The following is a 60948-nucleotide window of genomic DNA, read 5'->3' on the forward strand; positions in this document are numbered from 1 at the left end:
TTGCAATAGCGCCCCCCAGTGGCCAATCGACACCCGGCTGGATTATGTCATAGGGGGCGTGCACTTGTCCACACCCAAGAGGTTTCGTGCAGATCGACCAATGGTAAGCCTGTCAAACGCGTGCCGATCACTGATTGGCCGATTATGTCAGCCATTTTGGAAGTATGGCATGTCTGCTTTAGGACCTGGTTTCCAGAGGCCCATAGATGATGTCTGTCAAGTTTCATGTGGATCGGCCAATCTGAGTGCATGGGGCAAATTTTTGCATGTTATAGCGCCCCCTAGCAGGTGAGGTATGGCAACCACTGCGAGCTGCCCCAGACCCTCACACGGAAGCTGTCTGTGAAGTGCCATCTCATTACATGCAAGTTTTCTTAAGTTAGAGTTCCATTTGTGCAAAATTTACTATTGAATTTACGCCCCCTCATTTGATTGGCTTATACTGACTAGGTAGTGAAGAAATTAGCATTTTTGTTGGATACATTTTAAAGTTCAGACTCTTCTGAACGTTTTGATACCACATATGTGCACGTATGTGAAAAATCCAGGGACTAGTTCGCGCTCAAAGATGTGTGTGATTTTGCACATTATGCAAATTAACTCGAAATCTAAGTGGGCGGAGCTTAATGGTTGTATATTAATTGTCCTATTGAATTTAGTCAAGGAATGCATAGGAACTGGAATTTTGGTTCTAGGACCTACGGTGTAGGAGATATGGACAAAAAGTCAATATGGTCTGCTATAGCGCCACCATCAGGCCAATTTGGGGTCCCTGTATGGGAATCTGGTCCTTGGAGGTAACTGAACCTTTTTGCCAAGATTGGGTTTTCTAGGCATTACGGTCTAGGCTGCACGATGCATTTTATGTCAAAAAATGGGCAAAAGAATAAGAAAAATAAGAAAAATACCAGCAATTACAATAGGGTTCCCACACTATGTGTGTGTGAACCCTAAAAAATACCAGCAATTACAATAGGGTTCCCACACTATGTGTGTGTGAACCCTAAAAATCGGAACAATTACAATAGGGTTCCAGCACCGGTGGTGCTTGGACCCCTAAAAACCCGACAATTACAATAGGTTTCCCACACTACGTGTGTGAACCCTAAAAATTATGCTCTTCATAATGCGCCACACATTTTCAATGGGAGACAGGGCTGGACTGGGAGATGATAATAATAATTTCCACTTATATAGCACCTTTCAAAAGTACCCAAGGACGCTTTACAGAGAAATACAAAAAAAAGAACAAAGACAAGAACAAAACAGACAAAAAAAAAGAAAAGAGTCTGGACTGGGAGACAGGAGACAGATCTGGACTGGGAGACAGGAGACAGATCTGGACTGGGAGACAGGAGACAGGGCTGGACTGGGAGACAGGGCTGGACTGGGAGACAGGAGACAGATCTGGACTGGGAGACAGGAGACAGGGCTGGACTGGGAGACAGGAGACAGATCTGGACTGGGAGACAGGAGACAGATCTGGACTGGGAGACAGGAGACAGATCTGGACTGGGAGACAGGAGACAGATCTGGACTGGGAGACAGGAGACAGGGCTGGACTGGGAGACAGGAGACAGGGCTGGACTGGGAGACAGGCCAGTCTAGTACCCACACTCTTTTACTATGAAGCCACACTGTTGTAACACATGCCGAATGTGGCTTGGCATTGTCTCACTGAAATAAGCAGGGACGTCCCTGAAAAAGACATTGCTTGGGTGTCAACATATTTTGCTCCAAAACCTTTCATCATTAATGGTGCCTTCACAGATGTGTTAGTTACCCGTGCTATGGGCACGTACCCCCCAAATCATCAGAGATGCTGTTTACCTTAAACTTTGCGCTGATACAAATCCGGACAGTCCTTTTCCTCTTTGGCCCAGAGGACACAACATCCATGGTTTCCAAAAACAATTTGAAATGTAGACTAGTCAGACCTAGGACACTTTCCTACTTTGCATCAATCAATCTCAGATGAGCTTGGGCCCAGAGAAGCCGGCGGCGTTTCTGGGTGTTATTAATATATAGCTTTTGTTTTGCATGCCATGGAGTTTTAACTTGTAGATGGAGTAATGAACTGTGTTCACTGACAATGGTTATTTGAAGTGTTCTTGAGCCCATGTGGTAATATCCCTTACAGAATGATATCAGTTTTTAATGCTGTGTCGCCTGAGGGATCAAAGCTCACTCAGTGTTGTCAAGGCCTTGCGCTTACTTGCAGAGATTTCTCCAGATTTTCTGAATCCTTTGATGATATTATGGAGTATAGATGATGAAATGCCTAAATTACTTGCAATTGCATGTTGAGAAATGTTGTTCTTAAACTGTTGGACTATGTACTCACACAGTTGTTCACAAATTGGTGAACCTTACCCCCATCCTTGCTTGTGAATGACTGAGCCTTTCGGGTATCTCCCTTTATACCCAATCATGACACTCACCTGTTTTCAATTAACCTGTTCACCTGTGGAATGTGCCAAACAGGTGTTTTGAGCATCTTTTGTTGCCCCGTCTCAACTTCTTTGTAACGTGTTGCAGGCATCAAATTCAAAATGAGGGAATATTTGCAAAAACCAATGAAGTTTATCTGTTTGAAAATTAAATATCTTGTCTTATATCTCAGAGTATATTCAACTGAATATAGGTTGAACAGAATTAGCTAATTATCCTTTTACACAATGTACCAACTTCATTGAAATGAGGATTGTGAGAACATATTACAAGAATATGTAAGAACATATTAAACATTAAAAGTGTTTGAACAATTAGCAATATTTTCCTCCAAATTTGGCAGCATTCTGGTATGAAAGATCTTGAACCAATCCTCCATGCAGAACATGCAATCCTTTTTAACATCCAGTTCACATACTGACCATGTGTTAGACCAGTTTAGACCAAGGTCTTTAATTGACTTTAACTAATGAATGAGCTGACTTGTAAGTTGTAAGTTTAGCTTTTTATTTATATTTTACATATATTTTACAATATTTACATAATCAGGGATTTTGTTTGGAATTTCCATGATTAAACTGATAATAGTTACAAGGGCTTTGAAGTCACCTGCAGCTAAATTCAACAATTCTTCACCTGCATATTTAATTTCACTGCATGCATACCATTCCTTTTACTAATATACAGTACTGTGCAAAATATTTAGGCAGGTGTGGAACAGTGCTGCAAAGAATTCTTTCAAAAATAGAAATGTTAATAGTTTATCTTGTCAATTAACAAAACACAAAATTAACAAACAAAAGACTAAAGATCTAAATCAAATGTCTGACACTCATAACGACAATAACTCGTTATAACGACAATAATGTTACTCGATATTGTGCTGCTCTCAATCTTTTCGTACAAGACATTTAGATTTAGGTTTTGACTCATCACTGCAGAGTACTATTTTCTGCACCCCAGTTCTTATGTTTTCATGCATAGGTCAGTCACTTGGCCTTGTTTACACGTGAAAGAAGAGACTTCAATGAAGACCACTTCTGGCCAAACGTCTCTGAACAGTAGAACAGGTGTACTGGTCCCACTGGTTTCTGCCGGTTCTGAGCTAGTGAACATTCATCTGATGCAAGTTTCCTTGGCCAACCATTGTGTCTACAGTCATCAATGTGGCCTGTTTCTTTGTACTTCTTCAAAAGAGCTTGTACACATTTTGAAACCCCAGTCTGCTTTGAAATCTTTGCTCGGAGAGACCTTTCTGATGCAGTATTACTACCTTGTATCTTGTTGCTGTGCTCATTCTTGCTATGGTGTATGATTTGAGACATTAAGCCTCCTACACAGCTGTTTCTGTGTCAGTTAATGACTGTGTTTCAACCTACGTATGAAAAAGATCATCATTATCTCCTGTTTAGTATAATTAGCTAATCACATGCCTGAGTATAATCCTACAAAATTCCTGACTGTGTAAGTGTACCTAGAAGACATGATGCTGTTTTGAAGGCAAAGGGTGGTTCAAACAAATATTGATTTGATATAGATTTTTTTATTTTTCACTTTGCATTTTAATTGATAAAACAATTAATACATATTTTAAGAGCATTCTTACTTTGTAGCATTGTTTCCACACCTGCCTAAAACATGTACACAGTAGTGTACAATATACTGTATTGCTGTCATGAGTGGCTGTGGCAGGATATCTGAGCTGTGACCTCAGATGTAGCTGTGATAGGCCTACCAGTGGTTTTTACCCAGTACAGTACATGATCCCAGTGCCAAATCAATAAATAGCTCAAATAAAGAGGACATGAAAGTAAAAAAACAAATTCATCAAAAACTAAAACAAATTAAATGCAAAGTGTGTCAATCATAGCACTGATCTTACATCTGCACCCCCAACCAACCAATCATGGCCCTTAAATATCAGACATGTTTTATGTCTGAACTACCCACAGATCATTTATTTTTCTACACACATACAAATTTACTTTAAACGACACATTTAAATTGCTTTGACCTTTCTTACAATCTCAAATCTACAAATCTTGTTGGCCACCCTGAATTTCTTTTTGTTTTGCTGAGTTTGTAGGTGTGTTTCTGAGGTAGTCAAGAAACTGGTGATTTTATAAACATACAATAAAACAAATCTTTAAAACCATGACAATTCTGTCTATGTGCTTTGTTACAAGGTTTCCTAGCATGGAATGGGCATGAATTCCATCACATTTGACAGTTCAATACAGACAGCACCAACAATCATTCTCAAGAATCTTAACAGAGGAAGCCGTCTGGTGTGCAAGACAGGAAGTCTCATCTTTTGCAACCACTGTAGTAGCCAGTAATCCAACAAGGAGACAGTATCTAAGGGAACCCAGTGCCTATTTAATAGTCAGGCACTCTTGTTCCACAGTTGAATAATGTCTCCCCCTGGGAATAGTCTTGCAAGTCAGGAAAACACCTGGCCAGTGCTCCCCCTACACCTCCGACAGTAAAGTGCTCCCTGGCAAGTCCTTGTCACACTGCTCAGTCCAAACCTCCTTATTTGGTGCTGTAGATTTGGTGAGATCTGTAAGGACAGAGGATCTGGAAATCCTCTCATTAGATAGATAGGTTAAAACCAGTGATCTCATCCCGCCAACCCCACTGAGAAGTGGTTAGTTCTTAATGGGCTACACCTGCGGTCAGATTACCCCCAAAATAAAGCCCAGGTAATTTATCTCTTTATATCTCTTTACAGAGATCGTCTTAAATCTCACTAAAAATTACCATGTCATCTAGATATACTGTTACTCGAGTGCGACTGCCCAGCAACAAGCTATTTATCAATCTCTGGAAAGTCACTGGTGCCCCCTGCAGGCCAAAGGCTGTAACCCCAAAATGATTCAACCCATAAGAGGTCTACAATGAGATCTTTCCCTCTTTGGCTCAGTGTCACTTGCCAGTATCATTTACACAAATCCATGGATGAGATATATGTTGCCTTCCACAGCTGCTCCACCAAGTCATGCAAGCAAGGAATGGGATATGGGACAATCTTAGCAGAAATAGCAGCAATGTGTCTGTAATCAATGTAAAATCAGATTCCATCCCTTTTAGGTACCATCACTGGCCTACATCAGTTAATTGTGGAAGGCAGTCAGCACTCCACAATATATCTCTTCTGACATGCAAGGTATCTTCAGTTAGAATGAGGTAATGCTGGAACAGGAACAGTATATCCAGACCTGTTGTGGATCAGGTCAGGATCATGTAGCCTTTTTAGTTGTTGCTTTTGATCCGTTTCTAGGTGAAATACATATCTACTACGTGTTAGCTGTTGCTGGATGTTTATTCTACAGCATGAATAAACATCTGAACCATCTTGTCTAGGATGGAATTCTTTGAGAAGATTCACATAGAGTATTTGCTTCTGCTATGCCCTTTTTGGCATGCAGATCTTTAAAGTCAGCTTCCCTATCTTGAGAAGAACCTCATATGGGTCATAACATTTGGTAACAAGCTTACAATCACCAAATCAGCAATAACAACAGCAATAGCACTTGATGGCAAAGTACCAAAGTTCTCTCCCTGGCATTTTCACCATACCAGACTTCATGGCTTTTCTGTGCGTTCTTCATGTTTTCCTGAGCCAGTGATATTATGTGTTCCAAATGTTCTCTTGTGTAGTTTATGTACTGAATCAAACCTTCTGTTCTCCTTTTGGGTCTCTCACAGCCCCTTACATGCCCCTTTACTTGCCCTTTACTTACCACCAGTGAAAATTTGAGGCACTTCCCTGTATGCAAACAGAAGATATGGCCTTCCGCTAGTCCCGGTCATTTTGCATTTGAGAGATGAACATGCAAAGCATAGATTAAATTGGATTAGCCTGGCCTAACACCACCAGATGAGGTAAATAGGGGGTAGAGCATTTGGCATGAAAAATGCTTGACTGTTAAGTGTTAAAACTCCTTCAATTGAGATACTTGCTCTCTCTCAAATTCTCAGATACAGGTTGAGCTGAATGTGATAAGTCTAGTCCAGGCATATAATAGATAGCAGTGTTCTTCACTTTCCTTACTTGACCATATAGCTTGGTATGTCTCTTCTCTCTTCCTTTTGGGATTGCCAGCCATTCCAAAAAGATGAGGTGCTTGGTTTCCTCTGCCTCAGAGTGCATGTGCTCACCACACCCCCAGGGTTGGAAGGTGTTGTATGACAGGGGGAGGTAGCTAGCCAAGTACTACATTTACATTTTACATTTATGGCATTTAGCAGAAGCTCTTATCCAGAGCAACTTACAAAAGTGCTATGTAGTTGCTTGGAATCTCCAAGGTACTATAGATAGTCCTGAACACAAGGTACTCTAAGCTGGAAAAACCAAACGAAAGTCATATGAGACCTAACAATTATACCTGAAGTACTAGGAATAGGTATAACAATTTGATTGAGATAAAGTAAATTAACAATACATTAAACTATTGTCTTTACACATGTAGAGGTGCAAGGTAATGAAATGCTGTAACTTTGAATTCTATCACCATTCAAATGCAGGTATTAAATAACCTTTTAAAAACTATCTACACATCTCACTAGAAAAAAAAAACAATTGAGTTAGCATTTTATTTTGCCATGTTTAGTACAATTAAACCCATATTTAATATCATCACAATTGTCTGCATTATTGTTACACTTTATAAAGGTTTCTAACATGGAATGGGAATTAATTACAATGGGTAAACAAACTTTCAAAAAGTTAATATAAAATATACAATATTCCAGGTAAACATCTGATTATGTCTATTTTTATCTACACCATGAACTTCTGTTTTTATCCATCCCACCATTTTAATAGTTGATGTGTGTCATGTAGTGTCCAGAAGGTACACAAACAAGATAAATGGGATGCTGTCATCCTTAAAAGTGTCTCCTACTCATCAGAGAGCTCATTGGTGCATCTCTCTACAAATCTGACATAACCTCACTACAAATAGTCAGATTCTGGTAAAAAAAAAAAACCCTGCTATCTATCATGGATTATTTTATTGTACAAGAGTGATTTCTCAGCACATCTGAGCACAAAAAAACTTTCTTTTTCAGCGTTCTTTCAGGAAAGGGCCTGTTGTGACACATCACATTTCAAAAACAGTCTGTCTGTCTGTCAAATTCATGTATTTCAGCCAGTCTCCCCTAGCAGAGACAGAGATGGCTTTGCACATTTCGGATTATTTCCTCCTGACAGTTCATTTGAAAAGTTCACCCATTCTAACAATGATTCCTTGGCTTCTAAAGCCTTCTTTTCCTGCTTGCTTATGGCACTTTTAATTCAATTTAGTTTAATTAAACTTAATGTATGCCGTGTGCTATATAGTTACACAAGCCTCACCCTGATTGTTAAAGCTTTCAGTGAAATGAAAGCAAAACCTGTAAGGGGTGGGGTTTATCTATTAGTAACCAGATGGTGATGTCAGAAGTTAAGTACAAGGAAGTTGACTCTATTATGCAAAAAAACAAGCTTTGTGTTAAGTACAACAAATAATCTCCAGTAATGGCTGAAGGACACTCACTCCTGGAGGAGGACTTCTGCTGTCCGATATGTTGTGACATTTTTAAGGTTCCTGTGGTGCTGAAATGCAGTCACAGTCTCTGTGAGGAATGCCTGCGGGAGTACTGGGACACTCAGCTGGTGTTGCAGTGTCCTGTGTGTAGGAAGGAGTGCTCAGCAGACGAGCCCACCAGGAGTCTAGCTTTCACCAACCTCTGTGAGAACTTTAAGAACAGAAAAGGCACCGCTCCGGCAGTTGATGTCTGCCCAGAGCATGACGAGAAGCTCAAACTCTTCTGCTTTGAGGACAAACAGCCCATCTGTGTGGTCTGTTATACTTCAAAGAAGCATGAAAACCACAAATGTTCTCCTGTTGTGGAAGCAGCCAAGGTGCTGAAGGTGAGGAGGCATCTCTGAAATAAGATTGTGGACTGCTAAAGATTAATTGTGCATTTTTTGTAAAGAATTCTTAAGGATCTTGTTTCTAATTCTAGGAGGATCTCAAAGATAAAATTTTAACTCTTAATATTACCCTTGATGGGATTACTGAATCACAGGCCAGTTATGAAGAAAAGACTGAGCAAATTTCGGTGAGTAGGGCTGTTCATTTAGGCCCTGATGCTAAATCATGCCAGGACCTGTATGAAGGTCTGGATGGTCTGGAGGAATAATATGATAATCTTCTAAAATTGGGGGCAGTTTTGGATTAATATAATATTTTTTTCAGGCAGAAATAGAGATAATTGAAAACAAAATCAAGGCAGAATTTGAGAAATTTCATCAGTTTCTCAGAGAAGAAGAAGAGGCCAGGATCACTGCACTGAGGAAAATTGGGGAAATGAAAATTTCACCATTTCAAGCTGGAATTGATGAGATGACCAAGGAGGTTTCAGTTATTTTAGAAAACGTGGCATTTCTCTGGCAGCTGATGGAATCTGAACACATTGCATTCCTGAAGGTATGACACAGACAATCAGTATTTATGAATGAATTCTGTTCGTTGAAGGACGTGAATAGATCTTACACAGGTTTGAGAGTTACCACTTCCAGGTTTGTTGACTGAAAGAAAGCAACATGTGCCAAAGACCTGATAAGAGGGTGGTGACAGCCAGCAGTTTCAGTCTTCACTGGCTGCTTAGATCCACAAAGTGTTTGACTTTTCACTGAGGTCAATTTATGGACTTTCAAATTGCATTTTTGCTTTATGATGTAAAATGAGGTGAATACTTACATTAAAGATTTAGTTTCTGCCAAATGCACAGAAAAATATGTAAATGTAGTTTGATATAGATCCACAGGGGCAGCACACCTTTTGTCTGTCACCACCCTCCTCTTCGGAGGACTATTTACACTTTATTATTTCTATTAGATAATTAACAAATCAGTGAGTGTGTCCTATCTAGAGGGAGGACACATATATATCACTAAGGCTTGAGAAAACTCCAAAAACGAATGTCACGGTACAGCCCGACTCCTCCCTGTGTGCATCCATCCATTTATGTCTATATATGTACTTCCTTGTGTCTCTGTGTGTGAGAGTCTGTTATTTGTATCACCTGTTCCTTGACTAATGTTATGTGCTACACTTGTTGCTTATTGTCGTCTGTGTATTTTAGTGTGTGTCTCGTCCACGTTCTTTGTCAGTTCTTGTTTGACTAGTCTGTTTTTGTGGTATTTATGGTATTTGTGGTATTGCTAATTGTAAAATAAACAGTAGTCTTGCATGGTGTCTCAATGTCTTGCTTTCACCGCAGCACCATTACAAGTAATTGTAATGGTTGTGAACCAGAAGGCAGAGAAAGATCCATATGCAGATCAGATAAATATTGTGTCCTTTAATAAATGCACAAAAAAACAACAAACAGAGGTCCCATAAGGGACAACCCCAAAGGGTGGGGGCAGCAGCACAAAAGAGGGCAAGGCCAAAACAGGAGAGTCAAAAATCCAGGCAGAGAGTCAAAAACCAGACAAGACTAGGAGCGACAGGCAGAGGTACAAAATAGGGCTAGACAAACAGGAGAGAATATCACAAAGCAGAGCAAGGTCAGTAACGAGTGGAATCAGACAGAGAGATACAGAACAACGGCTTGGTAATGCAACGCAGGGAGGCAATACTTTGCAATTGTGTGTTGTTCAGAGAGTCCTTAAGTAGGGTGGATTTGAATAACTAATTGAATTCAGGTGTGCTGGTCAGTATTTTGGTGATTGCGCACTCTGGCTGTCCTGGGTGTGATCGGAATCTCTCACAGTAATAAAGTCAAATCGAATCGAATTCAAATCGAATTCATTTTCAAACATATCGTATTTGATATAAAATAATGTTTACTCCCAATTTCTTAGACACTTGTGGCAATATTATTATTGTGTTATTATGGAATATTTAAGATATGTGATGCCTTTCAGAAAGAAGATTTTTATTCATGGCAAAGTCAGGATTGTTCTAATTATGGCTGTAATTATTTGATTAGAGTAAAAGCAGTTTGATCATGGGAAATTTGTAACAAAATGTGTTAAACCATCGTGTTTTTGAGAGTTTACATTTGAGGAATCTAACTGCTGACAGGACAATTTGATTTCTATATATGTGAAATAGTTGGGGTTTAGAGGAATAGGTAATGCTTGATAAGTTTTGAAGTTTTGTCTTGTGTATTCGTACTCATTGGAAGGATAGTAGATTTTAATAAGTTGATAGAGTAACCTGAGATTTTAACATAGTTTGAGATAGTTTGTATAGTATACAGGCCCGTTGACAGTCTTGCTGGGGCCCGGGACAAGAAAGTTTCATGTGCCCCCCCCCAAGATTTACTCCCGCGGTAGCCCAACTAAAAAGTAGTCCAAAAAACAACACTGTTGGTTCGTCGTTCAAATTCAGGCACGAAGCCAGAAGACGGGCCAAATTATTTATCAACCGGCGGGCCGCAACGGAGGCACTTGTATGTTGTACACCCCTGCCCTGAATCATGTGCGTGTTTGTGAAGTTAGCCCATTAGTATTGACCCTAGCTGTGGGTGAGGTGTATAAAACCTAAATCCAATTGATCAGTCATTCTCCAAATCCCCATTTTTCGTAATGTAGTAATAATAGTAATAATAGAAATTGCCAATTTACTTGTCCAAAGTGTGTTCTTTCTAGATTCACAATTGCTGCTTAGTTTTTGTTGATCTTTATAGTGTATTATATTATCTCCATATGTCTCTGTATGTTAGTGGATGAGTTTCTGCTATTAATAAAACCAATTGTATTGGAATGTATTAGCTATTGGATCATGGCATTCCTACTACTATCCTTATAGAGTCCTATGGAGTCTAAGAGTGACTTTTTGTATCCATATTAACAAATGATAATTTTTAGTAGCTGGATGGTAGAAGCTTTATTGGATTTGAGTTGGAAGGAGATGGCATAATTTAATCTCTTATTCTGGTTGATTTCTTCTGTTAATCTGGTGAAGAGTGGAGCATGTATGGGCCAAATATTGCAAAACAGAGGAGCAGTGTATCTGACACATTAGCAAGCAAATGAACAAGCAAATGAACAGCACACAGCAAGCATGCAGAATAATGCTGAGAACTTTGAGGTGAGGCATGTAGGACTAACACAGCACATTTTCTTGGGTTTTCATTTTCTTCATCTCTTCATTTCTTGTAGACATACTCAGAAAACCTTCAGCGGTAAGTCTCTCTTATATTCAGAACAGTGCAACTAAGGTACTTTATATTTGTTTGATTTTGCATATACATTAATTTTACAATCAGTAAGAAACATAACCAATATGTGTAATGGGAAGGAGTCAGCAGGAGGCGAAGTGGGAGCTGACATGTTTTTAATGTCCACAATAATACAAACAAAAGATGCAACTTACCAACAAAAAAAAAGGAAAGGAGGCTCTAAGGCCCGACAATAAACAATCTGAACAGTACTGAGGCACACGGAGAGGATCCCGACGAACTTGGGGCGTGTAAGACATCAGCTCTTCTCAAGGCAGGCTCAAGGAATACACAGCACTGAACCTGTTAGGCTTTAAAGGGCAGAACAAATGAGGAACAAGTGCATGAGGACTGAGGGGTGTGCAGAGGTGGAAAGAGTACTGAAAAATTGTAATTGAGTAAAAGTATCATTACTTTGCCTAAAATCTACTCAGAGTAAAAGTAAAATTACCCATCTCAAAATTTACTCGAGTAAAAGTACAAAATTACTTCATTTAAAATGTAATTTGAGTAAAAGTTATTTAGTTACTTTCAGTTATTTAATGCATGGATGAATCATGAACCAAATTCAGCACAAGTTGATTTAATCGATTTCAAAGTGTATTTAAGTGCACATCCACACTTGCAAAAAGATCAGCTGGGCTCAGGAACATACTTCCTCACAGCACAAGGACAGTCACAACCTGTACCATAAAGTGCAAACAATTTTCAGTCCTATTGTCCAATGGACAACACTTGAATAAGAATATGTGACGCTGGGCGACGACAGACGGACGAGACACAGAATCCGTTTTTCCGTTACAAACGTCACACTTTATTTTTCTGACTGTTGCGCAATAGCGCACGTTAAACATCAAACACACACAGCAACGTGCAGACAGACAACGATGAGCACAGGACACTGCGCGAGCGCACATTAAATAGGCAAGACACATTAGCCCCACGTGATCACGAGACGATTCACAGGTGAGACTTATAAATCACACGACAAAATCCCAACCACCTACATCCACTGACGCAGACAAAGCACGTGGACAACGTTTACACACGCCCAAAAGGGAGGGGCCGGGGACCTCAACGTGACAGAATAAAGAAATTTAAATTACAAATTATTCAAAAAAACAAAATGCACACAAAATTAAGTGCCCACAAGATGCCACAAATCAAACTAAAATGCAACAGGATTCCACTACAATAAAATGCCCACAGGATCCCACATCAAAAACAAAAAAATGCTCATAGGATCCCACAATTTAAAAGTAAGTGCTCACAGGATCCAACTATTCAAAATACAGTGCCCACCTGATCCCACTATTCACAATAAAATGCCCACAGGATCCCACATCTCAAAATAAAACAAAATGCGCACAGGATTCCTGTGACACCGGAGGCGTCGGGACAGAAGCAGCCGGAGACGGGGTTTGAACAGAAGGATATTTATTGTCCATAGCAACCAAACCAGTAAAGCTCTTCGCGCACACTGCAAGTGATGCAAGGTAAAGCTCGTAGCGCACACCAGTAAAGCTCTTAGCGCACACACTATAAGTGATGCAAGGTAAAGCTCGTAGCGCACACTAGTAAGGCTCGTAACGCATACACTGCAAGTGATGCAAAGTAGAGCTCGTAGCGCGCACGCAGGTAGGGAACGCAGAGACCAGAGACACTCATGTAGCGGCAATGTGCAGCACTGGACCAGACGACCTGCGGGCTTAAGAAGAGCAAAGTAAACAAGAAACAGGTGCTCAGTATGATGGTGATTGTGACTGTGGGAGTGGTTGCGTGCGCGGGGGTGTGTGCTGGGATCGGCTGCTGGCCGGGATGCGCGCCCTCTGGTGGCGACCCGGCCCCCTCACCGTGACAATTCCACTATTTAAAACGCCCACAGGATCCAACTATTCAAAATACAGTGCCCACAGGATTCCACTTTTCACAATAAAATGTCCACAGGATCCCACAGAACTTGATAGATAGAAGATTTAAAGATAGAACAATCTCATCCTTTTGGAAAAAAAGTGCACCAGATTATGACCTGATTATGAGAAAATGGAAAGGGCGCGCGCAAGGCAAGGCCATGCAATTTGCCTTCAGTTCTGGGACTCAAAAGTTTAAATTTCTGCCCACATTAAATTTTTCACCATCAATATTTTTTTACTCAGTAATGTGAGGGCGTTCAAATGTAGTGAAGTAAAACTACTTGGGTCAAAATGTACTCAAGCAAAAGTAAAAATTACATATTTCAAAAACTACTCAGAAAATTACAAATTACTCATAAAAAGTACTCAATTACAGTAATGTGAGTAAATGTAATTCGTTACTTTCCACCCCTGGGGGTGTGTCGGTAGTTGGGTGACTGTGAACAGGGGAGTGACGCTGTGCAGGTGGGTCTGGTAGTGGGCGTCTCCCATGAATGCTTGAACTGGCCTACCGTGACAATATCATGTTGCTTTATTCTTAGTCTGTTTCAAATTACAATAAAAATGGCCTAACACTGACATATTTAAATACTGTTACAGATTAGATAGACCAATACTGCACATGCCAAAACTGGATTCAGAGACAAAGATTGATGATGTGGATTACATTCCAACGCTGCTCTTCTCAGTTTGGGCCAGAATGCAGAATCTTGTTCCAAATGGTAGGTCCTTCACATTGTATCCTGTTACTATTGCCCAGCTGACAGAAATGAATTTCAAATCCTTTCTACTCCACTTAAGCTATTTTTTAATTGTTAAACACCACTTAGGCTATTTTACATTTGCTGACAATTGGTCATATACAGGAGGTGATCACAATGACAATTGTTAAAGATTCAGCCAACTTATAGTAAAGACAACCTAATATAATTCCATTAAAATCTGTCCACAGCCCCTGTGACTCTTGATCCGAACACAGCCTGCAATAAGCTGGTGGTGTCAGAGGACCTGTGCAGCGTGTACTATGTGGAGCAAAAGCAGGCGGTGCCTGATAACCCAGAGAGGCTGTACATGGGGGTGATGGGCTCTCAGGGATTCAGGTCAGGCCTGCACTGCTGGGACGTGGAGGTGGGGGACAATGACCACTGGACAGTAGGGGTTGTCAAGGAGTCCATAGAGAGGAAGAAGCTACTGAAGATGGACCCCTCCAGTGGGATGTGGAGTATCCGCTTTATCAAAGAGAAATATCGAGTCGGGGTGAAGACTCGGAAGGAACTTTTCCTTCCAGAAAAACCGTGGATCATCCGAGTCCAGCTGGACTGTGACAGCAGAAAATTAAAATTATTAGATCCTTTTAGAAATACTACCTTGTATACCTTCACAAATATTGTCATGACTGAACCTCTGTATCCATACCTCAATACTGGCTGTTCAACAAAAGCACTGAATCTCTATCCAGCAAATTCGGATAAATAAATATTTTAACATAGGCTATTATATTTTTTATTGTTCAATTGTTTTACTGGATTAAAGATATAAATAAACAGGTACGTATAGGCATGGAGAGACTGACTAGTGAGGCAGTAATGGCTGGGCAGGAAATAAAATATTGACGTTATTATAATTATTAGTAGTAGCATAGCTTTTCAAGAGTGGAAAGGGGATTGATTTTTTGCAAGCTTCTTACATGTATCTGTTTCTCTCTGTTCTGAAATATCTGTGTTCCATTTGTTAGTTTACAGCAAACATCCAAATCCTTAATGGATATGAAATCATACCATGTTTCAAAATAATCATTTTTAATTGTTTTTTTTTGTTGCCATTTTTATATAAGTAAATTTATCAAGACTTTAAAATCACTAGGTCTCTACTTCACTAAGAAGCTGTGTACTTTGATTGCCACTGTTATATACAAACATAATGGATACAAATCTTAAAATATTTTTGCTGATCAGTTTTATGTTGTTGTTATTATTGTTGATAGTAGTATCGTTGTTTTGTTATGATGTTTATTATGATTTTACTATTACTATGTTAAGTCACCTGAAGTGTACATTAGGCATTGAGGGACATTAAGAATATAGGCATCAAAGAAATCAAGATCTGTGTCTCAATATGGTTATGTACAAGCCAAATGAAAAGTAGTTAGTTAAGGTAAAGGAACCCAAGAAACATTTTAATTCACAGATTATTTTAATGAGAATCTTTATACCACCATTATCAAATGTTTTTACAATGTATAATACAGCCCATCTGTATAATGATATATCTACAAACCACCTGTTAATTGGTGTTGTAATAAACCCAGAACTTAATAAAGTGGTGTACGCTAGCAATGATATATTACCTAGTTAGGATTTATTTAACGATAGTAGTTCAAACCGGGTAATGACTGTCAGGGCTGGTCCCAGGGCGGGTCCTTCAGTCGCCAACAGAAGGAGTCCACGAGCCAGACCTCAGCCTAATCAGCGGTGATGGCCTGCACCTATTGTCCTGGGTTTATAAGGAAGACAAATGCAGTGTCTCACCGCTGAGTTGTCTGCCTTCTTTGTTATACTGTAACTTTGAATACTTACCTCCTGCGCCACTTCCTGGCCTCTCTCAAGTTTTCCTCCCGCTGTCATTTTTTCTATCCGTTTGGTTTTGGTTAGTGATGGGAAGATGATACCTCAAGGAGTGTATCGACACACTACACAAACTGTGTTGACACTGTATTGACACTGTGTTGGTCACTCAACAGTATTTATAATATCATTGCAGGTAAACAAAATGAAAAGTTGAAAAAGCATCCTGAAAACACATCAACTCGTGAAATATTTAATCAACATTTGTTTACTTAAAATATGATCTCATCATTTTATAATTTCATTTGCTCAATTTTTTTAGTCTAATAAAATTCAGCTGAAATGTGCAACTTATGTAAGGATTTTGATTAATGAAAAAGAAAAATAATATAAAACACAAAAAATGACAAGAAATTCATTCATTTATGTATTTTTATTGAGGAACAAAAGTTTTTGAAGTGTGTTGGGTCCAAGGCGATTTCTCCTCTTAGATACAAGTTCTCCTGCCTTAGAAAAAACTCTTTCACAGGGTACAGACGAAGATGGTGTGCATAAATATCTAAGTGCGATGAAGAGAGGCTGACAGTCTTTGATGATCATGTTGATCACAGCCTCATCCACAGCTTGCTTGTTGGGAAATGTAATGACATTTTTTTGCCTTAATAAAGTACTGACAAGTTTACAAACAATATTACATAGTTACACAAAGCATTTTGTGTGTAATAAACAATTTTAAATGAAAACATTTTAATTTTATTTGAGAATTTTAACACACCTGTGGTACTCTCACCAGTATGTGCTGATTCTTCATTGCCATGCCTCAGCATTGATGAAGTGCTCTTATTGATGTAAGACAGCTCCGTGGAGCAGAGTCGACACTTCACCTACAATAAAATAAAATCAAAAGTGACTTTATCTGAATACAATTAAAAACCCTTACCAGAAAAGAGTACAAACATATTTAATAAAAAATAATGTCCAAAGGAGAAACAATACCTTATTTGGCGTCAAAAGATCAAAATGATTCCAGACAGTGGAAAATTTTCTGGTTCGATCCGTGAGGGCAAAAATACAAAATCTAAAAGTAACAGTAAAACTCCATCCAACAAACCCGCGACATGCCGATACAGTTCGTTTCCTTATAAACACAATTTGGCGCGGCACAGCCAAACGATACGCTTCTTGTATCGGTCACGTGGTTTTTGTTTAAAGCAATACACGCACCAATACGGGGTTTCAATCTTGTGCGCTCGGCACAGTGTTGACGCACCAGTATCGTTCGTCCCATCACTAGTTTTGGTTTTTGGGAAGGGTTTTTTGTTCTTCGCGGCATTTGCCAGCCAGCCAGTTACTTCCCCTGGCATCCTTTGTTTCTCTTTGGTTTTTGTTAGTTTTTCGCGTTGATTTTATTCCATGAATATTTCTGTTCTCCTGTGTTTTCCGCATCAATTGTTTCCACGATTCTGTTCTCCCCTGTTATGTTCTCCCCTTGAATCCTTGAATCCTTGAATATGCGTTGATTATTTCTGCGACTGCTTTCTGTTCTCCCCTGTTATATGCGTTGAGTATTTCCGCAATTACTTTCAGTTCTCCCTCGTCATCCGCACTGAATAATCAGCCCGATTTAGGTTTGTTTTCTCGCACTTGTAATATTGCTTATTGCATGGACAAGGCGTATGAGTCCACTACCGTAAGAAATCCACGGGGGACAGAACAACTCAGTCTTAACATGGACCCAGCTGCGTCCCACGAGAGAGAGGGATTGAAAGTTGCGTTAACCAGACAAGGGCAGGCTATAAGTAAACACGAACAAACACTGCAACAAATCCTTGAACAGTTACAGAATGTTACTGTTGCCATTCAGAACATTAGTCAACCCCTGTTGCTCCTGTTAACCCGCTGCTTGCTGAACCCTCCGCCACGCCTGTTTACCGTGAGCCTACTCTCCCTTCACCTGCACGCGACACAGGCGAATCTGATGAATGTCATGTTTTTTTTGTTGCAATGTTCCCTAATATTTGAACAGCAGCCGTTGTGGTTTCCCACTGAGAAAGCCAAGGTAGCCTATGTCCTCATGTTGCTCTTTGGCAAAGCATTGGCCTGGGCTACGCCGGTGTGGGAGAACCAACCCGAATTGTGCTTTGAGCGGTTCTCACAAGCCATGAAGAGCACTTTCCATCACCCTGCGTCCGGTGGCCTAGTAGGGTCACGGCTGCTGAAATTACACCAGGGCAAGCGTACGGTGGCTGAGTACTCTGTTGAATTCCTTACCTTGGCCGCTGAGTGCAGTTGGGAGGCCCAAGCCCTTACTGTGGCTTACCTCGAGGGGTTAGGTGAGGATCTTAAAGATGAGCTAGCCCTTCGGGAACTACCGACTGATCTGGACTCATTCATTGAGCTGACGGTCAGGCTAGACCAGGGGTGGGCAATTAATTTTTACAAGGGGCCACATGAGAAACCTGAATTGTGTCAGAGGGCCACACAAACAATAATGACGTAATCACAGTGGCTCCGCCAACCTCACGCAAACTTCCGCGAAGGGCGGAGGCGTTTATACTTGCCGCGTCACATTCTGTGCAGTGTTCTCCGAAACAATGTGTGTTGTTATAAAGAAACACCCCTCAAAAACAGGGAAGGAACATTTACCTGACCAATTTTAATGTTGCTTTTTGTTTCAGATTTGAAAAGTGCTGGAATTTAGGCTAAATACTTGAAAATGTTTGAAAGTGTAACTACTTCGTTTCACAACAAATAGCCATCTGAATGAACAGTTTTCTTGTATTACGTTAACCTATACGAGCCTCTTGTAATTCCAGGACGAAACATGAGAGAATGTGAAGACGTTAAGATTGGGCGTTTTGAAAATAACAATTAAATAATGTGATAAAAAAGCGAATTATTTCGGATCATTTCGAATATATGTATAAATATTTAACTTAATTAAGTTTAACATGCTGGGAAATATTGAAATGGACCTTGAAAGTGATGTACAAGTGCTTTAATTCCACCTTATAAAGGTGTATGAACCCTGCAAACATGACTTTGTTCATTGCGCTGAAGCGCGGCGCGCACGCGAAGTTACAAAATTCGAGAGGTGCACGACCTCGCGAATCAACAGCGCGTGAGGCCCTCCGCCACCGCGATTACATAATTTTCACCACATGGACCCTCGTGCCGCTCGCGCTGCGTCAAGTATAAACCTGGCTTAAACCTAGCTTTAAAGCACTTCTACGGCACTTTCAAGGTCCATTTCAATATTTCCCAGCTGACTCAGGTTCTCTCTAAGCTCGGTTTCTGGAACGGAAAACCTGAGCTTTCGTTAACTCTGAGTTTACTTACCCGCTTTCTGGAATACCCCCCTATTCAGTCAGCTATTTGTTGTGAATCAAAATACAGTTACAATTTCAAGCATTTTCAAGTACTTTAGCCTAAATTCCAGCACTTTTCAAACATGGAACACAATGCACAATGCACTCTGCCGTTTGCGGAGGTTCGCGCGAGGTGCAACGTTCGCAACGAAAGTATAAATTCAGCCTTAACTTGTTGCTGATCACCTACAGTGTTTCTTGCACAGCTCACACACACACGCAGGTACGTCCACACGGAATTAACACAAACGTAGCACTTTCAAAATAAAAGCGTCACAGTTGTATTGCACGCACGACATAGATATTTGTTTCATTTATGATTGGCCTCTTGCGGGCCGGACAGGGACGCACAACGGGCCGGATGTGGCCCGCGGGCCGTTGTTTGCCCAGGTCTGGGCTAGACAATCGGTTACAAGAATGCAGAGCCAAGAGTCACTCCCAGCCTGGATTCTTGGCCACCACTCAAGCCAGCCCCCTCACATCCAAGGTGGAACGTTTTAGTGAGGTCCCTGGGGAGCAACTGATGCAGATAGGGCACACTTGCCTCTCAAGAGAAGAGAGGCAGTCATGCATACAAGAGGGCCGGTGCTTGTACTGTGGTAAGTGAGGACACAGATGTGACAGCTGCCCCGACCTTCAGGTAAAAGGGCAGACCCGCCAATAGCTGGGGAGGCTTCTGCGGATCTCTCTGGTTCTCCTCATTCTGAGGCCCTAACCCTCCACGTCACCCTCTCTTGGCGAGGAGGACCTGAAAACAGGCTTCTCGTGCTGGTTGACTCAGGTGCAGCCGGCAACTTTATCAATGCCTCCTTAGTGGCCTCCTTCAGGATCCCACTCGTTAGCCTCGATATACCCCTCACTGTGGTTGCCGTTGATGGGAGGGCCCTTATGTCTGGGAGCGTGTGCAGCCAGACTATCACTCTGTTCATAGCCCTGCCTAAACTCCCCTCTGCTTGTGAGACAGCTTCCATCCTCCTGCAGCACGTGGATCGTGCTCACGGTTTCCCGGTGGACGTGGTTTCTGACCGCGGGCCACAGTTTACCAGTCATTTCTGGGGTGCTTTCCTCAAGCTCCTGGCTGCCAGGGCCAGCCTCTCCTCTGGGTTTCACCTCCAGAGCAACACAACGGCCAGATCAACCAGGACCTCGAACAGACGCTCCAGTGTCTGGCCTCCTCCAATCCCGCCTTCTGGTCCGATCAGCTGATGTGGGCGGAGTACGCCCACAACACCCTCTGGCACTCGTCCATGTCACCCTTCGAGTGCCTTTACGGTTACGCTCCTCCTATGTTCGCTGACCAGGAGGGGGATGTAGCGGTGCCCAATGCCAGAGCCCTGGTCCACCGCTGCAGGTTGACCTGGCAGTGGACCCGCAGGGCCTTGCTGAAGACCTTGGCCAGGAGCAGTTCCTGGTCGATTGGCAGGGGTGCGGTCCAGTGGATCCTGGATCCTACCCTGATCTGGAACTTTCACCGGGACAGGGCTGTCGCCTTGGGCCCGCGGGGTCTTGGGCCTAGAGGGGGGGGGGGCTCTGTCAGGGCTGGCCCCAGGGCGGGTCCTTCAGTCACCACCAGGAGGAGCCCACGAGCCAGATCTCAGGCTAATCAGTGGTGATGGCCTGCACCTGTTGTCCTGGGTTTATAAGGAAGACAGATGCAATGTCTCACTGCTGAGTTGTCTGCCTTCTTTGTTGCCAACCTCCAGCCCTTCTCTCTGTTGTCACGACAAGGTGTCTCATCAACCTGCCTCATGTTTGAGATTTTTTGTTTGTTATACTGTCACTTCGAGTACTTGCCTCAGACAATTTGAAATTTATGAACACACCATGAAAAGAAGTGTTAAACTTTTCATTTTCAAAATATTAAAAGCAATGAAAGGCAATAATTAGCAATGGGGATGTTTTCAAAAAATGTGTTTACTTGTGTGACGGGCAGGGTGAGCGAAATAAAATGGAAGCGATCACGCCAAGTCTCAGGGAAAATGGATGGTTTAATAGAAAGTGTGCAAACCAAAAAACCTGTGACATGATCCCAATTAAGGATATAATAACCAGCGGTCAACTGGTACAATAATGTAAAATTATGCCTGAGAGATTATGACAACATGTTCAGCACTTTTGCATGTTATGACCTAAAGACTAAATGTTTTGGAGGGTAAGACAAATCAACAGACAATACATAGAACACATTTTGATAAACATGACATAAGCAATTGATAATGCAATAAACAACAGACAATTGTCCACGGCCATTTGCAAAATGTACAAAAGCATTTGCAACTTGTAACACAATTAGAAATGCAATTATGATGTGCACAAGTGATAAGGAGCTGTGGAGAGTGTATGTACAGGTTTGAGAATTTAAATTCTGATCTGAGAAATGAACCAAATCGACTGAGAAAAACTGTATTACATTTTTTACTGTAAGCCTAACCCATTTGTTATAATCCTACCTGAATAATCCTAAAATACCTTCAGGCTATGTGAGCATTTCTAAAGAATGATACGATTTTTAAATATTATTTATTATTTATTTTAATTTCCAGCTTGAGGTAAATAATTGTCTGGAAGTCTGGAAGAGTATTAGCTAGTCTCACCGCCGCCTTTTTCGCTGTATCTAACGACATATCTATATGAAGGATGCTTGTCGATCTGGCAACAAATTCTCTACCGCCAATCAACGTGCCCTTCACAACCGTTACAGCCAATGGCAAGGCGTCTTATAAATATGTGCTGCTGGTAGAGTAGGACTAACTTTTTTCCCGAGGACGGTTCTTTGCGCTGGGAGGGGAGACCAACAGCTGGGGTTCCATAGCAACCGTGGATAAACATGAGTTACTATATCAGGTAAACGCCACCAAATCCATTAATGAGAGTGTAATTTCAGCACACTTATAAAACGCGGCGCAACGACGCGTCAGCACACGACCCAGCCTGCTAGCCACAGTAGATTTATTAACTTTTTTCCAGCGAATCCCGCTGCATGTTCGCTCGTCTAACGTGACACGGGAGAGCGCTAGGCGAGCTGTAGGCTAGGCCGTTAGCCACCCACACCTCCACCCGTGATTAACCGGCGGGGACAAACACTGGTCATCGTGTCTGGACACGGAGCTCACCGAGTGTTTTACTCGGGGGAGGAATAAATACAGGGAGGAATCCGTACGGACGAGTACACGCGCGCCCGGACTGTGTTTAGTAGGAGTAACGGTTAGCTCGGCTCTATTGGCTCATTATTATCATCATCAACTCATTATTACTGATATTACTCTTTTATAACTGTAAAATGCTGGTTTAATGCGTGTTAAACCGCATTTAATGCGTGTTAAACCGCTAACCCACATGCTTCTACCCAGCAAAAGCACATCTACATGCTGACAAAAAATAACACATTGTCCCGCAGTCCGTTTAATACCAGCTGCGCTTCCCTGTATTTGGGTCTAATTGAGCAAAATGACTTTTGTACATTTGTACGATATCTTTGTGTTTTAATAGAATGAAAATAAATAAAACAGATGTGATAAAGAACATAGGTGTGCTTTGATACCTCACTGCATTTATTTTGCGGTCACTGCGTTGGTATATATGAGAAAGGTAGCAAGCTAGCTCCAAAGTTTATGGGGCTCTGTCTGTAACCCTATTCAGTTTTTCCTAACCCTAGCTAGCAGACTGTGTAGTGGGAACTGTTTCCTTAATGCATTTTGCTATTCTGTGAGGAAGTTTTGCTTTTATTGCCGCTGTTTTCGTTGGTCTTTTGGTTATCTTTAAAATGGCTGTGTCCTTGAAGAAACTGAAACGCCCTGATGCTGAGTGATGGAATGCAAGATAGTTGAATGTGATTTTAATTGCAGGATGTGGTTTGGATTCATCTGTTGTTCATGCCATTGTGAAACACCAACTTGTACATCAGAAAACGTGGTGCATTGTTTCTGAAGAAATCATGATAGTGATGTTTTGGAATTCCCATTTGGATTCTTCTTTCGAGCTCCTGTGTGGGGACTATGTGTGAGAGGAGGATATGATCATTTTCCTCCTTTTTTAAGAGTCTCCCCATCTGTAATGATTTAGACATGAATGCTGGCTGTACTTTCCCCTTCACAGTGGGGTTGTTCTACCCAAGAGATTTAAAGCAATTCTCATCCCCACAGAACGTGTTTATTTTTTGAAGCTACAATCTGAACCGCAGTGCTGTCTGTTTAGAGCATAAGAAAGATGTTTCTACTCAAAGCATAAGTGGGACACATATGTGTGCTAATTGTACTACATACTGTATATGTTGTAGACAGTCTGTTCATGGTGTGGAGTAGTACATGAGTGAGTGATGAGGCTCCATATCACCACACTCAACCCTTCTCATCTTCACCTCCACCGTTGTGCTCAAAGTGGCACAGCTGCATGTGCCACAAAAAAGTACTATTTCTTAACCACTTTTCCACCCCAATCTTTGCTCTCCTGGTGATATGGTTTTTATGGTATTTTGGTGAAAATTCTGGATAGTGTCTGCATCTTAGTATAGCTGACAGTTTGTTATTATGGACTACATGGTCATTTTTGTCCATTAAATGTAATGAAATTGTTATTATTTAAAATACTATAAATTATATGCCTGACCCCACAAACCTGTGGCCCTGAAAAAGAAGGAAGTGAAAACACAATTAAACTTAATCTGTGGAAATGAGGGGTGGCAAGAATTTTAGACTGAAATTGCCTAAACTGGTTATAGTTTCAGGTTGCTATATGCTAAGACGTCTATTGTGAGACAGCCAGACGAGTTCAGTAAACAGAGTTGAGTTACTTAGTAGCTCCCAGCCAGCGCGTGCGTGTGTGTGTGTGTGTGTGTGTGTGTGTGTGTGTGTGTGTGTGTGTGTGCGTGTGCGTTTATGTGTGGTTAACCAAACAGAAAAACCTTTGATTAGCGTTTGATTAGAGTGCCTCCTCTTTTGTCTGCTTTGTCCAGGGAGCTCTTATGTCAGGTTCTGTCAGCCTGGTTTTCTGCTCTCTCATGACCTGATGCTATAGTAGCATGTGACGGAGACACAGGCCAGGGCTCTGCCCAGACTGCTATTGGAATGTTTTTCCATTTGGTCTTGTTTTGTTTGAAGAGAGTTTGTTAATTATCTCCAGAGGGGACTGTCTGTAGGTAATACTAGAAAGTGACTGATATATACCCTCACACGCAGAAAGATATTCCCAAATGTCCAGGTGTCCCAGCAACATTGAGAAGCACCCTCTGGTGATTTCCTTCTATGGATGTCATCAGTCCTCTGGGTGTAAAATCAGGCACTCCATAAACGGATATGAATGGAATGATGAGGTATTTGACTAATGCTGAAAGCGACTGGGCTGGATAAGGATGAGGATCTGCTTAGAATGCCTGTCATTCAGATGTCAGGTTTATAGCAGGTTATATGGAAGGTAACAGACATGTGTGATGTTAATTCTATAGCTGAATGTAGAGTATTGTGTTGACTTGAAAATGACTGAGTTACAGTGGTGGTTTTGCTGCTTTAGGCTAACTGGTGATGAAAACATAGTAAGACCCACAGACACGGGATTCCACTGGTTGGAAGACTAAATCATGCAAACTTAGTTATTCATGCAATCATGCAAACGGTTATTTTTATCATTGAGATTATCAGCAGAATATGACGGTCATCGTCGGATGCGGTTTTTGTTTGAACATGACGAATTCTCTGCACTCGCGGGTTCCAGACCAAAGGCTTTTTTTTTCCCCACCGTGGTGGACGGGGTGTTCAAAGGGATGTTTGAGAGGTGTTGTTGCCGTAGCAACCGCCAGATCTCAGGCCTCACCTGCAGCGGGCACCTGCGGGGGAGGGGGTGCGCAGGGGAGGGGTGCACAGGTGGAGCTGCCTCACCCACTCTGAGCGCGTGTCAGTTCAGTCTTACACACACCATGGACTCTGTGAAGCCTCCCTCTCAGCCCGTCTACAGCCGCTGGTCATACAGGTACGCGCGAACGCAACAGCACAGGGCGGAGTGGCGCACGCCGCCGAGTCAGGGGCTCGTGGTTGGTCCTGGCCATGTGGTCTCGCTGCAGTGCCGATTGCCTCTGTACATGGTCCCATATTCCTGGGCAGACTTAGTAAACCTGTGTCAGGTTTGGACTTGTTTGCTGTAACTACGCAGGTGTCGGGTGACTACTCACCTGTGTGCTGTAACTTCTTCAGTGAGATTTTGAGTCCGAGTTTAGTGACTCGCAGATTACAGCTCCAGCCATTGCTGATATTGTGTGTGTGCGTGAAGGTGTTAAGCTGTGTGTGTGTGTGTGTGTGTGTTGATGTAATAACACGCACCCTTTTTTTTGTTAGTAGTGACTGTCAACGATGCATCACTGCTCACTCTTGAAGGACATTATCGTAAAACATGGTAGCGCTGTCTCTAAAACCACAGGGTGCCGTAGCCTACCTCAGGATCTCTGTGCCGTTATGGGCTTACAGGCGGTGTGAGGTCTGTGTTTTCATCGCTCTGGTTGAGTTTTTCTGTGCTGTCATCCATCTTACTGCCTGCATGACATGCACTGCAGTAGCTCCTCTAGGCTGTTATTCTGTTTTGGTCCTTTCACTCAGTACAGTTCACCATTTTCTCTCCTCTCCGCCCCTCTCCTTTCCCTATTACTATTAGTCCTACAATGTAGTGTTTCTTTTAATAGAAACACTCTCTGGATCAGTCAGTATTATTATGCTTATCACCTAGGTTGAGGGGAAGAGAGGTAGTTTTGTTCAGCACTGGATACAATTTATTCTGAGTACAATTGAGAGTGAATGTGATGGAGGGATATTATGGTGGTAGACATTGTAATGCCAATGATCAGAACTCACACTATTCTTTCTGTACAATGACTGTAAAATACAAAATGATTGCATTGTTTGGCCTGTCTTCCTGTGAGCAGAGAAGTAAAGGTTGGAGAGTGGGTGCGTGTGTGGGTGAGTGGGTGCATGGGTGGTGGTGTGTTTAAGATATGTCAGAGCCAGAAGTCGTTGGCATGTTGACGTAGGTGCCCATTGTTACAAAGCAGGGATCATCAGCCACCTCGTCTGGCAGGACACTCGCACCATGAAACATTTAAACCCCGGAACCTTGAGTCAGGATGCGTGGCGCTAGCCCTGCAGGTGTAGAGGAGAGTCCTTCCTGAGCAGCAGCATGCTGTTCTTGGAACTGAAGGCTGAGAGGAACAGGGTGAGGTCAGCTCTGCCGCCTCAGTCAGAGAGGGCCAAGAAGTGGAAGACACTCACCATAGCTTCCCGATGACTAACCTCCTGTCATTTGGTGTTTCTCCATCCCATGTCTGACATCACATTGGGAACCAAAGACCCTCCAGCTCATCCAACTTCTCTTCTACTGCCATGGCCAGGTGAGACAGAAACACACTCGTCCACTAGAGACACCCTCATGTGTGCAGGCCTGTCCTATGAATCAAACAATCCACAGCACTCCTCAGCACTCCTACATACGTCGGCCATCCTCAGGCATTCTCACAGACCTTCCCAGCTATCTCATGATGCCTCAAAAAAAAGCTCTGGCTTCTCCACAGACACTGATACGAACCCCTCTCCACAGATGCATTCAAGTACTCATACACTCATAGATCCCCACTTCAGCACACCTGAAACAGAATTACTCCTAAACACACTAACATGCATTACAACCCTGCAAACTGCACCCATCCACAAACCCTTAAAATATTCCCAAACCCTGTTAACTTTACAACTGCACTGCTTTAAGTTAATAACCCAGCAGGTCTGAAACCTTGACCGTCTGAAAGTAGAACATTTATGAATGCTCGAGGGTGTTTTGATCCTCTGTTGTGGTCTATCAGTGGAGCCGTCTAATGAAGGTGAATTGTCGTGTGCCTGGTGGTGTTAACATTAATGGTTGGCACAGCCACAGGTTGTGAATTTGTAATTTAAGTGTAATTAAATGTTTAATGGAGGTTTTGTATTTTCAGTGCACTGGATGATGACAGTAACAGTCTCAGGCAGCAGAAGCTGGAGAAGCAGGTGAGAAATCTGATTCTGCAGCTCTGGTGTGTATGTAAACACTGAAATGTTGCTTATTGGTATTTTTAATTAACTTTATCACTCATTGGATCTACAGATCAGGGGTGGGTTTCCCAATAACGAATGATCTAGAAAGTTACGAACAACTTTAAGAACGTCAAATTTACGAATGTTTCCCAAAAGCCTTCATGTCTCCAAATTTACGAACGAGTTCTAAGTAGTTCTTAGTTGATTACGCCTCTGCTGCTGCACTGGAAAAGCTCCGCTAGTCGAAAACCGAACCACCGATTTACTTTTGCGTCGTAATAATGAAAAAATGTATGTATCATTGGAAAAATGACAATCTCTGAGCTTCAGAGTGGATACTGATTGCCAGCTAGTACATGTCCAATATCAAATGCACCGTCCCTAGCCATCTGACACACTCCAGAATTGGCCCAGATAAAGGAGTCATGAGTACTCCCAGGCCACTTGGCCACAGTGTCCATAAAGAGGCCTTGGTGGTTGCATATTACTTGTATATTCAAAGCAGAGAAGCCTTTATGCCAGATGTAGATTGGGCTCAAGAAGCTGGGAGTGTGTATGGGGAACAGAGTGCCATCCACTGCACCAACATCTCCAGGAATATTTACAATTACATGAAAACCAATTTTGGTTTAATGCAGTGGCTCCCAAACTTTTTCTGCAGTGCCCCCCTTTAGTAGATGAGAATATTTTTGCCCCCCCCCCCCCCCCCTATTGACTAGGGATGTGTTGAAAACTTACAAAAACAATAGGTTCACAACTTTGGTCAAACATGAAAAAAATAAATTGCAAGAAACCTTTTAAATGGTTCAAGAATTCTAAATATAATTGAAAATAAATAAGGAGATGAAATAAGAGAAACAGCAATACATATGCGGCTAGTTTGCAAGCGCAGACATCATGCAGAGCACAAAGCATGTAACGGCCAGAAATATGTGTACTGTTTCTTTAAGGGAGCGAGTTGAGCGCACGTATGGAATATTGTTTTTTTAGCGTTCTACCGTAGAGCGAGTCAGACCACTGCTCTTTAATTTATTTCTGTAAGTAACGCATTAAATGAGCTTTGGACAACTCACCAGTTCTTGTATGAACAGTGAAGTATTGCTGGAGCCCAGGTTTATTTTGGTCAACCAGCAAATAAACGGACTAAGTGGAATACCACCAGCGCGAGTGTTAAGGTTGAACTAACTCCGAAAAGCAAGCAATACAAGCATAGAATTAGACTGAATAGATCTGTTTTTATGGATCGGTCACATTGTCCCCGATACCCGATCTAGAATTTTTTCAGATATTAATATCGGAATCGGTGCATCCCTAATATTGACACATGTGCACATGTTTTACTTCCAAGCTCCGCGCCCCCCCGCAATAGCTCCGCGCCCCACCTAGGGGGCGCGCCCCCCACTTTGGGAACCACTGGTTTAATGTAATGCATCCATATATATATCTGCATGGGGAAGCAATGCTTTAGTAACAGCATGCACACATTTAGATACGTCAGCTTTGCTTAGGCCGTGGGGATCACCAACAGTCTGCAGAAACTATGGCATAAATGCAGAAATGTGGCATAAAATCGGAGGGCTGCCAGTAACTGCATCGTGGAGCTAAGGACAAAATTCTGCATTCAGGCGAACTACATTGCTTTGTGGATTACGTCGTCTTCTTAAATTATGTCTTCTATTCAAAGCCAATACTCTTTGAAGAGCTGCCATGTTCATCACACAAGCACAATTGCTAGCCTTAATCCAAGTTACTTATATGTGCTACTGAATAATCGATCCATTTTATTGGTTAAGTTAAAACAAGCTTATAACTTGTATCCATTTCTTTGCGAAGAATACATTGTGAAAATTCTGCAACGCTATTAACTGCACGATGATGAACAGTGAGATTTAATTAAATATTGGGAACATATCAACTAATGTTAAATAATTCAAAGTAGTACATTTGATATTTGTTGACACTTAATGTGTACACTTAATATGCGATGTAATTACTTACAATAGACTACTAGGCTAATTATACACATAAACACAAATGTTGTAATGCCGTGCTTAAAACCAGTGTCAGTGAAATTTGCGCCTCTATCCTTTTTGAGGTAGAACTGCACGTGAGCTTCGAGTTAAGAAGAACGACGTAAGTTACGAAGTTTCGTAAAAGAATATTAGTAAGTATGAGGTTACGAAGTACTTAGAGTTACGAACATTTTGGGAAACACACCCCCGATCTATATATACTCACCAGCCACTTTATTAGGTACACCTTGCTAGTACTGGGTTGGACCCCCTTTTGCCTTCAGAATGCCTTACTCCTTCGTGGCATAGATTCAACAAGGTACTGTAAACATTCCTCAGAGAGTCTGATCCATATTAACATGATAGCATCATGCAGTTGCCAGTTAGATGTTTGCCAAGAAGCACAAATAACCATAGACAGACATATAATTTAAGAACAACGGCAAGTGGTATCAGCTGAGTTAGTGCTCTGGTAAGAACTCAACAAACAGGTGGGTCTTCAGTCTATGCTTTTCACATATGTTGTGAAAAGCGCTATACAAATATATTTGATTTGATTTGATTTATGCTTGAAGATAGCAATAGACTCTGAGACTATATATAGACTAGTTCTAGCAGCTAATGGGAGATCATTCCACCATCTTGGAGCCAGGACGGAGAATAGTCTGGAGCTTTGTCTTCCATGAGACTTTAAGCATGGAGTTTCGAGTCGAGCCAAGCTTGAGGTTCTGAGTGTTTGCTGTACGGATTGGCTTTTGACCATGGACATCATGTAGGGAGGGGCCATTTTTGTCCATTTTTGGCTTTGTAAGCAAGCATCAAGGTTTTATATCTGATGCGTGCCGCTACTGGAAGCCAGTGAAGAGAGCGTAGCAGAGGAGTCACATGTGAGAACTTTGGGGTTTGAGGTTCCTGGAATGTACAGAAGCTCAGTTTTGCTAGGGTTGAGCTTCAAGTGGTGAGCAGTCACCCATGAATCAATATCTGCCAAGCATGCCGAAATATGCCTAGAAACCTGGGTGTCAAAATGAGGGAAGGAAAGAATTAGCTGGGTGTCATCAGCATAGCAATGATAAGAGAAACCATGAGACAAAATAATGTCACCAAGAGAACGAGTATATAAAGAGAAGAGAAGAGGTCCTAGGACTGAGCCTTGGGGGACTCCAGTGGAAAGTTTACATGGATTAGATGTAGATCCTCTCCATGTTACCTGATAGGAACGGTCTTCAAGATATGACTGGATCCATTTCCAAGCAGAGCCAGTCACAAGGAGGCTAGAAAGAACAGAGAGGAGGATGTTGTGGTTGACCATGTCAAAGGCTGCAGAAAGATCTGGAAGAATTAAATAGCTTGTTGGCCTTGGCAGCATGGACCTTCTCGTCACTGCTTTGAGGGCAGTTTCTGTTGACTGTGCCCATTTGAAGCCAGACTGATTAGGATCATGGAGTTGGTTCTGGGTGAGGAAGAGAGATAATTGGTCATAGACTGCTCGCTCCACAGTTTTTGATAGAAAAGAAAGAAGTGATACTGTAGTCTGTAGTTGTTCACGTCAGAGGTGTCAAGTGTTGCTTTTTTCAAGATTGGTACCACCCTTGCCATCTTGAACACGGTAGGTATATGACCCGAAACTAAGGAGTTGTTGATGATTGCTGAGATGAATGGAAGGAGTTCTCTTGACATATTCTGGAAAAGAGTGGAAGGAATTGGATCCAGTGGGCATGTAGTAGGATTGCTAGAAGTCAGAAGTTGATGTATCTTGTCTGAGGAGAGAGGAGAGAAAGCCAAGGAGTTGAGTGTTGGGTTAGAGATACTAGTAGGAAGGTTGGGAGCCGGGGAGAAGGACTGACGGACTGCTGCAATCTTCTCTTCAAAGAAGATGACAAAATCCTCAGGAGTGAGAGGATGGAGGAGGGGGTGAGGGAGGGTTAAGAAGTGAAGAAAAAATACTGAATAGCTTCCGTGGGTTGGATGCAGATGATTCAAATATCTTTCTGTAGTAGGCTGACTTTGCTGATGTGACTAGCAATGAGAAATGTTCTGGAAATTCTGTAACCCTTCAATGGTAAGCACAATAAAATTCAGAGACAGTTAGGTATCAGGTATCAGAAAAGTATCAGTAATTGTGTCCAGTGAGGGAGAAGACAGACAATTCTGATGAGGAAGGGAGGACAAAATAGTGGCAGCAAGGGTTGAGGGATTGATGGAGTGCAAATTTGGGTGAAAGTAAGAAGAATGTACAGGGGAAGTGTGAGCGGAGATGGCAGGGAGGGGGAAAGAAAAGGATAGAAGGTGATGGTCTGACAGATGGAGTGGGGTGACTGTGATATCCGATGTTCCAGTGGCTCGTGTAAAGACCAGGTCCAGATTGTTGCCTGCTCTATGAGTCGCAATGGATGGGTTAATGGCGAGGTCAAATGATGACAGCAATGGAAGGATGCAAGATGAATGAAGTTTGTCGGATGGAAGGTTGGAATGAGCGGGTTTGCTTCAATGGTGAATTGACTAAGGAGGGTATCATCAGGGTGTTCAGAGATGGTCTTCTGCATGCCTCAGTTGTTTGAGTTACCAGTCTGGCCATTCTCCTCTGACCTCTGACATTAACAAGGCATTTACACCCACAGAACTGCCGCTCACTGCATATTTTCTCTTTTTCGGACCATTCTCTTGAAACCCTAGAGATGATTGTGCGTGAAAATCCCAGGAGATCAACAGTTTCTGAAGCACTCAAACCAGCCCATCTGGCACCAACAACCATGCCACGTTCAAAGTCACTTGAATCGCCTTTATTCCCCATTCTGAAGCCCGGTCTGAACTGCAGCAGATCGTCTTGGCCATGTCTACATGCGTAAATGCATTGAGTTGCTGCCATGTGGCTGATTTGACATTTGCGTTAATGGGCAGTTGGACAAGTGTACCTAATAAAGTGGCTGCTGAGTGTATGTATAAAATATCCAGACATGTCAAGTTTGAAAAACAAAATACAGCACTGAACTGTTCATTTTGTAATTTACTCACGTAAACGAGTAAAAAAACTATTACATTAGTATTAGTACATATTAATACATTTGTACACCATTACATTAGTAATAGTACATTTTAATACATTAGTACACCATTACATTGAAATGGAAATTTTGGCCTGAAACCAAATATAAAGAAACATGTTGCCGAATGCTGAATACCTAATAACAAACATGTTTTTTTCAAGGTATTTAATTAATTTTACACAATTGCATAAATTACATAGGCTATATGTACCGCCACCTCCTCCAGGTTCAAATCTCACTCCAAGCGATCTTCAAAAGTTGGCAACCCTGGTAAAGACTGAGAAGTGTTGGATGAGCAGCAAGTGTCCATTTTAGACTATCATAGCATTTAGATATTTAGGTTAAAGGTGTGTTGAAAAGCTGCATAGTAGTTTAAATTTGTAGCCTCTATGCTGTGGTTCAACATGTTTTAAAAAGCACTCAAACAAATAAAATTACAGATTTTAAAACTTATAAGCATGACTACAATAAGTGTAAAATAATATAAAAGTAATATTAGCAAAAGATATGCCCACACTGAATAAGAGTAAAACGCTGTCAAATGCTTTAAAGACATGTTTGCATTGCATGAATTCATAAAGCAGCTTTGTTTGTAGCCGGATACAAATACATGTTATAGCTGTTTGAAGGAGGGAGCACCTTTAACCTGAAGAATTAGAATTGGAATTTAAATTGGAGAAATTCAGAAAATACATATTAGAGATGATTTCAATAAAATCATAAAAGTGATTGTGATATAATAATGCTATGATTGAATCCAATTACTTTAAGCAGTAATTTTTTTTTCTTTTCTTCACGTCGTACCCCACATACATAAATTACAAGACGGTGGTGCTCCGCTAATCAGTCCCCCCAGGTTTTCGCGGGCCTTTTTTATGATTGTTGCGGGCTAAAATGTTTGATGTTGCGGGTTTTTCAAAAAAATTGCGATGGAAGTTGCGGTGTTGTGACGCTGGGACAGAGGCAGAGGTAAAGGATGCTCGGGTTTATTATCCATAGAAAAAACACAACGAAAAGACTCGGGCTTAAAGGCAAAAACAGTAATAACAGAAAGGCGAACACAGAAGTAAAGTTCTTGGTAGTCGTAGCAGAACTCTCCCACGTAGTGAGGCGCTGAGGCAGGTGAATGAGCAGCGCTGGAAGGAGCGACCTGTGGGAATATAAAGGGAGAGCCTAACGCGGAACAGGTGTCAGAACACAGGTGATTGGGAGCGTGGGAGTGTCCTGCGATGTGAGGGTGTGTGCTGTGAGATGGAAGGCGTGGTGGTGTGTGTGCGGGTCGCTTGGGGTGCCCTCTGGTGGCGTCTGGGCCGACTCACCGTGACAGAACCCCTCCCCAAGGATCCTGCCAGCCGAGCTTTCCTCGGCCGTCCTGGGCCACGCGGAGCAGGAAGACCAGGATGCTCCCGATGGAAGGAGGCGAGTAAGGAAGGATCCAGCACCTGGGAGGCAGGGACCCACGACCTCTCCTCTGGTCCGTAGCCCTCCCAATCGACCAGATACTGCAGCACACCGCCCCTGCGCCTGGAGCTCAGAAGACGACTCACCCCATAAGCCGGACCGTCAGGCAGCTGCAGCGGTGAAGAAGGACGCGGTGTAGCCTCCGCAGTCAACGGGCCCTCCCGGAACGGCTTCAACGCAGACACGTGGAACGTCCTCGAGACTCTGCGGTCCGCAGGCAGGTGTATTTGGTAGGTGACTGGGTTTATCTGTCTAGAGATGGTGTACGGACCTGTGTAACGGTCTGTCAGCTTTCCTCTAGGTCCCAGGCGGCCGTCTCCTGTAGCCACCCACACCTTGTCGCCGACTCTATACGCGGGCGCCTCGCTCCGTCGGCGGTCAGCTTTGGCCTTGAACCTCTGTACCGCAGCCTCCAGCTTACGATGAGTATCCGCCCATACCCTCTCGCCTTCGCTGGCACCACTCCTCGACTACGGGTTGGTCCGAGGAGGCGGCGTTCCACGGATAGAGAGGAGGTTGTCTGCCTAACACGCACTCAAACGGCGTTTTGCCCGTGCTCGACTGTACCAGGGAGTTCTGAGCGTACTCCGCCCAGGTGAGTAAAGTGCTCCACGTGTTCGGATACTCACTGCAATATGCGCGTAAGAATCGTCCCAGCTCCTGGTTAATGCGCTCCACCTGCCCGTTGGCTTGTGGATGGTATCCTGAGGTAAGGCTGACCGTCACATTCAGTTTGGGTAGAAACTCCTTCCACACCCGAGATGTAAACTGAGGCCCGCGGTCAGAGACGATGTCCTCCGGTAACCCAAATTGACGAAATACCTCCTTAAACAGGATCTCCGCCGTCTCCCATGCCGTAGGTAATCCTGGTAGAGGTATGAAGCGCACCATCTTGGAGAATCTGTCCACCACGGAAAGGATGGTGGTGTTTCCGTCGGAGTCAGGCAGGTCTGTCATGAAATCAACAGCTATATGAGTCCAGGGCTGAATAGGTATGGGCAAGGGCAGTAGCTTACCCGCGGGTGGCACACGGGGCGCCTTGCTCCTTGCGCAGTCCGGACAGGAGGCTACATGCCGCATGACGTCTCTGTGCATTCCCGGCCACCAATAACGGGCTCCCAGCACCTGTGACGTCTTTGTTGATCCGGGATGACCTGTACCTAGCGAAGAATGTGCCCAACTGATGAGAGGGGTTCGCTGAGCAGGAGGAACAAACCTGCAGTGAGGAGGACACCGGGGGTGTGGATTAGCCGCCGCGATCGCCCGATCAATCTCCCAGTCCAGCGCGCCTAGGAAATACTCCATTGGAAGGACGGGCTCTTTCTCCGTAGACTCTCTGCTCTCTGGGAAGGAGCGAGAGAGAGCGTCGGCGCGCGTGTTCTTCTCTCCGGGACGGTACGTGACCTGAAAACGGAACCTGGAAAAGAACAGCGACCATCGCGCCTGACGCACATTCATACGTTTTGTGGATTTAATATATTCTAGATTTTTGTGATCAGTGATCACCGTGAACGGATGTTTAGCCCCCTCCAGCCAATGTCGCCATTCCTCAAATGCCAATTTCATGGCTAACAGTTCACGATCGCTGACTCCGTAGTTTCGCCCTGCCAAACTGAGTTTTCTCGAAAAGAAGGCGATAGGTTTAAGCGAACAATGTTTCCTGAAGCGCTGGGAGAGCACTGCCCCGACCCCTACATCGGACGCGTCTACCTCCACTATGAACGGCCGTTTCGGGTCGGGCTGGTGCAGCATAGGTGCGGAAGCGAAAGCCTGTTTGATTCTTTCGAACGCGTTTTCAGCCTCCGCGGTCCAGGTCAACCTCTTCGCCCCTCCACGCAGTAAATCTGTGAGAGGCTTGGCTATTTGGTTGTACGAGCAGATGAAACGCCTGTAAAAATTTGCGAAGCCCAAAAATCTTTGGAGCTCGCGCCGTGTGTGAGGACTGTTCCATCCCTTCACCGCCTCCACCTTTCCCGGTTGCATATGCACGGAGCCTGACCTTATGATGTAGCCATGGAAGTTCACCTCTGAGAGATGGAACTCGCACTTCTCCAGCTTGCAGTATAGCCTACTGCGCAGGAGAGTGCTCAGGACTGCCCGCACATCCCGGACGTGTTGGTCAGGGGAAGGAGAATAGATGAGGATGTCGTCAATGTAAGCGACGACACATCTATTCAGGAACTCCCGCAAGACCTCGTTGATGTACGCCTGGAAAAACGACGGTGCCGACGCCAAACCGTAAGGTAAGACCCGGTACTGGTAATGACCAGTAGATGTACTAAACGCCGTTTTCCACTCATCCTCCTCACGGACCCGGATGAGGTTGTAGGTGCTGCGCAGATCCAGTTTGGTGAACACACTCGCCTCCCGCAGCTGCTCCAGAGCCGAAGGCACCAGAGGCAGTGGGTACGAGTAGTTAACCAAGAGGGAATTGAGCCCCCGATAATCTACGCAGGGCCTCAAACCACCGTCCTTCTTCTTCACGAAGAAGACACTGGCTGAGGCGGGCGAGGTGGAGGGAGTGATGTAGCCTTGTGCCAAAGCCTCTCTAATGTACTGGGTCATCATCTGCTCTTCTTCTTGTGACAGGGGGTAGATCCTGCATTAAGGGGGAGTCGTGCCCTCTCTCAGGGTGATGGTGACATCCCACGGGCGGTGTGGCGGCAACTGCGCAGCTTTAGACGCGCTGAATACCTCCGCGAGGTCTCGGTACTGGCTTGGGATCGCTTGGGGATGAGCGACGTTGGGGCTTTCTATGCTAGTGGTTAGCATCTTACAGGGTTTTCTGCGACCCGCACGTGGATGTTTGGAAAGAGTAGACCAACGGAGAATGCGACCCGTGGACCATTTAACGTGGGGATTGTGCAGACGGAGCCAGGGAAGACCTAATGTGACTGGGTGACGTAAGTGTGACAGAATGTAAAATGATATGAATTCTGTATGACCCTGTATGGTGAGGCGGAGGTAAGCAGTGCGGTATTGGATCACGCCCCCGCCCACAGGTCGACCGTCCAGCGCCTGCACATACCTCGGTTTTTCCAGCCTTTTTAAGGGGACCCTCAGCCGCTCCGCTAGGCTCTGCTCCATCACATTCCCCGACGCTCCCGAGTCCACTAGGGCAAAAACCCCCACAGAACAGCCCCTGTTAGACAACCAGGCTTGGATGGTAAGCAAATTGCCCGTCAAGGAGTTACTCACCCGAGCTCTGCCACCGCTCGGGCAAGCGGTCTCCTTGGCCGTGGTCGTCTCTCCGATCTGCATGGGCTCAGGCCGGGGTGGTGTCGCCAGCAGATCCATGAGGAGCTCTGCATGTCCTCTCCTGCAGCAAACGATCGTACGTGACCGCGAGACGTACAACCTGCGCCCCTTCCTGGTGACACGGCAGCTCTGCCCTTAGCTCCGGGCGCAAGCTTGCGATGAACACATCGATAAGAGCCGCGTCGTTCCATCCGGTATTGGCGGCCAAGGTTCTGAAGTCCAGGGCATATTCTGCTGCATGCCGCGTGCCCTGGCGCATCCTTAGTAGGCTCTGTCCGCATGCACTGCCCTGTCCCGCATGCACTGCCCTGTCTCGGGTGGTGAAATACCTCTCTCAGCTCCATGACGAACGCGTCGTAGTCCGCCAGCAGAGCTGATTCTGATTTCATTAGCGCTGTTCCCCACTCCAGCGCTTTACTGGTGAGGCGGGACAGAACGTAAGCGATCTTCCTCTCGGGACTCAGAGAAGAGCGATACGTGAAATACAGCCCGCACTGCATAAGAAACCCCTTGCACCTGTCTGGTTCCCCTCCGCGATGAGACCTCTCTCCTCTCTTACTGGAGGAGAAGCGCTGCTCGCCTGAGCAGAGAGAGACTGCAAGCAACTCGACATCATTTGCATCATATTTCTTATTTCGGTGAGTTCTTGCTGTTGCCTTCCGATGGCCCTACCTTGCGTCGCCAAAATTTCCAAGGGTGACGGCGCTTCTGCTCCTGCTGCCGACGGCTGCTCATTCTGTGACGCTAGGACAGAGGCAGCAAGAGGCAGAGGTAAAGGATGCTCGGGTTTATTATCCATAGAAAAAACACAACGAAAAGACTCAGGCTCAAAGGCAAAAACAGTAATAACAGAAAGGCGAACACCGAAGTAAAGTTCTTGGTAGTCGTAGCAGAACTCTCCCACGTAGTGAGGCGCTGAGGCAGGTGAATGAGCAGCGCTGGAAGGAGTGACCTGTGGGAATATAAAGGGAGAGCCTAACGCGGAACAGGTGTCAGAACACAGGTGATTGGGAGCGTGGGAGTGTCCTGCGATGTGAGGGTGTGTGCTGTGAGATGGAAGGCGTGGTGGTGTGTGTGCGGGTCGCTTGGGGTGCCCTCTGGTGGCGTCCGGGCCGACTCACCGTGACAGGTGTGTTTTTGCTTTTTGTGAGTACATTGCAATAGGGAGTAAATGTTGTATGGTTTCCTCTATTTAGTAGTCCATTTTAATTATCTATTTACCTATTTATTCAGGGTTGCCAACTTTTCAAGATCGCTTGGAGTGAGATTTGAACCTGAAGGGGGTGGCGAACATTAATTGTTGACGTGGGGGGTAGCGAACGTAAGTTGTTACCAGGCAGCCTGTAAAATGGACACAAATTAAGTATTATATCGAGATCGATCGCCAGTGGTTGGCGCCAGAGCGAACTAGTAACTCATAGATATGGATCAGAGATAAATGCGTGTGTCTCACGCTCAATGCGTGAGAGTTGGCAACCCTGATTTATTTATTTATGGGTATTATGCTTCTTATAAAACCCCTGGTTTTAACACTTCAAGCAATGATTTTATTTCTCTTACTCTATGTGGTATGAAATAGTTTGGGCAGGAATGATCCCTCTCAAGATTTTGTATGCCCCGCCCTCTGAAACACAGGTGTTGGGACAGAGAATGCACAATGATCCCTCTCACTTTCTTGAAATGATCACTCGAAGTGCAACAGCTCGGTGGCAGAAATGGACGTTCCGTCTCTTAAAAGACTATGAAAAATCACTTGGAGTGGATGGGCTGGTGCTAGAAATGTTAAACTTGTTGGAAATACATGTATGAACCCATCGTTGTGAAACAATAAAACACTGAAAACAAAAAAAAAAAACAGTTTATCCCCGCTTTCATGTAGTGTACCGGGATACTGCTTTTCCCGATCTTTTTGCCGTTATTTTCGTCGCTCATGTTGCTTTCAGTCTGCTCCTCTTGAACGTATATACGGAAATAAGGTGGGAGTTTGTCGACGTCACATCAAGACAACATCAGTGATTGGTCAAATTTGCGGAAAAGTTGCGGTGATTGGCTGAAGTTGCAACACCGCCCTAAATTCGCGGGGTTTGCTTGAAGTTGCGTTGAAGTTGCAAATCGCAACATCGCAACTTTCTGGAGGGTCTGGCTAATTATGAGGGGCCGGTCTAAATCAAAAATGCCAGGGTCGTTTTTTTTGTCCCAGTCCAGCCCTGGTATCCCCCCAGAAAAGCTGGAAGACGTGGCTGGGGAGAGGGAAACCTGGGCCTGTTTGCTTTAGACTTCTGCCCCCACGACACGGACCCGGATAGGTAGATGAAAATTGATGGATGGATGGATAGTACATACTAATACATTAGCAGTGATGGCTTAGTTACCTTGAAAAAGTAATCCAATTACTGATTACTCCTTTTAAAATAACTTAGTCACGTTACTGATTACTTGATTTTAAAAGTAACTACGTTAGATTACAAGTTACTTTAGTAGTTACATTCAGCAGCAAAATTAATTTTTCCAATACTCACTTTATTGGAAGTGCATCAGAAACTGCTTAATCCAAAAATCTTCTGAAACTTTATTGATAACGCAACCCTGGCGTGCGCAGGCTCCGCCCCCCAGTGTCACTTAAAGGGCCAAGACTCCTTGAGTGGCCAAGTGCCTGGCCGTTAGGGAATTCGCCGTGAGGAGTAGTAGTCGCTACAGTATCTCCTGACATTACGTTTGTGTAGCTGCGCGGTATTATTTGTAAATTTATCTGTAAACGTAATACAAACGAACTGTTCAGTCAGACAGCTATTTTGTTGTGAAACGAAATACCATTACAATGTCAAGCATTTTAAAGTAGGCTACGTTAGCCAAAATTCCAGCACTTTTCAAACGTGTAACACAAAGCAACATTAGAATTCTTCAGGTAAATGTTACTTCCCCTGTTTTGGAGGGGTATTTCTTTACACTACCACATATCTACGGACAACACTGCAAAAAATGACTTGTAAAACGTGCTCGCGCTCTCACAGGGTCGCGCGCAGGGTGCGGAATCGAGCGCTACGGTCAGATGCAAAAGTAGAACTGAGCCAAGAAGAAAGCAAAAATATATATTTTTACTATGGAAAATAAAAATAGTAACGCACAGTTACTTGGAAAAGTAACTTTAATCTTATTACTGGACTGGAAATAGTAGCGCGTTATATTACTCGTTACTGAAAAAAGTGGTAAGATTAGAGTGACATCACTACATTAGTGAGGCATTACAGCTAGATTGGTATACTAATAAATACTATTTACTTTTGAAAATGATTTATTTGCACCTGTAACATTGCAGTCATCATAATTTTTTAATATTATCTTAGAAATTTGGATAAAATTTGGAACTCTGGTATAATTTTGAATTATTCAAATCCAGTATGAAAACATTGAAATATGGAATTAAATAATTGAATCAACCGGTAATTAAGTAATTAAATAAACAGTGGTACAATTACCACGAGCTTGGGAACATTAAATCATTAAACCAGGGGTGGTGAGCCCTATCTTCTCTGAGAATGTTATATGTGAGCAGTAATTGATGCTCTACATAAGTTTTCTCTGTTAAAGACTTTCTGTCATGTAACATTACACAGGAAACACACATACACACACAAGCACATGTAGTGAAAAAAGCCATACATGCTTGAATGTGAAATTGCTGCAAACTGGATGCAGACATCTCTTTCTCCTGTTGGACATGACCCTAGGTCCCCCCCTGTACTTGTGTAATGGTACAGCCTGTCTAAGAGTGAGGTTGCCATCTCCCTGCTTTCACCTCACTCTCATTTTCTCTCTCTCTCTCTCTCTCTCTCTCTCTCTCTCTCTCTTCACTGCTTGCTTTAGTTTTCTTCTACTTACCAACAGCACACATACATTTTCTCTCTTTCCTTCTTGCTGGTGGGAATGACTGCTTTGGTTTGGGGGGCTGATCTGAGGAACAGGAGCATGGCTGGACGTGACTCCAGCGGAGGGGGGATATAAACACTGTAGCCCTGTGTACCGCGGCTGCAGCCCACAGCCTCACACACTCCTGCAGCCCTGTCTGATTCTCACAGGATGTCCACTAAGAGGGTGCGTCAAGTTCTCTAAATTTCAGCATGTGTGTTTTTGCTTGTGTACCCTCATTCAATGAGAGAGTGGTGGGTAAGGATGGTTTTTGTAGCCTGTAATTGTGTGTGTGCGCGTGTGTGCGTGTGTGTGTGTGCGCGCATGTACAGTTGTTCATGCATACACTGAACATCTTATTGTAAATCGCGTAGTTTTTGTGTGTATGTGAGAAGGTTAAAATAAATAAGATGTGTGAGTGAGTGAAAAGTGTGTCTGCATGTGTGTGTAAGATAAGGGTGAAATGAATCAGCTGTGTGTGGTGTGGGGGCAGTCATGGTCTGGTGGTTAGGGAACTGGTTTTGTGACTGGAGGGTTGTGGGTTTGAGTCCCAGGCCCTTAACCATGACTGAAGTGTCCTTGAGCAAGGCACTTAACCTCAACTGCTCCCCTGGCACTGGGCTTGGGTACCACAGACCCCCAGTGTGCACTTTGCAAGTCGCTCTGGATAAGAGTGTCTGCTAAATGCTGTAAGTGTGTGTAAATTGTGTTTTGTCTGCATGTGTATGTGATAAAGGTTTAATGAATAAGCTGTGTGTGTAAGTGCAAAGTGTGTTTGTGTGCATTTGTCTACAGGATGGACTTGGTTATCCTGTACTTTCTGCTAATGAGATTCATTCTGAATAAATGTGGAGCTTTTTTGATGATTTGAATAATTCAGTGGGAGAGAATATTCTGTTAGGCATTATACAGTAAATGTTTATTAAAGGCCCTTTTTAAAAGCTCTGAATCCATTTAATTCTGACCTTCTGTCTCTATTTGCATATTTAATCAGAAATAAGTCCAGCTCTTTAGTGAACAACCATCATGTGATCCTATCTGTTGTAGGTAACCAAGGCAACACACCCAATACAGCAGTCCAATTAAACTTTGTGACTGTCTTAGTTCACAATTAGTTTAAACAATTCATTTCAATCTATGGTTATTTATTTTCTATGATAATGGTAATTTTAATCACCAGTCATATTTTAAACATGCGTGACACTCCACAATATTCAGATTAGAGCTACATAGGTTGATATGTGATTTCACAGGTGTGTGTGTGTGTGTGTGTGTGTGTGTGTGTGTGTGTGTGTGTGAGAGAGAGAGAGAGAGAGAGAGAGAGAGAGAGAGAGAGAGAGAGAGAGAGAGAGAGAGAGAGAGAGAGAGAGAGAGAGAGACACTTTCAAATAAAAGTATTTCAAGGACATTCAGTCTTCCATGTCTGTTTCCATAGGAACATGTGCTTCGGCCCAGATCTGAAGGGATATGTGCAAATACAGTTGTTTGAGTTTGTTTACTAACTCTTTTATATTTTATCTTCATCCACCAAATAACTCCTCCGCTCACAGATGTTTGTGAGCAGTGTAAAAGGAATCAGTGTGGAATTTCAGCGTGCTCCATTTTGTCCAGGATGTTCACAGATGCTCATGACTAGTGATGCTGCACTTCTCTGGTTTTCTGGGTTTACGGGAGTTCACGCCTGTTTTTGTTGTAGCCTCTATCAACTGTGTCTCGGGCAGTTAAACCGAGTTCACCTTTAACACCACGATTAGGTCAGCTCAGATTCACTAAACACCCTTCAATCAAACTAACAGGATCTGCGGAGTGTGTGCCTTGGGCTCAGCACACAGGACCTCGGTCACCATTACAGCGTTGTTGTTGATGTGTTACATGTCTGTCTGCTGTCCCGTGTGTAGAGGGCGCTGTTGGAGCAGAAACAGCGGCGGAAGCGGCAGGAGCCCCTGATGGTGCAGCCCAACCTGGAGGTGTGTATGCGGCGCTCTCGACCCGTCAACAGCGAGGAGAAGGCGCTGCTCGTGGAGTCCCGCCTCAGCGTCACCAGCGATGTCATCCTTGATGGTGAGAGAGAGGGGAGGGGCTTGGGACAGCAGCAGGTACAGGAGGAGGAGCTTTAGAAACAGATGATGAATGGTGAGGGCAGACTGAATGGTGAGGGCAGACTGAATGGTGAGGGCAGACTGAATGGTGAAGGGTCATGAGAGAGAGGGAAGACAGCAGCCAAAGGGAGAGAAATGAGGGATGAACACTGCATGAGTCTGGGTGTGTTTAGCCTAGGGTGCGAGATTAGGACATGGGTTAAAGTTCTCCGTCACTACGACGGATTTCCGTCATTTGATTTTTTTGGGGAAAAAATCCGTCAAATCATAATAAACCACACGCGCGTGCGTGCTATCTTTTGTGGCCGAAATATGATTCTCACTGGCGCTCATCAGCGCTGGATGGATGACGGCGGTGTCATTTGATTGACTTGCGGGTCATTCCGCCTTCAGATTTACGGACATTATGTAGAAAAGTGACCTCCCTCCTGCCTGGCGTGACCGTAGCGCGCGACTCTGTACACCTCGTGCAAACTTGCGCGAACGGCGGAGGCTAGTTGACGCGTCACATTCTTTTTGCAGTCTTGTCCGAAACGATATGTGGTAGTATAAAGAAACACCGCTCAAAAACAGGAGAATTTTAATGTTGCTATGTGTTCCAGGTTTGAAAAGTGCTGGAATTTAGGCTAAAGTACTTAAAAATGTTGAAATTGTAACTACTTCGTTTCACAACAAATATCTGTCTGACTGAACAGTTTTCTTGCATTACGTTAACAAATACGAGCCTCTTGTAATTCCAGGAAACATGAGAGAACGTGAAGACATTAAGATTGGGTGTTTTGAAAATAAACAACCATTAAAAAATGTGATAAAAAGCGAATTATTTCGAATCATTTCGAGTATATGTATAAATATTTAACTTAATTAAATGTAACATTGAAAACGTGTTGAAATGGACCTTGAAAGTGACGTGCAAGTGCTTTAATTCCACCTTATAAAGGTGTATGAACCCTGCAAACATGACTTTGTTCATTGTGCTGAGGCGCGGCGCGTGCGAAGTTACAAAATTCGAGAGGTGCACGACCTTGCGAATCACCAGCGCGCGAGGCTCTCGCGCACGGGTGGAGCCACCGCGATTACGTCATTTTCGGCGCACGCACCGCCCGCGTCGCCCGCGCCGCCCGCGCTGCCCGCACGCGCCGCGTCAAATATAATGGCTTAAACCAGGCTTAACATGGATGGTTTTGTTCTGTTTGTATTTAAAAGCTCTATCCAGTGTAATTTTTTTGTAACATACCTACTTAAAGCAGGTAATCTTACGGCTTATGTTTTTGTGAATAGTGAATTTGATAAAAACGAGAGCTTCATACCTTTTAAAACTCACCAGGATTCACTAAATTTGACTTGATCTTTAAATAGTTTTCTGAAGAGGACCCCCAGATTTATGTACATTTATTGCTCAGGTGTTGCATTTTGTCGCTTCATAGATTCTCTCTTCTCTCCTTACACAGGCTGTTTAGATAAATATACTTTATAAATGTGTTTATTGTGTAGAATTAGGCAAAAGAGGTCGTGTCCCAACTACACCACATTTTCAGTAATTGCTAGCATTGTCTTTTGCCAGGAAAAATTTTCAGTCAAATGAAAATTTCTTGCTTTAACCCATGGATTAGGAATCAGGACGTCTCCATGCTTCAGTCCCACTACACTCCCAGCACTATAAACAAGAGCCACCAAATCTCTAGATGTCAGGCTTGTTGTGATGTGATGGAGGTGTCGTCTTCGCTGTTGTGCATGAATGTGTCTGTGTGCACACGAGAAGGTGTGAAGCCTGCGGACCGGAGGGTGGAGGCTGTAGTGCAGGAGACTCCATGGCTGGCAGGCGTTAGGCATCCCAGGGAGACCTTTCAGAGAGAGTGTACAGGCAAGCAAGGGGGTGCTGCTTCCTCCCAGCTGATCTCGTCAGGGGATATGCAGCTCACACTACAAAAACCCACAAACCACAAACAGAGCAGTGGATATCAAATAAAAATCACCACTAAAACATTAGCAGTGCTGTTTTGGTCAGTTAGGAACACGCCTTTTTCTCAGCCCAGGCAGTGGTGTTAAAGCAGTCCACTCTTCCAGCAGGTATCGATGGGCCCGCGGCTTTCCTGGGCTCAGAAGCTCCTGATCCGGGGTCCAATATCAGAGTGCTGTCAGTACGTCAACCGGAGAAGCCCTCTCCCCCTCCAGCTGAGGAGCCAGAGAGAGACGGAGACACGGACGCACTGTTGGAGCCCAAAACGGACATTCACACACTGCTACAGAGACGAGGTGACTACATAAACACACACACACACACACACACACACACACACACACACACACACACACACACACACACACACACACACACAGAGTGTGATGAGTCTCCTGCGCTGCCTGGCCTCTATGTTTGCTGTGGGGTGCGCGGAGTGAGTCAGTGAGTGTGCACTGCCATTTACTCGGCTCTTCTCTGAGGACACTCAGAGTGAACAGTTCACTCCCAAAACACCCCATAGGATCATACAGAGGCACTTCTGTTTTTATTTGGCTACTGCCAAATACTTCATACTACATTCCTATGAAAATTGCAGTCTTTGACTGAAGCTTTAGCAGGAACCAACTCATAAACAGCGAGATTAAACACTGTCCTTTGAAGCCCATCTAGTGTATTTAAAATTATTGTCTTACCTCAGCATTGTACTGTACTGTACAACCCTGCCATGGTTATAACTCAGAGATCCCACCATATAAGAACACAAAAAACTTTAAGTCCACCTATATGAACTATTAAAATCCCTTTTACTGTCTCCAAAATAAAAAACCCTCTATCTGTGGCTTTGTTGGAAGGTTCGAATATTGAGAGTGCTGTATGTGAGAGCTAACATGGCTCATACCAGGGAATCACTGCCTGTTTTGTCATTCTCAATTTCCTCCTCAGGACTCTCAGGCAGTATGAACTATGATGAAGTCAGCGATGATGATGATGATGATGAGGAGGAGGAATCTGAAGACAGAGTCCGCTCACTTTCTCCTAACACGGAGTCCACACGTCCTGCCTCCGCCTCAAGCACCAAGTCCAGCACCGTGGGTCCCCTGTGTCTCCACACACACCCACACACACACACACACACACACACACACACACACACTTGTGAAGTGATTCAGCCTGGTGTTTCTGGCCCCATCAGGAGTGTGTGGCAGTGGGCTCACCCATGGTGGAGGGACCTTCCGTCGAGGTGGACAACCTGGAGGAGTTTGTGGTGCGGCCGGCCCCACGGGGCGTTACGGTCAAGTGCCGCATCACAAGAGATAAGAAGGGCATGGACCGCGGCCTGTACCCCACCTACTTCATGCACCTGGAACGAGAGGACGGCAAGAAGGTCAGAGGACCGTCCGGTGTTCCGACAGCGCCAGACGCCGCTCAGACGCCTCAGCAGTCTCACTCTGCCTGTCTTTCTCTCAGCTGTTCCTGTTGGCTGGCAGGAAAAGGAAAAAGAGCAAGACCTCAAACTATCTGATCTCTGTGGACGCCACGGACCTCTCTCGTGAAGGGGAGAGCTTCGTAGGGAAGCTGAGGTGAGTGGGCGTGGCTGCCAGAGCAAAGCCTCTTCTCCACACTGCCTTATTTCTCACAGAGTGTCTGGACAGTCTCATGGGTCTGCTTGTCCACCACAGGTCGAATCTGATGGGGACCAAGTTCACGGTATATGATAACGGTACAAACCCTAGCAAGAACCCAGGAGCTTTACTGGAAGAGAGCAACACGCGGCAGGAGCTAGCAGCTATCTGCTATGTGGGTTTATGAAGTTACAAATGTATACACACACACACATACACGGCAGGAGCTAGCAGCTATCTGCTACAGTGCCTTGCAAAAGTATTCACCCCCTTGGATTTTTCCCTATTTTACTACAATACAACCTGTATGTTTTTTTTTATCTGAATTGAATGTGATGCATCTGCACAAAATAGTCTATGTTTTAGAAGTGAAATGAGAAAAAAAAAAATGTATATAAAGAATATGAAAAAAAAACTGAAAATTGGCATGTGCATATGTATTCACTCCCTTTGTTATGAAGCCCCTAAAAAGTTCTGGTGCAACCAATTACCTTCAGAAGTCACATGCTTAGTGAAATTAAGGCCACCTGTGTGCACATGATCTGTCAGTATATACACACCTATACACACGCCCCAGAGGCTGCAACACCATTAAGCTAACCAAACAACACCATGAAGACCAAGGAGCCCTCCAAGCAAGTCAACGATAAAGTTGTAGAGAAGTATAAGTCAGGGTTGGGTTATAAAAAATGTACAAATCTCTGATGATCCCCCGGAGCACCATCAAATCCATCATCATCAAATGGAAAGAACATGGTACCACAACAAACCTGCCAAGAGGGGGCCGCCCACCAAAACTCTCAGCCCGGTCAAGGAGGGCATTAATCAGAGAGGCAGCACAGAGACCAAAGGTAACCCTGAAGGAGCTGCAGAGTTCCCAAGCAGAGACTGGAGTATCTGTCTATATGACCACAATAAGCCGTACACTCCATAGAGCTGGGCTTTATGGAAGAGTGGCCAGAAAAAAACCTTTACTTACAGGCAAAAATAGGAAGGCTTGTTTCGAGTTTGCAAAAAGGCATGTGGGAGACTCCCAAACTGTATGGAGGAAGGTACTGTGGTCAGATGAGACCAAAATTTAACTTTTTGGCCACCAAGGAAAACACTATGTCTGGCGCAAACCCAACACATCTCATCACCCCAAGAACACCATCCCGACAGTGAAACATGGTGGTGGAGGCATCATGCTGTGGGGATGTTTTTCAGCAGCAGGGACTGGAAAACTGGTCCGAGTCGAGGGGAAGCTGGATGGTGCTAAATACAGGGATATTCTTGAGCAAAACCTGTTTACGTCTGTCAGTGATTTGAGACTAGGGCGGAGATTTACCTTCCAACAGGACAATGACCCAAAGCATACTGCTAAAGCAACACTTGAGTGGTTTAAGAGGAAATGTGTAAACATATTGGAATGGCCTAGTCAAAGCTCAAACCTTAATCCAATTGAGAATCTGTGGTCAGACTTGAAGATTGCTGTTCACCAATGGAAACCATCTAACTTGAAGGAGCTGGAGCAGTTTTGCCATGAGGAATGGGCAAAAATTCCAGTGGCAATATGTGGCAAGCTCATAGAGACTTATCCAAAGCGACTTGCAGTTGTAATTGCTGCAAAAGGTGGCTCTACAAAGTACTGACTTACGGGGGTGAATAGTTATGCACACTGATGTTTTCAGTTATCTTGTCCTATTTGTTTGCTTCACAATAAAAACGATGTTAAATTTTGAAAGTTGTAGGCATGGTCTGTAAATTAAATCATGCAGACCCTCAAATATTCCCTTTGAATTCCAAGTTGTGAGGTAACAAAATGTGAAAAATGTAAAGGGGGTGAATACTTTCGCAAGGCACTGTATGTGGGTTTATGCAGTCACACTTACACACACACACACGTTCTTACAGAAGGTAACAGTCTATTGTGTAGGTATATGCAGTTACGCTTGGTTGCTCATGTTCTGTTCTGCCCAGCGTCACAGCTGAGTGAACTTGTGTGCCTCATATTCCATCTGTAGGAGACCAATGTGCTGGGATTTAAAGGGCCACGTAAGATGACCGTCATCATTCCAGGAATGAATATGAACTTTGAGCGCGTTCCTGTTCGCCCCACTAATGTGAGTTGGATATTCACTAATGGTTTATTTCTCACTGTGGATGGCCACTCCCACCCTCTCACATGGCCACTCCCACCCTTTCACTCCCTCATGGCTGTGTGAGCTGTGGTGAGCCATGCAGCTTTTTTCTTGACATATTCCATACAGGGGTTTATGTTTTAAATCAGTTTTATAATACCTATATGTAACTATTTTTAAGGACCAGGAGTCATTACTGAGTAAATGGCAGAGTCGGGCGATGGAGAATCTGATTGAGCTGCACAATAAAGCCCCGGTGTGGAACGATGACACTCAGTCCTACGTGCTTAACTTCCATGGCAGGGTCACGCAGGCCTCTGTGAAGAACTTTCAGATCGTCCACGACAATGATCGTGAGTTCACGAACACTTACTCGTGCTCATCCATGTCCTTGCACGGCTGCTTCCTCTGTGTCTCACGCTGGCCGTCTTCCTGTCCTCTCCTCTCTGGTTGTGTGTCTCTGCAGCGGACTACATTGTGATGCAGTTTGGTCGTGTGGCGGAGGACGTGTTCACGCTGGACTATAACTACCCCATGTGTGCCCTGCAGGCCTTTGCCATAGGCCTGTCCAGCTTTGACAGCAAACTCGCCTGCGAGTGATACACGCAGTCCACCTCCATGCGCTCACTCTCTCTCACACACACACACACACACACACACACACACACACACACACACACACACACTCCTTTACACACACCCATGGCAGCCTGTTGCATTAAAAACAGCTTCCTTTGAGACAATTGGTTCCGGCACTCCAAGCAATGAAATAAGTGTGCTGGAAAAAGCATCTTAAATGTATTACTTAGGAGTTATTCCTTAGTCTTCTTCAGTTATCAATGTTAAAAAAGCCTAACTTTTTGCTAATCTGTACACTTGTATGTGATGAACCTATGGGAATATTTTAAGAAAACACTTTTAACAGGGATCATGTTTTTTGTGCAACTCACTTAACTTTCCCATTAAGATGTTTTATGCAACTGAAGACAGAAGCACATAATTCCTAGCAGACTCTTTTTCTCACAATCCTCACTGAGATTTGGTCCATGTGAGCACACCCCTCTCCCCACTGGGCTCCTACATATTCTAACATGAGCGACACTACAGGAAGCCGGAGCAGCACAAGAGACACACAAAATATGCTATTACCACAAAACTCTCCTACAAGGCAACTTCAGGAAAGGTGTTTTTGGTAAAGGGGGAGGGGGGGACAAAAACACAATGTCCAGAATGAAAATAAGAGATCAAACAGTGATGGCACTGCTATACTGCTATGAAGAGGGCGAGGTTTGTGTTTCCTTGCAAAGATGAAGGGAATGGAATCATGTCATTTCTAGCAGCTGTTGTAAAATACCAGCTTGTGTGTTGACTCGTGTGTGGCTACCAGTTTTACACCAGCCTTTCCTGAGGACAGAAACAAAAGCATGGCCATGTAAAGAAATGTAAAGTTCCGATTAGGACTTTGGTTTTTATTATGCTTTTTACATTGTAACTGGTGTTGAACAGTTATGTTTTTTTTTTATGTTTTCATTTTCTAGAGACTGATGACCGTTTTTACATCAGTGTCAGACAGTGGTTTTGTTTGTCCTTTGTTGTCCGTTTTGTGTAGCGATGTTGGAATCTTTTTGTGTGCTCTCTCCCCTTTACAAACCATGCCTCATAGCTGTTTCAGCGTGGAGACTCTGCTGTCTGAGCAGCTCCTGTACCATATGCAGAGAACCTTCATGCCCCTTAATTGCATGGGTAAGGACTACTGCCTTCAGAAGAACTACATGCGTTTCCTACCTTGGCCATAGCACACAGCCTGTTTATAACCCGTCCCCTTAATATATTTATTTACCTAAGTTACTTGTGATGACTCCAAATACCGCAGAGTGAAATTGTGATCTATCCTTTTAAATGTTTGTGTGGCCTTGAGATGTTTTTTTAAATATGTAAAATAAAGTGCAATGATGTTTCCCTCATGAAATGTAAATACCAATGAGAACATTTGGTACTTTGGTAATAATGACTGGTTAATATAATAAAAAAAATGCCTTAACATGTAAATTTAGTTCAACGAGTGCCTGGATGCAGTATAACTGACAATCGAGTGCACATTATGGGGAACTGAAGCACATTTCTTTCCCTGTGAATTACTGGGCTCCTGTAATCCTGGCTTGTGTGTGTTTACATCATGTACTGTATGTGATTGATCAGTCAAAGTTTACTGGAAATAAAAAGCCCTATTTTGTCCAAATATATAAATAATGTTTGTCATCTTTTTGCTGTTAATTTTGAAATCTTGATCACAGACAACAATTATTGTTTTCCATAAGTACTGACAGTGAGCATCTGAAACTTTAGGACTTAAAATGTATTACGTTCATTGTACAGATCTTTCAGTAATATGAAAGAACATTAACATAATGCTTGTCATTTCTGTTTCATATGCATCTAAAATTTGACAATTTATACTGAAAGAGTAGGACTTCTCTTAACATTTACAAATTCTTTACTCAATCTAATTTATGAGTGCACTGCCATCTTGTGGCACTTCAAAAAACAGCCAAAATTCAACAGGTGCAAAACTAGAAAACACAAGCCTGCTGGTTAGGAGATGCGTAGTGGGCAAATAGTACTCGCAGTATTCAAGTAAGGAAACAGGGTTCCTGTAAATGTATCGGTGAAGGTGTACAGAGAAGGCCCTTTGGTTGGATCAGAGAACGTAACTGTGCCACTGTCACAGTCCAGCTGGACGCGGATGACCCGCGGCTTTTCCGGAAGGCTGAGCTCCTTCCGAGTCTTCACACCAACTCGATACTTCCCGCTGATAAAGCGGATACTCCACATCCCACAGGAGGGGTCCATCTTCAGTAGCTTCTTCCTCTCTATGGACTCCTTGACCACCCCTACTGTCCAGTTGTCATTGTCCCCCACCTCCACGTCCCAGCAGTGCAGGCCTGACCTGAATCCCTGACAGCCCAGCACCCCCACGTACAGCCTCTCTGGGTTATCAGGCACCGCCTGCTTTTGCTCCACATAGTACACGCTGCACAGGTCCTCCGACACCACCAGCTTATTGCAGGCTGTGTTTGGATCAAGAGTCACCAATAGGGGTGCTGATGAGACACAACATGGGTTATTCTACATTTGCTTTTAGCCAAAAGGACTTTTATACTGAAGGACGTATTACAGCACTCGAGATGTAAACAGTATCTAGTATTGTGCTGATACTCACGGTCTTTGAGCAGTTCAGACATCTTTGCCCGTAGATTGAGATTCAGGAAGGCCAGATGTTTAGCTGTGTCTATTCCTGAAATGATGTCAGGTTCGGGGAGCAGGTACTTGGCTGGGCTAAATAACAAAGTGAACACAACCCATGTAGCAAACACATGACAAATCAATGCACCGAGCAGCATGAAGTCAGGCCCCCGAATCTGACATCACATTATTAACAAGTTAGACTACTAGTCATGTGATCGAATTTCTCTTCCAAGCGGAGCAAGCATACTGCAGCCCAAGAAACGTAGACACTACAGGAACTTAAGGAGCAAAGCAGAGAAGATAATTCCTACTCACCTGTACTGGTTGTTGGCATAGTTCTGTAACAATGAAAGAGGAGGATAAATATATTAAATTAATACATCTGGTAAGAAGCCCTATTACTGCTCAATTTTGAGATTTAGCCATTTCCATTGTTACCCTTTGAGAAGAGGGAACGTTCTTATTTCATCCTGTTACATATTCCAGATGATGCTAAATGTCCACCTCACATTTGGCATTGTGGAAACAGAGACCTGAATGGATCGCTATTGTGTGCAAGTTAACGTGACGTTCACACTGTGCCTTTGGGGCATTTAGAACCCCGACTCTGTAGTCTTGGTTGAGTGTCTATGCACATGCTTGAATTAAAGGACCTGCTTCGGACACCTCATACACTAGCTTTTCATCCCCTTGGCCAGTCTTTACAACTGAAAACCATAATTTAAAAGTCATTTTGAATATCTCTGAATGTATGTTGTAATGATAATACTTTGATTGCCTCATTTTGGTTATTATCTCACCATCAGTGAAAGAAATTGCAATATTACTTCTCACGTATTAATTCCTATGGATATCTTGATTGCAGTCAAACCTGATTAAATGCGTACAGTAAATCATGCCCAACCCATAGGAGATCTAGCTTAGCTAATCTACCTAGTTAAGACACATGTCCCACCTGGAGAAACGTGATCTCGTCCATATCCATCTTCTCGTTGAACACTTGTATGGTCATAGAGAGGTTTAAGATCTCAGACGACAAGGTCTCAATTCTTTTTTTGATCTTCTCATATTTCTTCACCTCTTCTTCCCTCAAAGATGCAATTCTGACCTCCTCTTCCTCTTTAAGGACCTGATGAAGACCGTCAAACTCTTGCCTAAGCATCTTCTCCACATTCTGCCTCTCATCCTAAAAAGCAGTATCAATACATGGTTTTCCTCACATTCCAGTTCACGTTTGTATGAGTGCAAATAAAGTCTTCACTGCACTGCACTTCAGGTGATGAACTACCTTTACTGTTCCTGCCAGGAGCTCAAATTCTGCTTTAGATTTATTCAGAATTTGAAGATTCTGCCGTAGACCAGAAATGCCTGACTTCATTTCTGCCTGTAATAAAGCATAAAACACATTATAAAGTTATTTTTACAAAGTTTAATCTGTTACCTTTGCTTTCACTTCATGGACAGACAGAATGCCTCAAAAAAGGAATCAGGTGCAAAGTGAAAAGTTCTTTTCAGTACATTTGAATTCATTTCTATTCTACAGCCAAATAACACAGAAAGGAGTTAACATGAAGGGTAGCATACCCTCATTAGCATACTCATCCCATTTAGAGTATTTCATTCTGAAAAATACTAACAAAAAGCTCTACAATTAGCCATTTATATCTTTACATTATGTTTTGAAAATGTGGCTGAAGCCCATTATTCGGCTGCAATTGTAGAGACTGGGATTTAATTTCCAGTGTAGGTGTGTTAACTTGAGCTGCTACTGTTTGTTTCTTGCATGAACTAGTGACTTGTGATATTGCTTCTGAAAGTACTTGAAAAGGTCATTCACACCCAGTCTCTTTTATTTTACTAAGGTTGATTATTTGAGACTTATTTATATTTTGGTACAATAAATATGAAACCATCTTACCCCTCATTAGTGCTCCGGAGGTTTCCCACTAAATTAAGTCACTTCCAAGTATAAAATTGCAATTTAGAGAGGGTATATTTCAAATAAAAACTATGTACAAATAAATCAATAAACAGGGCCACATCCACTCACTACCAGATCACACTTCTTGCCCTTAAGGTTACAGGACTGGCAACTCTAACTTGTTTTCAAACCCTTGCTTTATAAGAACAAAAGTTGCCAAGAATCACACTGTGACATGTATATAGACATCCCCATTTTAAATCCAGCTGCACACACCCACACACAAACAAATCCACGCATAGGGGAAAAATGTAGACTGCCAGTTTTATTTTCACAAAGGGGCCAGTGACAACAGGTTTTCTTACATCTAGTACATCTAGATCTATTTGCTTAATCTGCTCGCCTTGGTCTTCAACCAGATGATTAGTCGTGTTAGGTGTGTTCATGACTTGTTGGAATAAAACCAGCAGCCGTGCCCTTTGCAAATAAGAGTTGACTCCTCTGTGGAGGACAGAGTGGAAACTGGAGGAAAGGAGAGGCAGAAATTGCCCTTGCTGACTCATTGATGGTTGTAACATAATGTACTGGCAGTGCAATAGGTATAGCATATGAAGTGCATTGTGTCAAACATTTGGCATTTATATTTGGGGATCGTATTACATTAATTAATGCATGTAACACATTTAGAACACTTTAGAGTATGCCGTATTAAATATTAGGCAAATTATTTGAATATAACATACCAAATATGCGAAAGAACCTGTTCTCACCGACGAATTGTATTATCATTGTCTTTGTGTTATGAACATAAACACATTGCAAAAGTCAGCGTTGAACAGAAAAAGCACGCGCATGGAGCACGTAAGACAAGATTTTTCTTATTTGATCCATCAGATGAAAATCGCATCATTTGGCCAGTCATAGTTGGCGGCCAATGTTGCGTTGCCTTCTCTTGTTCACATTAGTGCACTTTTATGTTTGGACTGGATTTGTTCTCTTTCATTTGTTGACTGAAGTTTGCTTTCTCGTTTTTTCATTCTCATTCTAGTCCTAAAGCATTTTAGTAGCATACCTGTTAACGCAGGAATATATAATATCTGCGAAGCTTAAATACAGACTTCAGTATTTGTTCGTTTATTGCGTCATATCATCGTAGTGTTTAACAGTTATTGCACTTTGTCTTCCTATCGCCCAGGCCTATGAACTACACTAGTTCACAATTAACATAGTCTTGCTATCTATAGGCCTACTGACTACTGCGTACTTGCCACTATAGCCAGAGCAAGAAATATCCGATTACCACATCTGCACTTTTAGTCAGAGAAAGTGTATAAGCATATATAACGTGGTGAGCTCTTCCCCTATCCATGTACGTTTTGTCCATAGAAATTGGATGCTAGGATGCAACACGTACAAACGACTCCATTATCTGATGTGTGTTTCCATATAGGAACATGAAAAGCATGAAAGTTGTTATTTCTGAATTACAAAGTTGTTATTTCTTTCTACCCAAAGTACTTAATTTGGATCTGGAGAGCAAACATTGACATTGCTGACACGTCGCACGAGACGTTAATGTCATTATAATGTAACAATTGATAACAATAAACATAATATTGCATCAACTTTGATAATGCTATCACTATATTGGATATACGTCAGTATCACACACACAAAACCAAAATAAAAACAAAACTACAAGGAACAGTGTGGACTTTTCTAGTGAGCACATAAGCTTCCAGAGAAAATCAGGATTTCGAACCGTGCGAAAATACAATAAGATGATGACTGTGGACATGTGCATGGGCTATGACCAGAGACCGTCTCTGGCTATGACGTACACTGTGGACATGTACATTGACTATCACCGGAGACCGTCTCTGGCTATGACGTGCACTGTGGATATGTACATGGGCTATGACCAGAGACCGTCTCTGGCTATGACGTGCACTGTGGACATGTACATTGACTATGACCGGAGACCGTCTCTGGCTATGACGTGCACTGTGGACATGTACATGGGCTAAGAGACCGTCTCTGGCTATGACGTGCACTGTGGACATGTACATTGACTATGACCGGAGACCGTCTCTGGCTATGACGTGCACTGTGGACATGTACATGAACTATGACCGGAGACCGTCTCTGGCTATGACGTGCACTGTGGACATGTGCATGGGCTATGACATCTGCTACGTCATATCGCTAGCCCAGTGCTGACACAGGTCTGTATTTGTATTTGTAGCTACGTCGTCTGAACGTGGAACAAGTTCTGAGCCAACGTAAATACGTACGTAAAGTACGTACATATATAGCATTTAGTCTGTTTTGGGGCGAAATCAAGATGAATTACGACAACTTAATTAAAATCTGAATAAAAACGTCTGTTTAGTAGCCAGAATAAAATGGTCCAGGTCAAAATTATATATTTTATATGGTAATTTACTTCATACCAGTTTGCCCCAATAACGCACGTCCATGAATGTGTCCAATGTCAATGCTCTTTTACTGTATGCTCCCCCACACCCAATAAAAAACCTTTGTATCTTGCTAACTGGGAGGCAAATGTAGGTATATGCATGAACCATGTACAAAAGTATCCAGCAACTGGTATTGTAACTTTCTCACCTTTAAGTCTTCCACTGCTTCCACAACAGGGGCACAGTGGTGATCTTTATGCTTCTTTGACGTATAACACACCACACAGATGGGCTGTTTGTCCTCAAAGCAGAAGAGTTTGAGCTTCTCGTCATGCTCTGCGCAGACATCAATTGCCGAAACGGTGCCTTTTCTGTGCTTAAAGTTCTCACAGAGGTTGGTGAAAGCTAGACTCCTGGTGGGCTCGTCTGCTGAGCACTCCTTTCTACACACAGGACACTGCAACACCAGCTGAGTGCTCCAGTACTCCCGCAAGCATTCCTCACAGAGACTGTGACTGCATTTCAGCACAACAGGAACCTTAAAAATGTCACAACATATCGGACAGCAGAAGTCCTCCTCCAGGAGTGAGTGTCCTTCTGCCATCACTGGAGATGTTTTGCAGGACCTAACGGAAAGCTCGTTTTAGAAGCAGGACACTTCCTCTTGCTTCATTCCCAACAGAAAGTTTGTGACGAATCATCAAAATCTAGATGCTGATAGGCTAGAAGAAACCCCACCCCTTACAGTTTCTAGTTTCGTTTCGAAAGAAGCGTCACCAAGCAGGGAGGGAGCCGGCGGAAGAACATGGGAAATCAGCGGCATCTTAAAGGCTCAGTTCTACTTCCGCGTCTGACCGTAGTGCGCGACCCCGCGAGAGCGGCGGAGGCGTTTATACTGGACGCGTCACATTCTCCGCAACGATATGTGGTAGCATAAAGAAACACCCCTCAAAAACAAGTGAAGGAACATTTACCTGACGAATTTTAACGTTGCATTGTGTTACGTTACACGTTTGAAAAGTGCTGGGATTTTGGCTTGAAATTGTACTTGAAATGCTTGAAATTGTAACTGTATTTCGTTTCACAACAAACAGCTATCTGACTGAATCGATCGATTGTATTACATTTATAAATACAAGCCTGTAATTCTAAGCATTTAGACTGAAACTAAGGCTTAAAAACTGATTAAAAAATCCAATTTAACACAACTTGGTTTCTATCTAAATAGCTAGCTATGGGACTTAATACAGCTCTTTAAATGATAGCTAGCACCTTTTAAAGAAGCTTTACTACTTAAATCCCGTTCAATGTAATGAGAAACTATAACACAACTGCTGTTTACAAAAAATCTACAGAGTCCCTTCGTAAAATAATCCGCCCAGAAACACTTCCGTTGTGTTGTGGCTGGATTTGCAGCGTTTCTGAAGTTGCAGCGCGTTTCTGAAATGTAGCTCACGTGTTGTCATTTTGATGCTTGTGCTTTGCATATTTGCAACGCGGACTTTCAGGGACACCGTAAAGTAGGGACTAATCAGAAAACATTTTAGTCATTTACATATGAGGTTTTATGCTACTCATGAGACGTGGGGACTAGTGTTGTCACGATACTAAGAATTACAACTTCGATACGATACTTTAAAAAGTATTGAAATTCGATACGATTTTCGATACCAAAGTCAGATACTGTGCTCATTTCTGTTTTAAAGGCTTTTTATTTATTTTTTTATAAACAAACAAATGAATATTGTATTTTGTTTCACAAATGTCAAATAAATAAAAGGTGTAGTCCATACCACATTAAAACAGAAAAATAAATAATTGCACATTAATATAAATTAACATAAATAATAGTAGTGCACTCTGGAATTCACATTTAGAAGTTAAAAAAGGCTAGTGCAAAAAGTGTATTTTAAGTATACTTTAAACAACTTTAACTCTTTAAGTAACTAAAACTTCAGTATTAGAGTTCAGTATTCATAGATGATTGATCCATTGTAGTACGATCACTCTTTTTTTCTCCCTGTATGCTGTACGGCTCTTAAACCAAGAATATGACATTTGCTAGGATACCATAATCGGACACATAATTTTGTATGCTATAATACTAGAAATGGGAATAATCACCAACCTCTTGGAATGTTTTGTACAAATATGCGTGCCTTCAGGTGTTTGGCCAGATTCGTTGTGTTAAGCTAGGTTTAAACTTTCGCGAGTGACCGTAGCGCGCGAGTCCGCACACCTTGTCTGCGTGCTTGAAAATGCTTGAAACAAATAGCTGTCTGACTGAACCGTTCTCTTGTATTACGTTAACAAATACTAGCCTCTTGTAATTCCAGGACGAAACATGAAAGAACGTGAAGACGTTAAAATTGGGCGTTTTGAAAATAAACAACCATTAAATAATGTGATAAAAAAGCGAATAATTTCGAGTATATGTATAAATATTTAACTAAAGTTTAACGTGCTGGGAAATATTGAAATGGACCTTGAAAGTGACGTACAAGTGCTTTAATTCCACCTTGTTGGTGTATGAACCCTACAAACATGACTGTTCATTGCGCTGCGGCGCGCGATAAGTTACAAAATTCTAGAGGTGCACGACCTCACGAATTGACAGCGCGCGAGGCTACCGCGATTACATCATTTCCACCGCGCGGACCCTCGCGCTGCTCGCGGCGCGTCAAGTATAAACCAGGCTTTAGCGCCCTTCGTTGAAATGTTCCGAAAGCACCGCCTGCAAACTGGCTTGTTCATGTCCTTCGGTTTTCCATCTGTATCTGCTTCGAATCCAAAGTATTTCCACACAGCACTTCTGCTGCTTTCCTTGTTTAATTAAGACGAGCTGCGAACACACTGCGTTTGTTTTAGCTGCCATTTCAGCATTGCCAACTGTTCTGTGCATTACGGCACCTTGGGTGGGTCAAACGACAGCGCATTTTATGTTAAAAGAATCGATTGGCTCCTTTGGTTGGTACAGCTTTTTTCTCAAAACCCTCACATTGCTCCATGTAAATCTGACAATCAATTGGAGCATGAACATAAGCTGTCTTAACATCCATCTGATGTGAGATTAAGTTATCCTGGACTGCTTTTTGCATCACAACCCTCACACTTGTCATGTCAGCTGTGGGTAAGAATGTTTTGTTGTAATCTGTACCTGGTTTCTGACTGTAGCCTTTTGCTACGTACCTTGCCTTGCATTTGTCAGACCCATCAATTTCTGTTTTCAGCGCATAAACCCATCTACCTCCCACTGTCTGTTTGCCTGGTGTCAACGGAGTCAGGGTGAAGGCTTCGTTCTCCTCGAGAGATCGCATCTCCTCTCTCATGGCAGCTTTCCACTGTTTTGCTTTGGTTGATGCAATGGCATCCTGGTAAGTATGAGGCACATCGCACACTGCCCTGTAACAAAAGTCCATGCAAGTATTTAGATTGTCCTGTGTCACCTGTGTCATAGTCCTGCAGGTGAGTAGGTCTCCTTTTGGTTCTTGGTGGGTTCTTTCTGTAAACAGTCTCTGTGACTTCATCTGGCTGGGTATGTTCAGTCTTTTCAGGTGAAGCCCCAACACCACCATTTTGAACACTCTGACCTTGTGCATTTTCAGGTTTCTCATCCACCCTCTCATCAGTGTTGTCAACCATGGTATGCATGATTCCATTTTGCCTTTCTCTTGTTTGCAAGCAAAACACGTGGATCCGAATTTCTGTAATTTGGACAGATTGGATACATTTCCTGTGAACAGCTCGTATGCTATTTTCTTTGTGCACCTATTATAGCACCTATTCCTCACATGTGCTGAGGTCTGAACAGCGTAGCTCCACATGTTATCAGGTAACCAACCTGCTTCCAAACAGTAGGCATCTGCTAATTTCATGGAGTGTTCTCCAACCTCTTTCTGCAGTGCCGTTTTGGTGGGGCGAGTAAGGCGCAGATGTCTCGTGTCTAATCCTGTTTTTGGTTAACAGTGTTTGGAAGTTGTGACCTGTAATACCTGATACACTTGACTTGCCCGTAGGGGACCACGTCTGTAAAGAATTTCTCTGTAGCCTTGACTCTGTCACTTTTGGACCTGAGAAAGTACACAAACACAGTGCCTAAAAAGTCATCTGTAAAAGACCACATGTATCGGTGCCCTTCCATGCTCTGAGTACGCATGGGGCCTGCTAAATCAGTGTGTACTAGCTCTAGGGTCCTTTTTGCTTTCCTATCTGGCTCCCTATTTGGTGTCTGTGTGAATTTCCCTTGTGTGCACACCTCACATGACATATTCAACCCAGATAAATCTCCCTTAATCTCCATGCCCTTCACCACA

The 60948-nt window shown here is 43.2% G+C and overlaps 4 protein-coding genes and 1 long non-coding RNA gene across 10 annotated transcripts; 2 read left to right on the forward strand and 3 right to left on the reverse strand.

Annotated features, from left to right (window-relative positions):
• The first annotated feature begins 7895 nt into the window (after positions 1 to 7895).
• LOC143514990 (nuclear factor 7, brain-like) lies at positions 7896 to 15930 on the forward strand. The gene is made up of 6 exons (XM_077006840.1): positions 7896 to 8371; positions 8467 to 8562; positions 8700 to 8930; positions 11618 to 11640; positions 14190 to 14311; positions 14542 to 15930. Exons 1-6 carry the CDS (start codon positions 7976 to 7978, stop codon positions 15063 to 15065), a joined length of 1392 nt encoding a protein of 463 aa, XP_076862955.1. The 5' UTR covers positions 7896 to 7975; the 3' UTR covers positions 15066 to 15930.
• Positions 8049 to 9344, reverse strand: LOC143514991 (uncharacterized). The gene is made up of 2 exons (XR_013130998.1): positions 9204 to 9344; positions 8049 to 8385 (listed from the first exon to the last, which is right to left on the reverse strand). It is a non-coding gene; the product is annotated as an uncharacterized LOC143514991 (long non-coding RNA).
• Positions 15931 to 22248: 6318 nt separating the features above from the next.
• tulp3 (TUB like protein 3) lies at positions 22249 to 49851 on the forward strand. 6 transcript variants are annotated; one of them, XM_077006841.1, is made up of 13 exons: positions 22249 to 22365; positions 26846 to 26887; positions 27482 to 27533; positions 43143 to 43305; positions 45106 to 45207; positions 45414 to 45599; positions 46249 to 46394; positions 46499 to 46690; positions 46774 to 46886; positions 46986 to 47103; positions 48932 to 49030; positions 49230 to 49401; positions 49515 to 49851. In XM_077006841.1, the coding sequence occupies exons 1-13, from the start codon at positions 22349 to 22351 to the stop codon at positions 49646 to 49648; spliced, it is 1536 nt and encodes a 511-aa protein (XP_076862956.1). In that variant the 5' UTR covers positions 22249 to 22348; the 3' UTR covers positions 49649 to 49851. The 6 variants fall into 6 exon arrangements, with proteins under 6 accessions (XP_076862956.1, XP_076862961.1, XP_076862962.1 ...); XM_077006843.1 differs by lacking the exon at positions 22249 to 22365 and adding an exon at positions 22387 to 22725; XM_077006844.1 differs by lacking the exon at positions 22249 to 22365 and adding an exon at positions 22732 to 26712.
• Positions 33509 to 39870, reverse strand: LOC143514995 (uncharacterized). The gene is made up of 4 exons (XM_077006849.1): positions 38011 to 39870; positions 37279 to 37933; positions 37109 to 37193; positions 33509 to 33769 (listed from the first exon to the last, which is right to left on the reverse strand). The coding sequence occupies exons 1-4, from the start codon at positions 38135 to 38137 to the stop codon at positions 33509 to 33511; spliced, it is 1128 nt and encodes a 375-aa protein (XP_076862964.1). The 5' UTR covers positions 38138 to 39870.
• A 143-nt stretch (positions 49852 to 49994) lies between the features above and the next one.
• On the reverse strand, positions 49995 to 57476 carry LOC143514994 (E3 ubiquitin-protein ligase TRIM39-like). The gene is made up of 6 exons (XM_077006848.1): positions 56844 to 57476; positions 53583 to 53678; positions 53250 to 53480; positions 52610 to 52632; positions 52269 to 52384; positions 49995 to 52149 (listed from the first exon to the last, which is right to left on the reverse strand). The coding sequence occupies exons 1-6, from the start codon at positions 57237 to 57239 to the stop codon at positions 51641 to 51643; spliced, it is 1371 nt and encodes a 456-aa protein (XP_076862963.1). The 5' UTR covers positions 57240 to 57476; the 3' UTR covers positions 49995 to 51640.
• Between the last annotated feature and the right edge of the window lie 3472 nt (positions 57477 to 60948).

The sequence above is a fragment of the Brachyhypopomus gauderio genome, chromosome 5 (genome assembly GCF_052324685.1).
Source record: "Brachyhypopomus gauderio isolate BG-103 chromosome 5, BGAUD_0.2, whole genome shotgun sequence".
Taxonomy (NCBI): domain Eukaryota; kingdom Metazoa; phylum Chordata; class Actinopteri; order Gymnotiformes; family Hypopomidae; genus Brachyhypopomus; species Brachyhypopomus gauderio.

Excerpts from the sequence above, each read along its gene's own strand:
- LOC143514990 (XM_077006840.1), top strand. The coding sequence starts at position 7,976 with ATGGCTGAAGGACACTCACTCCTGGAGGAGGACTTCTGCTGTCCGATA. Across the intron at positions 8,372-8,466 it reads AAGCAGCCAAGGTGCTGAAG|GAGGATCTCAAAGATAAAAT; the intron begins GTGAGGAGGCAT and ends TTCTAATTCTAG. Across the intron at positions 8,931-11,617 it reads AACACATTGCATTCCTGAAG|ACATACTCAGAAAACCTTCA; the intron begins GTATGACACAGA and ends CATTTCTTGTAG.
- tulp3 (XM_077006841.1), top strand. Across the intron at positions 46,395-46,498 it reads CAAGCACCAAGTCCAGCACC|GAGTGTGTGGCAGTGGGCTC; the intron begins GTGGGTCCCCTG and ends TGGCCCCATCAG. Across the intron at positions 49,402-49,514 it reads GATCGTCCACGACAATGATC|CGGACTACATTGTGATGCAG; the intron begins GTGAGTTCACGA and ends GTGTCTCTGCAG.
- LOC143514995 (XM_077006849.1), bottom strand. The coding sequence starts at position 38,137 with ATGGATAATAAACCCGAGCATCCTTTACCTCTGCCTCTTGCTGCCTCT. Across the intron at positions 37,194-37,278 it reads CGAGCGGTGGCAGAGCTCGG|TGGACTCGGGAGCGTCGGGG; the intron begins GTGAGTAACTCC and ends TTTTTGCCCTAG. Across the intron at positions 33,770-37,108 it reads AAAAGGCTGGAAAAACCGAG|GTCGCTCCTTCCAGCGCTGC; the intron begins GTATGTGCAGGC and ends ATATTCCCACAG.
- LOC143514994 (XM_077006848.1), bottom strand. The coding sequence starts at position 57,239 with ATGGCAGAAGGACACTCACTCCTGGAGGAGGACTTCTGCTGTCCGATA. Across the intron at positions 53,679-56,843 it reads AAGCAGTGGAAGACTTAAAG|GCAGAAATGAAGTCAGGCAT; the intron begins GTGAGAAAGTTA and ends GCTTTATTACAG. Across the intron at positions 52,150-52,268 it reads GTCTGAACTGCTCAAAGACC|CACCCCTATTGGTGACTCTT; the intron begins GTGAGTATCAGC and ends GTGTCTCATCAG.